General features: G+C 43.3%; 1 protein-coding gene and 1 long non-coding RNA gene across 4 annotated transcripts; both read left to right on the top strand.

The window, feature by feature from the left end:
- The first annotated feature begins 17,975 nt into the window (after window positions 1-17,975).
- Window positions 17,976-38,206, top strand: PITX2 (paired like homeodomain 2). Of its 3 annotated transcripts, XM_009240263.3 has the most exons (5): window positions 17,976-18,826; window positions 22,578-22,633; window positions 23,106-23,243; window positions 34,246-34,451; window positions 36,942-38,206. In XM_009240263.3, the coding sequence occupies exons 2-5, from the start codon at window positions 22,588-22,590 to the stop codon at window positions 37,503-37,505; spliced, it is 954 nt and encodes a 317-aa protein (XP_009238538.1). In that variant the 5' UTR covers window positions 17,976-18,826; window positions 22,578-22,587; the 3' UTR covers window positions 37,506-38,206. The 3 variants fall into 3 exon arrangements, with proteins under 3 accessions (XP_009238538.1, XP_009238539.1, XP_002815113.1); XM_009240264.3 differs by lacking the exon at window positions 23,106-23,243 and having other exon boundaries at window positions 17,979-18,826; XM_002815067.4 differs by lacking the exons at window positions 17,976-18,826; window positions 22,578-22,633; window positions 23,106-23,243 and adding an exon at window positions 32,441-33,365.
- Window positions 38,207-40,181: 1,975 nt separating this feature from the next.
- LOC112133158 (uncharacterized) lies at window positions 40,182-52,371 on the top strand. Its single transcript, XR_002914834.1, has 4 exons — window positions 40,182-40,333; window positions 49,440-49,528; window positions 51,459-51,681; window positions 52,300-52,371. It is a non-coding gene; the product is annotated as an uncharacterized LOC112133158 (long non-coding RNA).
- The last annotated feature ends 19,413 nt before the right edge of the window (window positions 52,372-71,784 follow it).

The following is a 71,784-nucleotide window of genomic DNA, read 5'->3' as shown; positions in this document are numbered from 1 at the left end:
GGGCACCAAGGACTGAAGGAGTGTGAGCATCAAACAGGGAATGGTCTGTCCTTCCCTCCTTCACTTTATTTGATGAGATGTCCCCAGGTCTTTCTTTGGGGGACTTTTCCTGTTATTTGCAGAAAGGTCACTATTCTCAGTCTCCACCGCAATAAAAACGTTCGTCTGTTCCTGAAGCTCTTCAACTGTCCACCCCCACCCCAGCAGACACTCACCCCTCCTTAGAGTCTGTGAAGTCAGAAGTGGTTAAAACAACATCAGTCCTAGCTCTCTGTTCCCCCATGCATTAGTTTCCTGTGTCTGTTGTAACAAATTACTACAGACTGGGTGGCTTAAAACAATAGAATTTGATTCTCTCACAATTTTAGAGGACAGATGTCAGAAATGAAAGTGTTGGCAGGGCTGCACTCTCTCTGGATGCAATAGTGCAGGGATCCCCAAACCCCCGGCCATGGACCTGTACCAGTCTGTGGCCTCTTAGGAACCAGATCACACAGCAGGAGGTGAGCAAAGGGCCAGTGAGCATTACCGCCCGACCTCCGCCTCCTGTCAGATCAGTGGCGGCGGCATTGGCGGCATTAGATTCTCATCAGAGCAGGAACCCTACTGTGAACTGTGCATGTGAGGGGTCTAGGTTGCAGACTCCTTATGAGAATCTAATGCCTGATGATCTAAAGTAGAACAGTTTCATCCGGAAACCATCCCCCTCCCCAACCTGTCCATGGAAAAAATTGTCTTCTCATTTCAAACTATGAATTTAATTACGTCTACAAAGATCCTTTTTCCAAATAAATTAATATTCACAGCTTCCAGAGAGTAGGATGTGGACATATTTTTTTTTGGTACCAACATTCAACCCACTATACCCCACCAAAAAACAAGTGAGAAAAATGGAAAACCATACTGCACTAGCACAGTATATTAGAATCCCACCTCCCTCCCTCATCGAGCAAAATACTAACATGAGAGACTGTAGAGACACCCTGAGGAGAAGGCCAGAAAAATGCACTGGGTCCCAGTCCCAACCATGTTGCCAACCAAGCATGTGACCTTGGATGATTCATTTATCCTTTCAGGGCTTCAGTTCTCTTATCTGTAAATGAGGGATTGCTCAGATGCTCTCTGAGTACCCTTCCAACTTCAGCATCTTATGATTCTACACAAAATTCCAAGCATATTTTAAAGCCCAGCATGCACACAGAAAATAGACAAAAGTAATGTTATCACAGCTAGTCTTTCATTTGGCAAACACTGTTGAATGCCTTCTTTTTCCCAATAAAAGAAGTCCTCATTACATCAATAAATAAGCCATTGCATTAACTAAAACAATAATCTCCAGAACCTTTCAGTGATGCTAAAATCAACCAACCCCTCAAAAAATTAAACTGATTTTTGCAAAGTCTATTCTAGCAAAAAAGAAAAAGAAGGAGGAGGGAAAGAAGAAAAAAACCCAGCATAACTAATCTAAAGCAGAGCTGCCTGGTGGCGGTTCATAACGGCTTGACACACACCCGATTTTGTACTGTGCTAGGGGGGACGTTGTGGTGAAAAGTATGGCTTCTGGATTTAATTCCACCTGAAATCAGTTCTAACTCTATGAGATCTTGAACAAGTCTCTTAACTTTCCAGAACCTGTGTGCTCACATGGAAAAGGGGAAAACTGTAACAATGTAAATTCCATGGAGAAATGGTGAGGACCCCACTTGAAAAGGTATGGAAAGCATTTAGTAGCAGCTGCCTGGCATAGGTTGTTTCCTTCTCTTTGCCCTGCCCAGGTGAAAGTAAACACATCTGACCTTCAACAAAGTTGTAAAGTGTTTGAAGTTCACTTTTCACCTGCATTCCTGTACTTTTCTTTTCACTCTTGGTGGCAACCCTTCCAGGCAAAGAACTTGTCAATTATAGTTGTTCATTGATTAAGCTGCCTTCCAATTATTTTGTCTCTAATTGTAGAATGTAGGTCAAAGTATGTTTGAATATGACCAAAGAGATGAAGGGAGATTAGGAGGTGAGAGTGGAGATGCTGATTCTGAAGTCTCTTGAAATGAAACTAGGCCCCATCAGCTGACTCAGACAGGGAATCTGGTTCAAACATTTTAGAAATACAGCCAAGGACTGAATCCAAGAGGAGATAGACTCTGGTTTCTTACCTAAGCCAGACCAAAATCTAGGATCTCACTCAAATTTGCTGCTAGAGGTGATTTAAAGTAATGATGGGAAGATGCATAGTCTTAAAATGAAGAAGCCAATCCATTGTCACATTCACTCAAGTTTACATATTGTGACCACTTCTATTGCTCCAAGATATCAAGATGCATAATAAATGTTTTCTGAAATAAAACCGTGTTTTATTCGTATTTGGTGATTTTTTTCTTGCCTAGCCCTTTCCCATAGCTGTTATACAAGAAAACACACTCTCTGCTTCCTAACTATAATTATGAAGTTTCCAGCAAGAGCATGTGCTAGAATTATACTCTTCATTAACAGAGGCAGTTAAAAGTGAGTGTGAAGGTTTGGGCTCTAAAGTCTGACAGGCCTAGATCTGCATTCCAGATGGTGATGATTTGCTCACTCTCTGCTTTTGTGATATCTTGGGAAAGTTACTGTCCCTCTTTAAGCCATAGTTTTCTCATCTACAAAATGGGAACAATAATAGTAAGTTGCTATGCAATTTGCATACTCATATATGCATATCAGTATAATATACTCATTATGAGTGCACTATGATTATCACCCAAAACATATATATATAAATAAAACTTTATTGCTTCAGTCTTGGGAATGGGAGAAGCATTAGTCTGAATAAATCAAATACTTAACTGCAAAATAATTTTCAAGAAAAGAACATAAAAGAGTGCCACGTTCTCCATTGCCTGGTGAAGAGCCTGCTTGTGTGATAAACCAATAGATAAGACATATTTGTGAGCCCATGTAAGGGATCCGTGATGGGCAATTTGACTTCAGGGAAGCATTTAAAAAAAAGAAAGAACTGAACCAAGTTGCCCACAGGTCAGTCCAACTGTTATTATATCACAACTGCCAGATAGGCCAATTTTAGGTTCTGATTATTTTCATCACAAGGACAATTTGTCAATTTGATCCATTTATTTTTCCATTCAACAAATAGCGGCCAGGCGTGGTGGCTCATGCCTGTAATCCCAGCACTTTGAGAAGCTGAGGTGGGCCGATCACCTGAGGTCAAGAGTTCGAGACCAGCCTGGCCAATGTGGTGAAACTCCGTCTCTACTGAAAATACAAAAATTTGCCAGATGTGGTGGTGCACACTTGGAATCCCAGCTACTCGGGAGGCTGGGGCAGGAGAATAGCTTGAACACAGGAAGCAGAGTTTGCTGTGAGCCTAGATTGTGCCATTGCACTCCAACCTAGGCGACAAGGGCGAAACTCCTTCTTAAAACCGAAAAAAAAAAAAAAAACCCCAAAAAAACAAATAGCAATTATTGATATCAAGGGACTGTGATAGGAACACTAAGATAATTAATACTTAGCCCATGGCCTATAAAGCTACATAGGTGTTCTGTGCACACACAAGAATACCTAAAGCTTGCATATATGTAAGTAGTCAGATAATCATGTAGAAATTTTGCTAGTTCCGTGTTCTCCATATTTATAAGAAAAATAATTACATTCATTCCTTAATTCTCAAGATTATTGGCTGGTGGAGGTCCCACGAGAGCTGCTAGACCCAGCATGGTAGACAGAAGATGCTGGTGCTGCTGAGGCCCAGCGGGAAAAACCAACGCTGGCCTGGTCCCTAGAGAAGGAGTTTAGGTTATCATTCCCACCACCACCAGTTCACATCCAGCCCTGGTTTCCAGTGCGACTCTTTGGTGGAGGCACGGTGAGTGAACATGATCTTTAACCAGGTCCAGTCATAATTTTCGCAAGTGGAGTTGTTGAGCCAGGCCTTGTGGACGGTGGACCCACTAGGCTTTGGAAACCCAGAAATCACCATCTTGGAATGGTGGTATCTACAGAATCGAGGGAGGACATGCACCTCAGCTTGGCATTGTGGCACCGAGACCGGCGTGCCTGAGGTCAGAAGATGAAATTGATTTGATGACTTCTTGAGGTCCCATGCATCACGTCCCACGCTTTCCCACATCCTATTGCTTATGACAGCCTACGTTACTGTCAGGAGCACTGCAGGACCAGTCCTGCTCCTCCTGCTAAAATTGAAGAGGGGCAAGTATCCTTCCATCTCTGTATTCCTAGTTCCTGTGTCTTGATAGCAGTTTATTTTGATGTAAGCATAAGTTTGTAGTACTATTTTAATAGAGAAACGAATTTCCTTGTTTCACGTCCAATGGCATAAATATCTTTGCTCACGTAAAATAAAGCAAATGTAAAGAAAAAAGGAATATTGGTAATATTAAAGAATTTGAATAAAGTATTTAAAAGTTTCACTAACAGCATATGAAAGCATATGGATAACTTAGATTACTTTTATTTTGGTTGCACTGATACTATTTTGAAAAAATTAAAAACATAGGCAATTGACTAGAAATTTCAACTAATTCAAGTGAGCTCCCAGAGTTGTCAGTCAGATGCATTTATTTCTCTCTAGCTGCTTATCTACATATTTGTTACTTTCCTATTGCAAGAAAATTAACTGGAGCAGCACAGGTAGTTAAAGTAGACAACACTGGCTGGGCGCGGTGGCTCACGCCTGTAATCCTAACACTTTGGGAGGCTGAGGCGGGCGGATCACGAGGTCAGGAGATGGAGACCATCCTGGCTAACACGGTGAAACCCCGTCTCTGCTAAAAATATAGAAAATTTTCCAGGCATGGTGGTGGGCGCCTGTAGTCCCAGCTACTCGGGAGGCTGAGGCAGGAGAATGGCGTGAACCCGGGAGGTGGAGCTTCCAGTGAGCCGAGGTGGCGCCACTGCACTCCAGCCTGGGCTACAGAGAGAGACTCCGTCTCAAAAAAAAAAAAAAAAAGTTGACAACACTTAGGAGCCTGACCCAAGTTGCTATGTATACACAGTACTTGGGAGAACATAAAATTGTCTTTTAAAATATTATTTAATTTTGACCTTCACTAATGCTCCATTTTATTCCTCTGCATGGTGTTTTGGTTTTGGTTTTGGTTTTTACAAGATAAACAACTTAACAAGCTGTAGGCCTGTCACTCAAGGGTGCTCTCTTCATTATGAGAGTATAACCGTTAATAGTTTTAGTTTCTTTTAATATAAATAAACTATGAAAGCAAGTAGCCAAGAATACTGACTATAACCTAGAACAGTTAAGGGTCATAGGGAGCTTTATATTCATAAGGAGAAATAACATTTTTCATAAATTTTAAACTTGTTTTTCAGTTTGTTGTTGTTGTTGTTTTGTTTTTTGAGACAGGGTCTCACTCTGTTGCCCAGGCTGGGGTGCAATGGCCATTCTTGTGCCTCGGCCTCCCTGAATAGCTGGAGCTACAGGCATGTGCCACCAGCCGCGGCTAATTTTTTTTTATTTTTAGTAGAGACAGGGTTTTGCCATATTGGCCAAGCTGATCTCGAACTGCCGGCCTCAGGCTGGTCTGCCTGCCTCTGCCTCCCAAAGTGCTGGGATTACAGGTATGAGCCACTGCACCTGGCATAAATTTGCTGTATTTTTAATACAGAATAATTAGCCAGCCCTTTTGACATAGAATATAAGAATGAATGAAAAGATTGGGGGGATTTTTAACTTCCTCAGGCCAAAACAATCCAGTGGTTAGAATTGACACATTATATGTCATCTAAAAATATTCCAGCCTATCATTTTATACTTCGAAGACCATGTCACTTATTTTTTTTAATTGGCCTGAGACAAGGAGGTTTTCATTAACTCTCAACATTATTCCAAAGAAGAGTCAGCTTCAGATAAAGCCATATACTTTTTTAATTATGTGTAACTACGCCAAGGTGTTCTTGGGGAGGAAAAATAAAAAGCTCCCGCATAACCCTTACTAAGAATCTTACCATAGGGACTTTACTCTTATTTAAATTAAGAGTCAATCCTTTATTAAATATATTCTAACTAGCTATTACTGTTATAGGAAAATCACCTCTATGAATGAAGAGATTAGGGACAGGAGAGGCAGGGAATGTCTGAACTGGAATGCTTGGTTTTTTATAATGCACCAACACTTTTCAGAGAACGCTTTCTAAAAATATAAAACATTGTTTTCACATTTTAAGCATTATCCTATACTGAGTGAAGTGTGCAGTTAAATTTTGGGCTAAATCTTAAATAAGGGCTACATGAATTCACTAGGGAATGAGACAACATCTTTGATAAATAAACTGGGAACATTTAAAGAATTCATATGAGTTGTCTAAATGAGTCAGAGGGTTTTCCCATCTTGATTATTATTTTATCCTATTCTTTGTTTTTGCTGTCAAAATTATAAGCAGATAGGACTTAGAGGAAATGTTGATATATAATGTATATATATATGTGCATAAATATTTATGCACACATTTATACAGGGTAGTTTATTTAAAATCGCAATGCTTCACATGAACCTCCTATTTTGAATTTTTTAAGCATTTTTTCATTTCTCTACATAGAGAATACAGGGTTAGGCACAGAGAATATATTCTCAATTATGTAACTATTTTAAACTGTCTTTTAAGATGAAAACTTTAATAGAACAAAACGGCACATATAGTTTAATCATTTTACTTCTAAGTAGGATAGAGAGATCAGATTTAGCTTTCTTAAATGTTTCATGACAGCTTATTTGTATTTTTTTATAGCTGTGAACTCAAATATAAAGGAAAAATCCTGGCAAGAATAACAACCTCAGAAAAAAATCCATTGTTCAAAATAACAGCGAAAACCACAGTCAATGACTTCCAAAACAGTGAGATATTTTTCAGCTCCATAGTAATGTTTGTTAACTAAAACCTAACACTAGTAAAGAATATGCGGCTATTATATCACAGTCTCCTTGGTCATCAGTTGCTTTGAAGGTCTGGGTTTATATCAGTTTCACAATTTTCAGGTATCTGCTTATAACCTAAGGTAGGAAATCAGAAATGATAAATCAATTAAAATCAGTGAATATTATCCAGATCAGTATTTCATTCTGTTTTAGAATTAATTTTTTATTTCACATAAAAATGTTGATTTTTATTTACTCCCCACTCAACTCTACTCTTTATCTTTCACTATCCATAGGCCATAGCCAGACAGGCATAGGCCAATGAGCTAGTAATAAATAGAACACAGATGTTGGTTCCCATGGGGCAGCAAGTAGTCTGGTACATGGTAACAGAGGGGAACCTGGAGGGTTATCATGCTTCTACCCCAGCCTCCCAACCCAAGCTCCTCTGTCCTGGCAGACTCCTCATTCCACACGGACTGCGTGATCACTAAACTTGGCACTTCAGGGGGCATATCCTCTTTTGAGTAGCTCTCATAAACATGCCTGCCTGCGGGACATCCAGATTTGCTGGTTTGGTAGTAAAGCAACATAAGAATAGTCTTGAACCTGATGTTCATCCTTGCCCTCTTTCTAATTCCAGGAGCCCTCTGAGGTCTGGACTAACTCACTGATTAGGAAATAGTATTTGGACAGTCTAAACAAAATACTATTTCCAGGGAAATAGTATTTGGAAAGGCCAAACAAAATATACTTTCTTAGTTTTCTCAAACCTCTCAGAAGATATATTTTTTGAAAAATAAACTAAGCTAGCAACATTTAAACTAAATCCTTGCCTTGCTTACAATACAAAAGATCGTAAAAAAAATTGTTGGGAAGTTGAGAAATTAACTTCACCTATAATTGGAAGTAAAGTTTTCATTTAAAAATGTAATACCACTTAAATTCAATTTGGGAAGCAAAAAGGACTCAAAAAACAGTCTGCTAAAGTCAATTTTCAAACAATTCCACTCTCTTTTTCTTTAAGTTGTATCTCAGGTTTAGATCACATGTGCAGGTTTGTTATATAGGTAAACCTGTCACAGGGATTTGTTGTACAGATTATTTTGTCACCCAGGTACTAAGCCTCGTACCCAATAGTTATTTTTTCTGATTCTCTCCACTCTCCCATCCTCCACCTTCCAATAGGCCCCAGTGTCTGTTGTTCCTCTCTTTGTATCTATGAGTTCTCCTCATTTAGCTCCCACTTATAAGTGAGAACATGCGTTATTTGGTTTTCTGTTTCTGATTTAGTTTGCTAAGGATAATGGCCTCCAGCTCCATCCATATTTCTGCAAAAGGCATGACCTCATTCTTTTTTAACTATTCCACTCTCTCTATTACTCTTTCTTCTTCCCCCAATCCTAAACACTACCATGTCAGTTTAACCACCCCTTTTCTTTCCTTTTTCTTTGCTCATTTGCATATAGTTAAAAGATGCCATGAATTTTTCTTTTTAATTCAGCATATGCCCATTAAAGATCTAAAAATATTATTTACATCATCCAGAACTCAGCTTAAGAAATTACCACAAAACAGAGCTACCAGAAAGTAACTGAATCATCTTGTTGAGCCACAATCCTAGACCTCGACTCTGCTTTTTCCTCATTTTAGGTAAGTCATTCCTTTTCCTTTCTTAAATTGTTTTCTCTGTATTCAATAACACATTCTTGTGGATTTAGAAAGGGTGGAGTATGAGGAAAAGGAATATGATATATGTACCCTAGAGGAAAACAATAAATAAATATTTCAGGATGGAAAACATTATTTTTATTTTTATTTTTATTTTTATTGAGTTTTCTAGAGTCTATTTGATTTGTGTAAATCAGAAACCAGTAGAATGACATTAATGAATTAATGAAAAGCAGAATGAGTTATCAATTGTAACAAAAAGAATAAAGAATTTCAAGAACACAGCTTTAACCATGCATGGCTGCGGGGAGAGAAAATAACAAAATGCTCTCAGTGAATACATCTCTGAGAGAAGAGAGGAAATACTTAAGGAGAGGATAAAAAGAGCAAATATCAAAAAAAGGAGTAAGAACCCTATTGCTTTTCTTAATTGACAAATAAAAATTGTATATATTTATTGTGGACAACATGATTATTTTGAAGATTACAATCACTTTTGATTCATAAATTACATTCAGGAAAAAGAAATTCTCAAAAAGTTTGGGAACATATGAATTTGAAAGAACATTAATACTCAGATAAGGACAGTACATGACAAATTATTCTTGCTCCAACATTTTCTCTCAGGAAATTTAAACATCTTTCAGTGAAGCACCAGTTTCTTGAAATCAAGCATGAGAAAAAAAACTAAATTCACCTGTGGAAAAAAAGACGTAGCTAAACAAAAAATCAGTTGTTATAACCTCAAGAGTGGCATGAACAAAATGATCAACATTCTCCCAAGTGACAGCACAAATATCAAAAGTCCTAATAAGTGGAAGTGGTCCTGTCATGACAAAAGGTGTGGTATTTCTACAATTTCCAGATAAGAACAAAGTCATGACGCTAAAACAGTAGCCGCACTGTTTGTTACACGTGATATTTGAAAAATATGACAACCATCTCAATCTGCTCAAGTAGCACTCATGGTAAGGGTGAAATTTTATCAACATTGGTTAACTTATGGTGTTTTAAAAAACTAGCAAGGAGATAAATTGATGGATTAAAAGATAAACTACTCACAGGCAGACAAACAGAAGAACAGATAGAGTTACAATCAAACATGTACTTTACTCAGGCAGAAAGATAATAACCAGCCCCCAAGAAGTGACGTGTCTGCTAGGAGAGCCCTGAACATAGAATTTCCTGACTTTGTTTTTAATTTAGTTCTTTCAGGCATCACGCTGCATAACCAGGTGTAACTCTCTAAAAGTCTCTATGACAGAATTTTCCATCTGTTAAATTAGGCTGATAATATTTTCATCTTTTTTTAGGGTAAAGACGTGAAATATTTGAAGAACTCTGGAAAACATGCCCCCTACTAATTAGAGCTTTTTAATGTGACATCATTTTCTTCGGTACTTGGAGTTTAGTCAATAGATATACAGTGTAGTTGTGAAATTATGAAGCATGAGAATGCATTACCAAGGGACCGTAGGAGGCTCTTTACTGAAAAGTGTAGCTGGCTATATTTCTGGAAGTAATTTAAACATAGGCTGAGGGAGAGGAGTACCCTCTAGATCCTTTCCAGACCTTACTTTCTATGAATTCTAATTTCTCTTTCCCATTTAGAAAAATGAGAAATCCACAGCATAGAGATAGAAAATAAGGCTCTGTGTGCCCTCAAACCTTACTTTCAAAAATACCACAGCATTCTGGAGGAGATAGTCTTGAATTCTTGCAACAGCACAGGTATGAGAGTTTTTACCAGAAAACAGGAGACTGGATTGATTCTTTCATTCTCCTCCTATGCTTCCTAAAACTGAAAAGCCATACATACAAATTATATTTATCTATCCCTCCTGGAAAAGGCCAAAATGAAGCCAATTTTGGATCATTTTCAATAATGGGACAAACCTGAATTGGGAATAACCTTTGGGATCAGTCACTGTCTTTTTATGATAAAATGGACCTTGTAGAAAGCTACCTCGTGTTCTCCCCTAGCTAACTTTCTACCACCAACAACTGGTATTAGTCCAGCATTGCTCCCCACAGGCTATGTCCCTGGAATCACTATCTTTACACTCCATTTGTCTGCTGACACCCTTCCACCCAAGATGTCTTCTTCAGCACAAGAAGTCATTTCTCTTAAAATTGCAAATAACTTTACTACAATAATAGAGTTGCTAACTAGACCTAGGTAAGTAATGATAATAAAAATCTGATTTCTACTTAGAGTGTGGCATGGTTTAACACAATAACCAGAGTCCTAACAGGTTTTTCTAGATTTCACTCCTACTCAACTTGCATGTTCTTGCAATATAGATGTTCTTATTACTCGGTCCTTACTTCCATCTCTCTTTGCTTCTGGAATAAAACTACTTAAACCCAATTCAGAGATTTTATTCTCCCTTGGAATTATTGGGAAACAGTTCTTGTAAACCATATTCCTGAGATCCTGTATTATTAGGCTTAGTCCAAACTGACCATCTAAGCATTAATTTTCCTGTGGCTCAGGAATATCCCTGAGCTTACCTTTCTCTTCCTAAACTGCCCAGGACAAATACCGGAGTTTGGCTTTTCTGCTTTCTCATCCAATCATTTCTCGTTTCCTCCTCTTTAGCATTTAGAACATTTCTGACTTTCTCCATCCCTCAAGAAATATATTTGCTTTTCCTGTCTCTGCATTTTTCTTTTGCTTATAAAATATTCCATATGTAAGTTCTATATTTCTTTCCCCCAGAGGCCCCTGGTCTTCTGGTTCCGGTTGCCATTGGTTCAGTGTACTAGTTAACATTTTGGACTTTGGAGTTACACAAACCTAGATTCAAATTTCCACTGTGCCACTTACTGCCTACGTGACCTGAAGCAATATCCTATCCACTGTGGCCTCCAGCGGTTATAAGCTTGTGCTCTAACCAGCTGGGTGACCTTGGGCCAGTGACCCAATCATGCCAAACCTCACTGTCTTCATTTGTAAAACGGCAGTACCTACCTTGTAGTGTTGGCATAAGGAATAAGTGTGATTGTCAATACAAAAGTGTTTAGTACAATAGCTAAATTAACTAAGCACTCTGTAAATATTAGTTTTTACCATTATTACTAATTCAAATGACTAGATGCACTTTGTGTATACCAGGTTTCCTGACTTCACTTTGTTCTCAACAAATACTATTATTCCTAGTATGTGGCCTATATCACACTTCATTAGCCAGAGGACACGTGAAGCTTAGAGTAGAAAGCTAGGGCAGCAGGAAGCATTGCCACACTTTACACAGTCAAAGCCATTTAAACATGTCTGAATTTGAGTTCTGCTGAGTCCTTACTTGTCCCCATCTCTCCTGTGTGCTCCAGCTTACTAATAAAGCAGGTTTAATATAAATACACTAAAAGCCTAAACATTGAGATCATGATAATGAATATGAGGGCTATGACTATAAAATATCGTTGAACCAGAGACCTGCTACGAAACCACATGGTGAAGACCACAAGGGAGGAATCTGCATACACACCAAGTGCCTTGAGATCCCAAAGTGGGAAGAGTCAGTGCCCCAATTAAAGAGAAACTCGGGGTGGGGAATCAACCACAACATCAGTCACCTCACTGAACCCAGGCTTGTTTCAGCTGCCAACTTCCAATGTCCCCTCCCTCCCTAATTGCTCTCAATCTATTCCTCCAGAAACTGAAAGCCCATCAAAGAGGATATCTTCCCAGAGAGTTGTTCCAGTTACTACAAGCTCTTGCTAGAAATTCCAAGAAAGTTTACAAGGTACCTTTATAAGATGACATTGAGTAAGTCAGAAGCATTCCAAGTACCAATTATCATGCAAATAAGGGCTTTACTTTTAGATTTTGTTGTTTGTGGTGGTGGTGATGCTGGTGTTCTCTCTGGAATCCAGCCTAATCTCCAAAAAAGTAAAAGGAGTACAAATAGTAATACAAATTATTATTACTTACACTAATTAAAATAGAAGTTTTGAAGGAGCAAGGAGCTAGAGGAGGTAAAAACTGGGAACTTTGTATATTAAAAGGTTTTTATTATTTGAAAACTAAGATTATGCTGGCCAAATAGGATGTTTTAAAATCAGCATAGTAATCAAATTTGCTTGTAATGAATGTACACCCAAACAGTGATGTCAGACCTGATAAGGACTTGCAAACCCTAAAAGAGTGCAAAAAGACCATAGAAGAACAATATATTCCTGCACTTACAGGAACGGTCAGCTCAAGAGATGTATCCAGTTCAGAGTGGCTGTAAGCTTCATTTTCTGAACTTGCTACCAGAAGTTAAAAGAAATTCTATATAACTGCTTTTGATGGAAACACAAATTGGTTGATGTAAATGAAATACATAAAGCAGTTGGTGTCTTATTCATTCCCACAATTATAAGTGGAATTAAAGGATCAAAAGTTATAGACTTTGGGGATCTTCTTTTCACGGAGGAGCCCATGGAATTTGTCTTCTCTAGTAGCAATAACTCTGTTGACCTATTTTTTCCTGTCTAATTCTGAATATACGAAAGCTAGGTGGTTACAAACAAAACCCAGAAATACAATTTACATTCTAATGAAATGACTTTAAAATTATTCCACTTTTTACTGTGGCTTTACCTGTTGTCCCACAATGCAGGTTTCTCTGGGCCTCTGCTTAGAATGACTCTCTCAATGTAGATGACAGCCAGAGTTGAATGGGGAATCCAGAAACTGGGGATTCTGGTTCTTGATGCAATCTATATGCCAATCTACTTCATCAGTTCTTCTTTATTTACAGTTTGGTAAGGAATATGGGTGGAGATGTTCTGGGCACACTTGCACACATGTCCAAACTGCTTTGAAAAAGGAAGGGCAAGAGAGAGTGGTATCCAAGTTGGAATCAGGCAGGCATTTCGGATTTCAAGAGACGAACTGGAAAGGGAACATCTGTTAGATCCCCTGGGTTTGAAGGCAGTCTGTGTAAGTTTTCATATCTCTGAGTGTGTGCACACAGTGGAGAGGGTGGAGCCTTCCATCCTCAAATCTGAAAAGATTGAGAGATTTCGGAGGGCCCAGATGTGCCAAAGGTCAGAGGGATCAATACACAGGCCCTACCACGGAAAGGGGGGAAAACGTTCGAATAGAAAACTGCTGCAGAAGAGAAGCCACTGAGAGGTAAGGGAGTTTCTGAATAATTAAAAAGTTAAGAATAAGCAAACTCAGTTGCCATGGGGGAAGGAGGTCGGGTGGGGGATAAAAAAAAGCAGTTGCTGTGGTAATTAAGAATTTGGTGGGAGCCTGGGCAGGTCACCTTCTTTCTCAGATCAGAGCCCCATCAGAAATTCTTTCAAGTGTCCTTCTGCGTCGCCAAAGATGACAACAGCAAATCAATAAGTGCTTGAAATGAAAGGGGATGTTGACTAGCCCCCAGGCTACAGATTTCCCGCCGCCAGCCTTTTCTGAACTCCTATAGCGTGCCTTTGCACCGCCTCTCTTAAGAAGAGCTACCTTTTATTCCTATTCTCAGGACGAAGGTAAGTGCTCAGTTAGCATATCTATTAAATGTCGGCTCTGGTTCCAGCTCTCCGATTGCGCGGAAAGCTCACTGCCATAGCTCGCCCAGCCTGCCGGAGGGGCAGACAGAAAAAGGAAGCTTGGCCTGGCGACTTGCGGGGCCACGCACATCCAGGGCTGGCCCGGAGTCTTCCAGAGTTTAACGCTCCTGTGTTAGAACTGTAAGGTCCCGGTCCGAGCAAAGGGCCTGAGCCACCGTAGCCATGGGAGCGTTCCTTCCACCTGAATGCACTCACAAACAAGCACAAAATCTTTTTAACAACAGAGGAGAAAGACCCCTGCTCCAAAATTAAAGCTGGGAATCACCGGAAACTCCGTTTTGAGTGCGAGATATTGGTCTGTTACCTTTCTAATCTTCATATCCCTCCTGTAATATGTCTTGATTTAACAATCTTTCCAGCGCCCAGCATTTCCTGGACGTTTTAATTGGGTAATTCATTAGTGAGTCAATACAGACATTTATATATTCTTTTAGCTCAAGTGGTTAAGTACTAATTTCGAAATGATTATAAAACACCGGAATCGGCAACGCATAGTAATTTTAATTTATATGCAAATCAATTGGTTCATCTTAAATGCCTTTTTTAAAAAAACAATTATTGTATTGTAGCATCGGAGGCATGGATCAAACCTCTAGAATAGACAATTCGGAAACAAGACCTGGACTAGGAAGACAATTTAGAACAGCCAACAAATCAATAATGTTTGAGGCAGTTAAACATCGCTAGCCATTGGTATTTACATACTGGCTTGTTGTCAGATAAGGAGCTGGGGAAATTGCTTGCCAGGATTGAGATCATCATCCAGAGTGAAGAAAGTAAATGGTAGCACACAGCCCGTCACAGTGGGCTCTGAAATAATACTGTACCTTTCCCAAATCCTGACTCTTGGGTGAGAGGGAGTTGGCGGAGGTCACCCCATATTTGTCCACGGTTTTGCCCCACTTTGATCACGAAATTGTTGTTCTCCCTGAGCTTTCCAATTTGATTACCGTTCTAACAGTTCTGTCACTTGCCTCAACATATTGGGGGGAGGAGTGTAATTGAGATTCTCATTAAAAATTATCTGAACCCACTTAGCCAGCACTGTTTCACCTGAGCTTAGTTTTATGGGCTGTATTTAATTCCCCGTGCCCCCACACATTAAAATCAGATCATCGAAATGTCTGTAGGAAAGGATGAAGGAAATGGCCCAATGCTCCAGTTTACTGGAAGACTATTATCTTTAGACATAGTTCAAAATTTTGAGGAAATAAAAAGGATATACGCTTTGGGGGAAAAAAAGTTTTAATATTCTAGAATGGGGGTATTACTCCCAGGGATTACCAGAGAATCCACACTGGAGTTGTTTATGTAAAAATGTAACATCCTTGAAATTCACAGATAAGTAAGGTTAGTGTCTCCCCTTCCCCAGGCTCCCAGTCCAGGCGATCTAGCCCTAAAGGAGCTAGTACCTTTGATGCTACAATCTTGTTTACATCTGCAGGGCAGAGAATTGCTTGCTTTGCTTGGACGCTCCCTCTACCCACTTCTAATTTGAAGTAATCGGAATCTAAATACAGTCGCCAAGGCCCGCTCTTCCTTTACTGCTTTGACAAGGGAAAAACCTGAAATCCACGTCTTAAGTCAGCTCAGTGGTTTGTAGCCCCCCAGCACCCTGCTTCTACGATTGCATGCCTAATGTATTCCCTGGTGATTCTGGGCATTAATTAGTTGTTTAATAGGAGTATGACTAAAAATGTAAAAGAAGGATTAGGAGCGTGAAACGTATGTCCAGCTCCTTCCACACACTCGAGGAGGGAATGAGAATCATTCTGTATCTTCTATTTCTCCAGGAGCCATTTGCATTTCCCACCAGCTGCTCACTTCAGCTGCACTGGCGCTGGGCGAGGCGAGGACCCAAAAGCTCAGCGCAGTGTCTGCGGCGGCCGGGACTGGGGTTAACCAGCCCCTGGCGGGCGAGACTCCAGACAGAAGGGGGGCGAGAGGAACGTGAGCTTCCCGAGCCCCTTCCTCTCAGCCCTGGTTTGCAAACCTCTGAAACCTGAAAGGGGAGGGAGTTGCACGCGCGTATCTGTGCGTCTTTCAGCGCAACTCCCTTCCCTCTCCCTGTGTCTCTCCGCGGATCTCTGAATCTGTCTTTGGTTTTCACATTCTCTTCCAACTTTTCCATGAGATTGCCTATCCTCGCCACCAGCTGAAGGCGAGGCCGTTCTGCTACGAGCGCCTCTTAATCTCTACAAAATGAAAAGAAAAAAAGAGAGGATTATTAGCCCATTACTCAGAGGAATGGGGAGGCTGCAAAAATCGTCGATGGGCAGAGGTGAAAATGTCTTTCTCGGACTGCATTTTCCGGTGTCCTGTAACTAGCGTTCAGTTGTGGGACTTGTTGAAGAAATTTGATTTTCTTGACTCGGCGAGATTTCAAAAACCAAAAATAGAAATTCTCAGAGTCAGAGAGGAAATACAATTAAACAGCACGTGGGCATTTTCCCCCTCATTTCTCTCCCCTTAAATAACACTGCTTTGAGTTTCCACTGGGTAAAGAGAGAAAGTTTGAGTTTTCACGGATGTTACGTGGAGGTTAGAAATGGCTTAAAATGTAGATCTCTAATCAGTTTTCTTCGTGGCTGAAGAGGCTAACCCTTTCCATAAAATGAGTCCATCTGTCGACTGTTAGCTATTTCAAAGTGAAGGGATTTAGCACTCAAAACAAATTGAGCAAGTTTGTTTGCCTGTTTTTACTGCTAACTCAAATGAATTCAAAACACGGAGTAATTCAAGAAAACACATAACATGTTCCAGACAGCCCCCAAAAGTAGGGAAAGCCCAGCACCTATATAGTGACTAGGGTTAGTTTTAAGCACCAGGCTTTTTAAAATGTATCTATTTTATGCACATTCTCCCGAGTCATTATATATTTCTAAAATTGCGGGTATTGGTATATTGATTTAGGAAGAGCAATACAACTTTTAGAGGGAACTTTATTCTCAATTAGGGACCAAAGAGATGTCTTTTTAATAGCGGGCCTGAGTTTTGCTCTCAAGCAGGAATTAATATTGGTGGGAAAATCCGAATCCAGGAGCAATGGCTGTGTTCCGACACTTTCCAAAAACATACATTAACAGGATGCCCTTGAGATTGAAAAAACATCGTCCCATATGCCTGGCAGAAGCCTTCACACCTGGTCCTCCAGGCGAGTTATATTTATAGTCCTTCCACTCAGAGGCAGGACAGAGCTAAAATATCCTGCTCACTACCAAAATACACATCTTTGCTCAAGTCAAGAAATCAGAAAATCAGGGTTCAGAAGTAAGGCACACTTTTCGAGTGAGAATATGCCCTGTAATTTCACACAGTCTTTGCTTTACAGGAGCAAATGTGGACTTGAGGGAAACTCTCTCCCCCACCCCCACTTCCATCCCGTGCAATTTAATACCATCCTCGCCAGGAACCTTAACCTCGTCATTTTAAAAAATGAGATATCTGTGACCCAGGGTGAACTTGTTGAATGTAGGTACAGCAGAGGAAATTCTAGACTCTATGAGAGTCTGAGCCTTGTCCAGCGCAAACCCTTCGTGAACACTGGTCAGTGCGTGGCCGTGCCCACCTGTGCGCCGATACTCTCAGCGTGCCTGGTCCACCCGCCTTGACCTCGGGCGCGGCGTCCCAGCTAAGCTGGGCCCAGCGTCCCGGCCTTCCCCAGCTGACAAGCCTAGCTCGTTCGCTCCTGGCTGTGGCCCTCCCACCCTCTCCCACTGCTCACTCCATTCTTCCAGATTTCTCCTCACTCATCCTCTCCCATCCCCACCGCGCCCACCTCCACTCCCGCCCTCTATCGGTCTCTCACTTTCCTCCCTCCGCAGTCCCTCTTTGCTGTGACCTCTTTCCTCAACCCTGCAGGCCTGAAAGAAGGTCATGCACGCACGCTCACACCCACACTCCACACGCCTCGTCCCAAACAACCCCATGCACATTGTCCTTTGTTCCGTCTCTTGGGCCACTTTCCCTGTCGCTTCCTCCCAGCCCGTCCTGATTTGCTCCCCAAAAGTACGTTTCTGTCTCCCCGCTGCCCTGGCGCTCCCCCTTTGATTTATTAGGGCTGCCGGGTTGGCGCAGATTGCTTTTTCTTCTCTTCCATCCCATCCTCCCTTCTGGTCCTCCTTTCCACAGTGGGAGTCCGTGCTCCTGCTCCTCGGTTGGCTCCTAAGTGCCCCGCCCGGTCCCCTCTCCTTTCGCTCTCCCGGCTCCGGCTCCCGACTCTTCGGCCCGCTGGCCTCTGCTTCCCTCCCCTGCCTCGTTTCTCGTCGCCCCTGCTCGCTCCCCCCGGCGCTCCCCCGGGCGCTGTGCTCGCTCCTGGATCTCCAGCCGCGCAGCCGGGCTCGGCCGGCCGCCCGCGCGCCACTGTGCAGTGGAGTTTGGTGGAATCTCTGCTGACGTCACGTCACTCCCCACACGGAGTAGGAGCAGAGGGAAGAGAGAGGGATGAGAGGGAGGGAGGGGAGAGAGAGTGCGAGACCGAGCGAGAAAGCTGGAGAGGAGCAGAAAGAAACTGCCAGTGGCGGCTAGATTTCGGAGGCCCCAGTGCACCCGTGGACTCCTTCGGAACTTGGCACCCTCAGGAGCCCTGCAGTCCTCTCAGGCCTGGCTTTCGGGCGCTTGCCGTGCCGCCGGAGCCTCGGCTCGCTGGAAATCGCCCCGGGAAGCAGTGGGACGCGGAGACAGCAGCTCTCTCCCGGTAGCCGGTAAGTGGAGGCCATCTATCCCGCAGGGATGTGAGATAATGCGAGTCTGGAAATTTGTTCCACTTCGGAGAATCTTCACCGTAGGTGATTTGTGGCTTTTGGGGCTGCGTTTCGCCCAAGGTAACGCAGTTGGCAAACAGACCTTGCAAAGCCCTGTTCCTTTCGTCCCCCGCCACAGACACTAACAATCTACAGGGTGCTGAAGTCGAGTGGGAAGCCAGACCATGGCTGGCATTTTAAACGAGTTATCTTCCCTTAAATCTCGGTGCCAACACTGCAGGAACAAATCCTCGGGCCAAGGATTAGCATTCTCAAGATAAAGGGCTGGGTACAAAGTTTCAGCTACTGGAAGATTAGCCCCCTTCCCATTGTTATCCATTGGAAAGAAAAAAAGAAAAAGATTCCATCTTAACTGGCAGTTAGTGACCTCTCAAGCAGGCCCAAGCGAATTACCTGGGAGCCAGGCCTGGATGCCAAGCTCTCACCGTTTCTTTGGATTGTAACTCCTTTAAATTGATCACCAGTCAACTCCAATCTGGCACTTCAGGAGATACATTTTAAATGGATGCAAAGAACTATTTTCCAACTGGAGATTAAGAAAAAAAATTTCGATTCTAAACCTCAGAAATATGTTCCTCTTTTCCACCTTAACTACTTTACTTTCTTAAGCAATTTAGAAATCAAACTATCATAAGGTGGTGTGATTTTTTTTACTCTTTTGTGTGAGTATTGTCTTACTAAACGGAAAAAACATTTACCATTATAAATTTAAATATCAGAATTCATACATTCTAAAATATTTTTATGAAAAATTAATCTGATTTAAAGAAATTTCCTTGCATTTCTTTTAGTCCATCAATCAAAACTAAAGATGTTTTTATCACACAAAATATCATTTTGGCAGAAATCCATCTAAAATTCAAATACCAATAATATCAAGAAAACAAAGCACATAAGCAAAATAAATTGAAGATTTTTGTTGATGTAACATGAGCATACAATATTTCAATAATCAAACTTTCCCTAAAAAATTAAATAGCCACTTCATTTGTGGAATGTTTTACTTTAACTCAGCAAAATTACACTTAAATTATTTAGGTGCTTTGTTCCTTAAGTTAAGCGTGTTTGTCTTCAAATGTTCCTAAAGCACTTATATTAATTGGTTATAAAGAACGCATACACATGGTAAAATACAGAACTGAACTGAGCAGTATTTTAATTTCCTTAAATAATTACTTACTACAAATTAATTTACTGGCTAATTTCACAATTTAGTTCATTTAAAACACATGTTCCTGTGCTGTTTATTTTTAAACTTTCCATTAAAGATTTTGTTATGGGGTAACAAAGTGTATGAAAAGGGGGGAAATGTGAAAGGATTTGGGATTATTCGAACTGTATTTTTCCTGCACTTTCATTCTTGCGGTAGTCATCAGAAATTATTTTTAAGCAAATTGTTTTATTTCTTAGGGCTTGCCTGCCTGCTTTGCCATGGTTCCGCGTCCTCCATTAGCCGTGTAGTGCTTTTTGCGTGCTCACAATATAAAACCCAAGTTGGCAAAAACAAGAGTCCTTGGCATATACATTCCAACTAGAACATGAACTTTGGGGGTGAGAAATACCTCCCATCAGGAAAAGTCTCCCATCTCAATTTGTAAGATTAGCCATTGAAGCCAGTCCTGAAGTCTGGCAGCCAAATTTCTCACAGAAGACTTGTCTTGATAGGGCAAGTTTAAGGATCAGTAGGCGGGAATTGGAGGTCTCTTTTTAAAAAATTATCTTCCCCAGTTATTTAGACTCAGTTCTTCTAGTAGGCCTGGTCATTAAATGAAGCATAAAAATGCAGGTCTCAAGGCTCATTTTGACGGCAAAATAAATCTCCAAGTCACAAGCACATGTAGGAGTGAGCTAAGGAACACGCCTTGACCTTCTTTTCAGTCCTTAGAGTGGAGCTCTATGAGTTCTTGAAGATTTGTTTTGTATTGCTTTGTTTGGTCTTCGGCACTGAAGCACAGGGAGTGGGGGGAAGAATGTGTAATAATTGACTGACTTTACACCGAGCAACGCAATCTTTTTCTTTTGTATATTTCATTCTTTAAAAAATAAATAAATAAAAACTATTTGCAGTTACCATCTGCAGTGCTCCGGCTACCAGCTAATAATGCAGCCAGTTCAGACATATAAAAAAAAAGATTATCGAAATGATGATGACATGCAAATTTCCTCCGAAATTATCATAAGTAAACATTTGAAGTCTGGACTAATAAAATCCCATCTGTGTTACTTCATATCGAGTTAGTAGAAAGCTGTGATAATGAATTTTGTAATATCTCACGAACAGACATCTCAATCAGGGACTAATCCTGTGATTTTACTGCAGAATCACTAAATCTGGAGCCGCCAAACTGCTACTTCTGGGCCCACGGGCCCACAAGGATCGAATCGGCAAAGTCCCCGCCCGCGTTCTCGCTAGCGGGTGGGGGAACCGCCTGGCGGTCCCCACCCTGGATCCCCACGCCACAGCGCCGGGCAGCCCCTCCTGTAGGCAGCGACCTTGGCCAGAGGGTCCCCAGGGCCCAGCTCCCTTCAGGAGAGGCCGAGACTCAGGGAAACGCTACTCAGGCCAGAGGCAGGCCCGCAGCTCCCTGCCCCGCCTCTGTGCCTCCGCCAACCCGACAACGCTTGCTTCCACCCCGATCCCCGCACCCGCGCGAAGTGGGCCCTCGGTCGCCGGCGTACCCTGGTTAGCGTGGAGAGAGGCAGGCGCTGAGATCGAAGGGTCCTAGGGAGCCCTGGACCTTCTTTTCTTCCGTCTTTAAAGCAACCGCGGCTCTTCTACCCACCCGGTGGAGCCCCTCGAGACCCACCTCTCCCGGCTTGCCTGTGGCAGAGAAGGGGGAGCGCGTTAAATGCTTGGCTCGCTGCGTTGTGGTTGAAAACGTGAAAAAGATTTGTCCTGCCCGGGAGAGAAAGGGAAAGAACTGGGTAGCAGTTATACCAGAGCTATTTCTCCGTCCTTGGCGGGCAGTAAACCCTCCAAGAACGTTTGCCCTGCTCTCCTCAGTCTCGCTCAGTCCACCCGGTATCTCTCCTCTGCGATCTTAAATCATACTTTAGGGTAAATAAATGGCCGGGTTAGTATCTCTAGGAGAAAGTGTGGCTAAATATGGAAAAGTGGCTCCTGATGGATGAGAGGCCCGAAGTCAGCTCGCTCCTGGAACACCCTAGGCCAAGAGCCCGTTCGTTTCAGAATTACAGAAAACCGAGGGAAACTGCTGTCTAGGACAGGGGCACGTTGGCTCTGATGTTCTACAAATGTTTAGCGAGCTCCAACTAATGGACAAGCACTGAAGGGTGGTCTTTGCATACAGCTTCCCAAAGAGAAAAGTCCTCTCCACCCACCCACTCCCCCTGCCATTGCGTTCAGATGAGTTCTTAACCTCGGCACCGAGATTCTTGAAAGTAGGTCCACAGCCTCCCCAGCACACTGTGGTTTTACAGTCCTCTAACCTCTGGGCCCTTTTGCGGCACCTCTGGAGGGAGATCCCCTCTTGATAAATATCTAGATGTCCTGGGCCCGGAGCTAGGCTGGAGATGCTGCTGCACAGCCAGAGGTTGTCAGGTCGGAAAAACATTCCTGAAGCCTAGCACACAGTAGGCGCCTAACAGCTAGTGTAACGTAGTCTCATCTGAGCCCTGCGCACTCGACGGCCGCCGCTTCTTACAGCCTTCCTTCTTTTCTGTTTTGCAGATAACGGGGAATGGAGACCAACTGCCGCAAACTGGTGTCCGCGTGTGTGCAATTAGGTAAGAGCCCCCTTCTCCTGCCCGGGTCATCGGACGGGAGGCCGCGCCACGTGAGGGCGGCAAGAGGGCACTGGCCCTGCGGCGAGGCCCCAGCGAGGGGCGCTTCCCCGAGGGGCCAGCCTGGGCAGGAAGGAAATCAGAACCAAATCGCCAGTGGCCTCTCCCTGTGTCGGGGCGGTGGACTAGGAAGCAGCGGCGTGCTGTGTACAGAAGCCCCCCAGCCTACCCCTCCCGGCTGGAACCGCGGGCAACCGGGGAGGCGCAGAAAGAGTACGCCATCCTGCCCCGGGTTGCCAGAGGGTCCGGGGGACGGGGATGCCGTCCGCTCTTTCCTCTAACTGGGTCTTTGCTCTTTGTCCCTCTTTCTCCTCCGGCCTGCCTCGCGCCTCCCCCTCCTCCCGTCCCCGGCTCCTTTCGGCCGCGGTCCGGGGCGCCTCTCTCCGCACGTGGGGCGGGCGCGCGCGTGGCCCAGGCGTGCAGCCGGCGGCCGTTGAATGTCTCTTCTCCAAAGACTCCGAAATCAAAAAGGTCGAGTTCACGGACTCTCCTGAGAGCCGAAAAGAGGCAGCCAGCAGCAAGTTCTTCCCGCGGCAGCATCCTGGCGCCAATGGTAAGGCCGGGAGGGAAGCACAGGCCGCGCGCTGGGCACCCGCCTCCGGGATTCTGGGCCTCGGGCGAAGCGCAAGAAGGCGAGGCCGCCAGACCTGGCGCGCCTGCTGCTTAGACACTCCACCTCTGGGTGGGACTGGAAGCAGCCGTCCCAGGGACGTTAATTCCTTTCCCCAAATTATACTGCACTCCTGAGACCCAACACCTCTCCCTCTCGCTAGCTCCCTGTGGTCTGATCCCCTGCGCACGCTCCAGCAAACCTCGGCGTCTAGGCTGGCGTGGAAAAGTGGTCCAACAGCGACCTCTGTCGCTGGTCATATCCCACTGCGCGCAGCACCACCAGGGCCCACTCAGTCCCTCAGGCTCTCAGCCACGCCCCACCCAGACTTGTGGGTGCGCGGTTCATCGCGGGAGGCAAGCAAGGGAAACTTGAGTTGGCGAAGGTTTGCTTTGGCTGGTTGGGGGAGGGGCGGGGGGCCGACAACATCCCTGAAGAGCTGGAGGGCAGCCACTGTGCTTAGCAGCCCAGGGTAGAATGGAGGTTTGCCCCTATCGACGCGAACCTGCCTGAAGTACTGGTTGCCAGGCCTTGGGTTTTGGCGATGTCGTTGCTTGATTGGCTGGTTTCACTCTGGAGGAGTCGAGGGACATTGCCAGAGGAGGTCTACAGGCTTACGTAAAAAGTTTAAAAGTCTCCAACCTACGCCACAGGCCTTTCCTGAATCGAAACTTGTTTTGTAGGGGAGTGTGTGTGTGTGTAAGGGATGGAGGGGGGAAGATGCCTTTCTTTTCAAATACATGAAAAAAAAAAAACACCCTCAAATTTACTGTTCCTCTATTTTCCTGGCTCCGTAGTAAATAAGTGCCTAGCCTTAGGAGGCTGTTGACCTTTGATAATGTGAGCAGATAAAGACCCCCACAGCCCTCGGCCCCAACCCCCTCTTTCCGGATTAAAGTGTAAGAATACAAATGTAATATGGGATGGAGGGGGGCGATTTGGGACCCCGGTCAAAAAAACAAACCGTATTACTAAGAAGAAAACAAAGGTCTTGCATTGGAGTTTCCCCGTGAATCTGAGAGAAAATGATCATTTGTTGAAATGAAGCGTCTAAAGCGATCCGGTGCTTCACGCCCGGACACTGCACTACACCGCCAGTCGCCCTGCTGGGCCAGTTAAACGCTCACTTGTCCGGGATTAACCCCATGGGGTTAAATGGGGGCAATGCAGAGATAACGTCGCGTGATTTCTGTCATTTAGATTGTGTTAAATTCTTCTTCTGTTTGATAATCGGTAGTAAAAATGAATTATTAGACCGTAGTATGTTTGGGATATGGTTAAAAATCAAGAGCAGCGATGACTTCTGGGGAGAATGCTTTGTGCGGGCTCAGCCCTGGCTCCGGCCAGACTAGAGGAGCTCCCCAGTCTCGCTTCGCGCGGGGCGGGCTCGCAGTAGCCCAGCCGAGGCTGACATTTCTTATTGTGCTGGGAGCCAGAGAGACGCAAAATGTCTCCTTCCCCCAGTCCCCACCCCGGGTTTCCTAGACATGGGGAATGCATTCTGAGGACAGGTGGAGAAGCCTACGGTGGGATGGGGTCCTCGTAGGTGAGCAGGAAACGGCTAAGAGCGGAGGAGTTCTGCTTGCGCCAGTCACAAGCCGGGCAGGCGCCCCTGGTAGTTCGCTTCTGATAACTAGCAAATAAAGAACTAGAAATAATGAATGATTGCTTTCTTAACTACTACTTTCAGGCCCGCATTGTTTTAGCGCACGTGAAAGGCTCTTCCCCTACACTCAATATGTCTTTTTCTACTTTTTGACCGAAAAGAAAAATTGCTGCCTAAACACGTTTAATGCCATTAATTAAGAAAAGGCATGTAATGGGAAGAAATGCTGAAAATCTTGATTTAATTGGCTTTTAAGGAACTAGTAGACAAGACAAAAAAAAATCACACATGAGTGGGCAAAGCTATAGCACTGCTGAAGCTATAGCACTGCTGAAGGATAGAGCACCTATCCTTCCCTGATTTTAAGTTAACTTATGGAATATCCAAAGTCCTGGCCACAGCCTGCTTGTAAAACAAAAGGATTTATTTCTTGTATTTTTTTAAAGTTTTTCTTTGCTTTTAAAGAGAAAAAAAGTTCACAATGACATATGACTTCTTCAAAAGGCCGTGATAGTCTATTACGCTACCCTCTCCGTCTCTGCCCCCCACGCCCCCCAAAAATATCATGTCCTCGTTAAAGACTAAACGTTCTGTATAGGCAGAGTCCACCTCTAAGCAGTCCAGGCTCTGCCTTCCTTCCCTAGTGAGTCCCATTCCCCTTGGTATCCATTGGGCGGATGCCCAGCCTGGACAGAACTCTGAAACGGGGGTAGCACGAGAGCGACTGGAGACCCCTAAAAGCCAGAGGTTTGAGAGAGGGTGCACGCAGCTAGCAGAAGATGGTGTAGAAGCCAGCTGAGAACGACCCCCTAGAGCAAAGAGACCTTTCTTTGGCTTTTCTTCCTTTGGGGGTCCTGAAAGGTGCTTTCATCTTGTGGAACTCATAAAATGGTCTTCACCTTCAGGAGGAGGACGGACTGACCCTCCCCTGTCACTGGCTCAGAAAGTGTCAGGGCGGCGGCTCTGGGTTCCGTGCTGAAATCGGACTGCACTGCAGCCCCTTTGGATCTGATGCCTGGCTTTGCGTCCGGACACGGGGCGGGTACTTCCCCCGGTCTCCCCCAGGAACGCATTAGTTGTTAAATAGCTTTGGCCCAGTGGATGGGCTGAAAGTGTTCGACCCAAGTCTCTGGTATGCACAGACTTCCTCCCTCTGGGAGTGGGCTCCATGGCCCGTTGTGGCAGCCCCAGCCGCGACACACACCTTCACACGCGGCAGCAGCTCGGTCCCAACCTTCTTCGAAGGACCTGGGTTAACCCTGGCCGCCTTGGCGGCTGCAGACCCCTCTCCGCCGCCCCGCCCCCGCGCCTCTCATTCAATCAGCGAATGTTTGCGGAGCATATACTACGTGGACTCCTAATGTGCCCCCTGAAAGCAAATAATACAGTTTTCCTCGCCGTTATGAAGCGATTTTAATCCTAACATGGACACCAACGAGATCAGCCCAGACCGTCCCTAGCAAAACGCAAAATGGTGGTGCGTGGGGTGGTGACCAAGGTCCTGAGCCTTGTCAGAAAGAAGGAGATGTGTAGAGAAAGGTGGAGAACTCTAGCTGTGGCTAGCGAGGAAGGGACAGATGCTTGCCTAAGGGGGCATGAGGCTTGAGGAAAAAGCAATGAAATAGGGGTAAGGAGAGTTTTCCATTTTCTTTCCTCCGCCCGACCTCCGCCATCCCATTCTCCCCTCCCCTCCCCCACCCCCTACCCCAGTCAAATCTGCAGCTCACTTGAAAGGTGCCCCACCGCTTTGTGGTTTTTCACCACCAGGGGAAATTGTACCAGTTGTCCGAAAGTAGTCAGTCCCTGCGGATCCCTACCCGCAAAAGTGGTCTTTACAGGTCGCGTTCCTCGCTGCTGACTCTGTACACAAAGTTTCTTAAGGCTGGTTCGGCTGTTATTCCGCACCGCCGGCTGCTAATATATGCAGCAGTTGTTAGAGCGGCTCGGGGGAAAAGGAAATGTATAACGAAAGCTTATTCGTGAGCAGGAATATACTAATGGAACAATCTGATGTCTTCTTAATCCTATGTAAAAAGCTTTGTCGTCTTCCTAATATTGACTGAATGAGTAATTAATGGCTCTTCATCTAGGCGAATACCCTGTAATCCAAGATAGGCAAAAGACCAACAAGCCCAAGGTAGAAGACAAAAGGCCCAACTGCAGCGGCGTTTGCCCGCCTCCTACCCCCCAGGGTCTCTGACTAGGAAAGTTTTCTCTCAGAGGAGAAAAAGGCAGGAGTGGGAGAATATATACCTATCATTTCGGGGCTAGACTTCACCACAGCACCTGACCACCCAGCTCAGTTTTCTGTTACTCTGTTTTTCCACCTCCAGTCCTTCTCCCTGCATTTTTTTTCTTCTTAACTCCTCTAGGATGACCTCCTACCACCACAGCCATTGTGGTCCTAATAACCTTTCCCCCTAAACCCCACATCTTTCACTTCAGCAACCAATGAGGCTCTTTTCTGATCCAGGAGGAGATTCCTCTCTTTTAGAACCCAATACGTAGTCTTTGAGAACTAAAGTAGTTGGTAGGGGAGGAAGAAATTAATAGAAAGGGAGAGAGCATACAGAATTGCGTGTGTATGTTAAAGAGCGACCAGGAATGACAGAGTCAACTTCTTTGTGAGGATCTGACGGGAAGAGTGTCGAAGACTCTACCAGCATGTTTTTAACAGGCTGACATTTTAATTTAAACCTTTAGAAGTAATATATTACTTGGGTTACTACAATGAGGTGGGTTCCCTTTTTTTGTCAGCTGACAGCTTTTAAAATATTATTTCGCTAGGGAAATAAAAGCTTCATCTCAGATTATAGGTGGGTATTTTTGGATTTATGTGATTTATGGTCACCATGACAACTAATGCGGAATGTTAGCTACCAGCATGTCTGGGAGAGAGAAAACAGAAAGAAGGGAGAGCAAAAGAAATAGAAAAGGGAGATGGACATGAGTTGGAGAGGGAAGAAAAGAGAAAAAGAGGAAGACAGATGAGTGTTTAATCCAACTGTTGTTTAAAAAAGTGGCGGGGGGGGGGACTTCATTTAGCTCCTTGCCACTTCCTTCTTTCCTGACCTGGATATCTATGCTCGATTTCATATTCCACCCTTCCTTCCCCTTCTCCAAACACATGTGCTATACCATTCTCCTTATTTTACTTAGTTCGGCAAGTAGTTGCTTTCTGGAGACTCGGTGACACCTAGGAAAACTGTGGCGGTAACATGCAAATGTGAGGAAGCATTAACGGCATGTTCGTTGAGTGATTTTAGCAAATACCCCCTCCTCTAATCTCTTTCTTTTCTCTTCCCAAGGCCACTGTGAGGTGGTAACTTCCACTGCCATCTGAACACTGTTCCCCCAGCTAGTTACCCCAAATCTCAAATGGTTGAGCAGCTAGAGCTGTGGGATGGAAAAATGGATACCATTTGCAGGGACCCAGAGAGGGTGGCTGTTGCTCAATATATCTACAGACTTCCAATTCAGAAAATAATCTTCCCCTTTTGACAAGCCAGAGCTTTTTAAATTCCATTTAGGAAATGGGGAAAAGGACAGCTACAGTGAAGCTTTTAATTTCTGGGTTATTTGGTTCCATAGCTATGAGGGGTGGCGGGTAGTGGACTGTTTTCAGCTTGGTTTGTATGCAGAGAAAAGCCAGATAGTGGAGGGGGTGGGGCACTTCTCGGGCAGGGTGCAAGGTCTCCATCTGACCTCTGCGCCTTACCAGGAGCTCACACACTCACGCCCATCACGTGGCTCCAAGCTGAGTCCAGGCGGGCCTCGTCCTTGAGCTAGCTTGGGCAGGGCAGGACTCCCACCCGTCTAAGGCCTGACAGCTCAGGGAGATGTCTAATTAAGCCATCCTCCGGGTGAACTCTGAAGACTGACTCTTTCCAAAAGTCAGAGATCACTTGGTTGAGTCCCAGGCCAGATTGATACGGAGAGTTTGGCGGCACAGCCCAACTGCTCACTGCCATGGCCAGAGGGGCTTTGCGCAACTAACACTGAAGAGTGTGAAATTAAATAAGACTTTAAGACTGGTAATCGGTGGCAAATACCAGCACAAAACACGGCTGACCCCATGTCACACGTTTCCCTCCTCTAGGGTCTTTCTTTGAAAGAATAAGCAAGAAACCCCAATCGAGACAACCCCTGATGTCTCCCAGACTCAAAACCTCACGCCAGCACTGGGCTTTCCTTCTTTGCCCCACGTAAGCCATGCAGCACCTCCAGTTTCCCTACAAGGATCCCACTGATGTTCTCCGTATTGGAAACTTCTGTGTTAGAGGCTGAACTCATAGTAATTTCTAAAACCAATTAAGAAGAACTTAGCCAGAGGTCACAGTAATGCTGGAATCACAAAATGCATAAGATTTATTTTCTTCTGGCCCCTTTCTCATCTATGCTGCCTATGCCTGTGCACCCACAAGTCTTATGTACATTAAATCTCCAAAATCAACCACCACCATGCCACAGAGTTTTCACTGAACAGTGTTTCTTAGTTCCCACCACATACCTCCTTTTCCCCATGCAGACTTACCATGTTGGTGTCCTGCCACACAGGGGGCCTGAGAAGAATGTCACCCAATCGCCGCTGCTGTGAGTGTGTAAAGTGATTAGGAGATTAGGAGAATGTTGAAACTCCTGCTGGAAAAATGCAAAGAAAATCCTCACTTTGAGTCAGTTGTTTACAGAGCCATTGTGTGTGTGCATGTGTGTATGTCTGTAATATAAAATGGATGTGAATATATATATACACACAAATAGATATGGTTTTGCTTTTACTTTAATCTGAATTCTCTAGATAATTGTCTTTATTCACCACTTGACTTCAATGGGTCCACACAAGTTAGGACTCCTTATCTTTTTAGGCATCTAGGCTGCTGCTGATCCCCAGTGCTTCCAACATCTCGCACACGTTGGCACTATGAGGAGCAGTCACGTGCCCTTGGGTTTTTCAACCACTTTGGAGGCTGATTGAGGTCCTTCATACATGTATATTTGTCGTGATGAAAGTTCCATCAGTAGAGTGGAGCCACCAGAGCTTAAATCAAAATTCTGTGGGTTTATGAGAGATAGGTTTAGAAATCTATATGGCTCTGTGGGGCTTCTCGGCTTTCTAAAATAAGGCATTAACACCCAAGCTTCCAAAAATATTTGCAGCTTTGGGGTTTGAATCTTGAAAAACAAGGAGTGAGGGGCTGTGTATACTAACTACAGTGGAGATTTTTTCATTCTTTAATGTGATGGAGTCCGTTCATGAAATGAAGCTTTAAGGGGCATGGTATTGTGGGGACCACAGCTATTCTGAGGTTTAAAAGAAGAAACTGGAATATGATTAGTAAACACTTTCGGCAGAAAAGAGCTGGATTCTTATTGACTTAGTTATAGGTCATTGGCTGGCAGTGCAATGGGAGGAAATATTTACTTTACACATATACTTTATGATCTTGGGGGAATTAGAGGAAATTCAATAAGAAAATGGCTAGAAACATTTAAAACCCTTATTTAAAAGACTTAAGCAAATTAGAGTCTTATCAGATTAAAAACCACTACAAATGTAAGAGCATTGTCTTCAGTGAAACGCTGTGGCGTCTGAGAAGGAGATTCTCCGCCAAATCTCAGGGATAAAATGCGTCATTTAAGCACCAGATAATGAGCAGAATGTAAATTAATTTAACCTTCTTTACCAACAGGCTGCTGGTGTAATGTGTATAATTTAGTGATAAGATTGCAGGACCTAATATAGCTGGATGTATGAGCCTCAGCTAATGCAGACCTGTCACATGCGGATGTGTTCTACTCTGAGCAGGTGTCTGTATGTGTGGAATGGGGTAAAGTGGAATAAAAGGTTAAAAGCAGAAATGCTGATTTAAAGCTTACTATGAAGAAATTCCTCCCTTGCAGCTAAATTATTCTTAAAGTGGGACGATACTGGTGAAGAAAGACGGAAAAACAATTCTCATTTGGGTCTTTGGACTGCAAGTTTAAAATGGGGAGGAGTTGCAGATAGGGTTTGGGGGTGGTCAGGGCAAAGGAGAGACACATAAGTTGCAAATATATTTGTAGTCTGCTTCATCCACTTTGTTCCACACTGAATAAGTTTCCCAATCTTGTGAACAAGGACAAGGAGGGAGTGTTTTAAAGATACTTCATACTGGCATTGCAAATCATTGACTGTAATGTCAAACAAATACACATTCAGAGATGATAACACTAACTCCATAGTAAAACAATCGCCCATGCAGAAACCCAGAGGAGATTAGTTTGTCCTCTCCAGCTGACCTATGCTGGGGGACAAAAGGACTTTCAAAAATTATTTTGAATATGTTTGGATTTCTTTCTTTAATTTCTTTGGAAATTAAATTTACTTGGAAACAGTGCTGTAAAGAGTTGATGTCTCCAAAGGTGATTTTTTTTTTGTTTTATATAAATAAATTAGGCTTTGCTTTTCCTAGTTGAGCGCAGTTCTAGGCTTTTCGCCCTTAGCCCACACATATCCCTTCTGCCTGCTTGGACTTTAACGGCTCAAGACAGCCTTGAGCTCACTGGGAAAATAAAATGACTGTTAAAAATTATCCTTGAAATTGGTTATTTGGCAACATTCTTAATTGTATGGAAATTCATTAAGGCATATTTCATATATAATTAGCTCAAGGTTGTTGATTCTACAGGCTTTATGGATTTGAATCTGATTGATAATAAAGTAAACAAGAGAGTCGAATTTAAAGCGTGGCTCTCTCGGGTTAGGACGAGCTTAATACACTGTACAAGGAATTTGAAAGATCCAGGAAATGTGTCTTAATCAACGTTAAGTAGAATGGATAAGCTTTCAGCATTTTGAAAACGCTGGGTTAGGGTTTCTATTCTATTGTGTGTTTTCTGTCTGGGGACTAATAAGCATCACAGAGGACGTGATCTGAGGCGACTTTTTATTCTTGTATAAATCCAGAGTGAACCACCAAACAGTTGTTCGTTTAAAGTCAAGGTAATTTTCTTTTGACGGGTCCATTTGCTTCTCGATTTCTAATTTATTAGCCTGCCTTTTCAGGGCTCTGTCTTCTTTGCAATTAAAGTAAAGCTTCTTCAGATTAGCGCAGCATTCACTTGACAGGCTGTTTGGAAAATTTAAGATCGGAGAGGTGATTTGTTGCTGTTTTTCAAATTTTCTAGTTTTAAGTAGCATGTCTCCTTTTTATATGGGGTGGGGAATTGGAAATGGATGCAGTGAGACACAAAGAGTGGGTGTCTTGTTGATCCTTGTACCTTTCTCTTCTTGACCTTTCCACTCTCTTCTCCCAAGCCTTCGACTCCTAGCCTCATCTCTTCACCTTTGGGTTCGTACTAAAAGCCGGATCGCCTTGGGCTGGGCAGGAGCGGAATTCCCGGGAGCTTGCCTGTGTAGACCCAGTGGGCACGGCGAGGCAGTAGCCCGGACCCGCACTGCTGATAGGTGCAGGCAGGACAGTCCCTCCACCGCGGCTCGGGGCGTCCTGATTGGTGCGGAGCCACGTCACTCGCACCGGAGAACTGTCTGGGAGGAGGCGGAGGCGGAGAGGGCTGGGGAGGGCAGCGGCGGAGTGACGTCTCGGCACCAGGAAGCCCGCCTCTGGTTTTAAGATGTTAGGCCAACAGGGAAGCGAGGAGCCGCAGATCTGATCCGTCACTCGCCTGGGTGCCTGGAGCTGAGCTGCGGCGAGGCCCGGCTCCTGTTCGACCGCCCGAGGGGTGTGCGTGTGCGCGTTGCGGAGGGTGCGCTCAGAGGGCCGCGTCGTTGCTGCAGCGGCTGCCGCCGCCGCAGGGGATCTAATATCAGCTACCTGTCCCTGTCACTCTTGACACTTCTCTGTCAGGGCTGCCGCGTGGGGGGGCGGGCAGAGCGCGGTCGGCGTTAGCTTTCCTTATTGGAGGGGTTCTTGGGAGAGGGAGGGAGAAAAGAAGGGGGTCTTTGCCCACTCTTGTTTCGCTTTGGAGCTTGGAAGCCTGCTCCTTAAAGACGCTCCGAGTGGTGCCCTTCTGCCCACATCCCATGTCTTCGTTTGTCCGCTGACTTTCCGTCTCCGGACTTTTTCGCTTGAGCCTTCCGGAGGAGACGGGGGCAGCTTGGCTTGAGAACTCGGCGGGGGTTGCGTCCCCTGGCTCTGCCCGCAGCGGGGAAACTCCGCGCCTAGAGCGCGACCCGGAGCGGGCAGCGGCGGCTACGGGGGCTCGGCGGGGCAGTAGCCAAGGGCTGGTAGAGCGGCGCGCTCCCTCGTCCATGAACTGCATGAAAGGCCCGCTTCACTTGGAGCACCGAGCAGCGGGGATCAAGCTGTCGGCGGTCTCCTCATCCTCCTCCTGTCACCATCCCCAACCGTTAGCCATGGCTTCGGTTCTGGCTCCCGGTCAGCCCCGCTCCCTGGACTCCTCCAAGCACAGGCTGGAGGTGCACACCATCTCCGACACCTCCAGCCCGGAGGCCGCAGGTAAGGCGCCGCGCCGCCCTGCAGACATTCCCGCTCAGCTGCCCTGCGCCACCCGCTCCCTCTCGCCCCAAGGAAGTCAGCCCCTCCTGGGGGAGGCGTGGTGGGAGTGGTCGTTCGCCTGGCTCTCCGCAGAACTTCCGGGAGCCGGAATTTTGACTACCCCGCATCCCTTTAGTTCTTCCTCGACCGGCCCGGCTCCTTGGGCGCTAACCGCGCGAGCAATTCTGCCTCCCTCTATTCGTACCCTGGCCTCCCTTCTCTTTCCTGGGTCACAAAAATCCCAGCATCTTGATTCGAGGACCTTCAGATGCCGCCGACCTCTATCCCTGTTTTCCTCTCGGCTTTCAGCTCCCGAGGAGCTCCACTCGTTAGGAAATTGCCTGAAACCACTCAGAAATGCCCTTCGCGAAGAGGCATTATTTTTTTTTTCCAAAGGGCCGGCGAACTTCGGTACCCAACCGAATCCCCACATCTTTTCCTAGCCTTCCCAAACCGCATCGAAATCTGAGCTTTCTGCGAGGGGGGAGGGGGTCTGTAAACCGCGCGCGTGTGCGCGTCCCAGGAGATTTGGTGTGTCTGCGCAGAGGTGTATAAATATACTTGAAAGCACAGGCTATAAAAGTGAATGTGCCGCTGCAGTGAGATAAACATGTAAATAAAACGTGCGGCGCTGGGGGAGGGGAGGAAATGGGGCGCGGACACCCACACTCGCGCCTGCACACCCCACAGGCGCAGCGCTCCTCGCGGCCCGGAGCCGCCGCGCGCACCCTCCTCCGGCGCCAGGCAGCCCAGCTCTTCCACGGCTTCTGCCGCCGGTCCAGTTGGCGTCCGCGTTGCAGGTGGGCATGCTGACGGGAAAGTGTGTGTGTTTCGTTTTCAGAGAAAGATAAAAGCCAGCAGGGGAAGAATGAGGACGTGGGCGCCGAGGACCCGTCCAAGAAGAAGCGGCAAAGGCGGCAGCGGACTCACTTTACCAGCCAGCAGCTCCAGGAGCTGGAGGCCACTTTCCAGAGGAACCGCTACCCAGACATGTCCACACGCGAAGAAATCGCTGTGTGGACCAACCTTACGGAAGCCCGAGTCCGGGTAGGAGCCAGCAAGGAGCCTGGGAGGGATGGGGGGAGGATGTTGTGGAGGTACAGGCCAAGTAGACCAGGAGAGAATGTGGAAGGCAGCGCCGCCTGGGAGGGCGCCGGTGGGGCGCAGCTTTGCAAAGGCAGAAGGCCTCTCGGCGGCCTGGTTGCGAGATTACAGTTCCCTCTCCGAGGCCGACAGGACTGCCGCCCTGGCTGAGGCTGCCGGAGCGGCACCGGCTCACTGCCCCGCCATCCCGCGATCTCACCAGCTGGGCTGCGTGGGCAATCCCTTGCACAGGACATTGTGTTCCTGGCTTGCAGTTGCCAGACCAGAGCTAATAAAATCCCTACCAGGCCAAGAGCCGCGAACAGGCTCCAACCTGTGCGCCTTTAACAAGGAAAACCCGCCAGAGACACGGAAGAGCTGGCCCTCCCTGGGAAACCTTTGTGCCGGCCCTGGTCCAGCTTTTTCCCTCCTGGGCTCGCGCTTCTTACACCTTCTTTACGGTTGTTTCGGCCATTCAGGTCTCTCCCACACACCCTATTTCCTAGTTTTGTGATCTCCGGGAGCAAAGTTTTAATACACAACTGCTAGTCCTCTTAGAAGGAGAAAGAAAAAAAGAAGAAAGACTTTTCAGCTTGGTTTATTTATCTTCTCTCAGGAGTTGAACTCTGGAAATTGAAACTCACACCCCCTCTTCTAAATTATAATCATAGTTTTGTAAAAAGGGCTTACCTTAACTTTGTAGCAAATCTGTACTTTATGGATTGGCAAAAATGAGCTCAAATAAATTACCCAATAGCAACGTCCTGGTTTATGCTGGTCGGTGGAAGATTCCAAATTTGTTAGGATTCTGGAAGCAGAAAACAGAATCAAGCAAATCAAGCGGCATCCAGAGGCTTTGCTGTTAAAAAAAAAAAAAAAAAAAAAGTTAAGTGCTCTGGGTAGAAAAAATAAAGCCCCCGGTTAGAGCAGAGAAAGCAAAAAGAAGAAAACAACGATAAAAAGAATAAAGACCAAGATGCTCTCCCAAATCAGAGGGAATGAGGACACTCTCTGGGTGGCATTTGTGCAAGGCATGAGGCTATGCTGGTGGATAAAAGGCCAGGAAGAAGTTGAAAATGGTTTTAGTTTAACTGTCCAGAGCCAGAGCTGGGTCCTGGGCGGCGTGGTTTTGAGCAAGGTCAGTCTTTCATTAGCTCTCTTGCACATCAGGGGAACGGGCCTCTCACGTACTCTTCTCGCCTGGGCAAAGTTTAGATGGCCTAGGGTAGAAATGGCAAGTAATTAAAATAAAGACAGAGTCTATGGGTTTTCCGGGATCCTTCGAAAACGCCCTCCCACCCCGCCCGCTATTCCGCAGCTCCACCCTAGTGCTTTGTAGCCGCGGCGCTGGGCTCTCCTTGCAGCTGCCTCTCCTTCCAGGGCGGCTGCTTGTCGAGCCAAGTGGGAGTGAGGCGTGCTTTTTATAGCAGTCGGGTGCAAAGAGGAAGGGGGATAAAAAGGAAATCAAGAATGAAAGGAAAAAGAGAAAAAGCGGATTACGCGGCTGGGCCCGGCGGAGATGTGTAATGTGAAACATCACCGGTGTCAGCTCGGAGATCTCAGGCCAGGCCTCTCTCCAATACACAAAAGCCGCCGTCTGGGGCGACAGGCAGGCCCGATGTGGATTGGGATCGGGGTTGCGGCTGGGCCACCGGACACGGGTGGGGGCCGGCCGGCCTGGGCGGCCGCCTGCAAAGCCAAACGACCTGGCTGGGCCTGGCGCGCGGGACAGGCCTGTGGTGGGCTTGGGGTAAAGAAGTGGCAGAGCGAAAGAAGGGGGAATCTGCAAAACTACCCTTTGCGGGTTCCCGGAGTTTAACATGCCAAGCTCCTGGAGTTAACAAGCTGACGAAGAGGTGGTCTTTTGCTCTTTATTTGGTTGTTTTGCTAGGCGAGAAAGAGTGTTGGCGGCCTAGTCCCTGTTAAGGGAGCACGTACCAGGGTGTGGGGGACGACAGTGGAGGTCAGGGAAGGGAGGAGGAGTTGCGTGGGAGAAAGAGCGGTCCTCTAGTGCCCTTCCAGCCCTTTCTCCTCATCCGTGGGTCTGTGGCTTTGGAATGGAAGCAAGTTTGCAAGGTGCCCCGGGAAGGGTTGGAAAAGCCTGCTGCCCCGCGTTTATTTTACATTAAGTGTTTTTGGACCTGGAGAAAAGCCTGGCTGAGTGATCAAACGGTCCACAGGTCTCCATGCATTCGGCTGGGGTTTGTGGCGTAGCTCCGAGTCCCAGCTCGCAGGCCAGAGCAGACCAGGTCTCCTGCGCTTGGTGGAGACCCGGGCCAGTGACTGAAAGCTGGCCCTGGTAGCTTGGTGTGCAGGGCGGTGCAGTGAAGCGAGGCCAGGGTGTGTGAGTGCGCTAGCGTGTGTGTCGGGGGAAGGCGGGGGTTGGCCTCCAATGGAAGTTTTATTAATCTGCACTGTGGCATCTGTTTGCTCCCTTGCCCCAACCGCCCCCAGGTTTGGTTCAAGAATCGTCGGGCCAAATGGAGAAAGCGGGAGCGCAACCAGCAGGCCGAGCTATGCAAGAATGGCTTCGGGCCGCAGTTCAATGGGCTCATGCAGCCCTACGACGACATGTACCCAGGCTATTCCTACAACAACTGGGCCGCCAAGGGCCTTACATCCGCCTCCCTATCCACCAAGAGCTTCCCCTTCTTCAACTCTATGAACGTCAACCCCCTGTCATCACAGAGCATGTTCTCCCCACCCAACTCTATCTCGTCCATGAGCATGTCGTCCAGCATGGTGCCCTCAGCAGTGACGGGCGTCCCGGGCTCCAGTCTCAACAGCCTGAATAACTTGAACAACCTGAGCAGCCCGTCGCTGAATTCCGCGGTGCCGACGCCTGCCTGTCCTTATGCGCCGCCGACTCCTCCGTATGTTTATAGGGACACGTGTAACTCGAGCCTGGCCAGCCTGAGACTGAAAGCAAAGCAGCACTCCAGCTTCGGCTACGCCAGCGTGCAGAACCCGGCCTCCAACCTGAGTGCTTGCCAGTATGCAGTGGACCGGCCCGTGTGAGCCGCACCCACAGCGCCGGGATCCTAGGACCTTGCTGGATGGGGCAACTCCGCCCTTGAAAGACTGGGAATTATGCTAGAAGGTCGTGGGCACTAAAGAAAGGGAGAGAAAGAGAAGCTATATAGAGAAAAGGAAACCACTGAATCAAAGAGAGAGCTCCTTTGATTTCAAAGGGATGTCCTCAGTGTCTGACATCTTTCACTACAAGTATTTCCAACAGTTGCAAGGACACATACACAAACAAATGTTTGACTGGATATGACATTTTAACATTACTATAAGCTTGTTATTTTTTAAGTTTAGCATTGTTAACATTTAAATGACTGAAAGGATGTATATATATCGAAATGTCAAATTAATTTTATAAAAGCAGTTGTTAGTAATATCACAACAGTGTTTTTAAAGGTTAGGCTTTAAAATAAAGCATGTTATACGGAAGCGATTAGGATTTTTCGCTTGCGAGCAAGGGAGTGTATATACTAAATGCCACACTGTATGTTTCTAACATATTATTATTATTATAAAAATGTGTGAATATCAGTTTTAGAATAGTTTCTCTGGTGGATGCAATGATGTTTCTGAAACTGCTATGTACAACCTACCCTGTGTATAACATTTCGTACAATATTATTGTTTTACTTTTCAGCAAATATGAAAAAAATGTGTTTTATTTCATGGGAGTAAAATATACTGCATACAAATTGGTCTGGATTCTTTCTGCCCTCCTCTGTCACTAACTTGGCCAGGGCATCTCAGTCACTGCTTCCTAAACAAACCAGTTCCCTCTGCCTGCCTAGTTAAACATACAAGGCAGCAGTCCTTATTTAAATTTGGTAGAAATAAATGATAGCCATTCATCAGAAACTAAAAAGAAAAAAAAGGCATTCCCAGGGGGAAAAAGGGCTACAAAATCTAATTTTGTCTCTCCAATTTTTCTTTGGCTTAAACCCAGAGGATTCCATTATGGCTAGCAAATAATATGAAAAAGAAAAAAGGAGAAAGAAATTTAGCAAGTCCATCAGCTTAAAATGACTCTCAAGTTTACTCCTTTACGGGGAAACCTACACCTCTAGCAAATTGTTCTGGAGAAATATTTGTGCATGTATACATGTATAGTTTATATGCATTTCTCTCAGGAGGAATACATCTATAATAAATTTACAGGGAAACATCTCCAGTTCAAAATATTTAGGCCTCCACGTTTATCTTTCAGGCTTAAGTAGAGAGATCCTTCATGTTATATTGCATTACTATTTCCAAATCCTTTGGAGACATTAAAAGAAACAAAGACGATTTCTAATAACTACAGCCCTTCAGTTTCTCAAAGAACCCAGGGGTTGAGAGGTTAGAGTGGAGTTTCCTGAGTCTTGTAGAGCAATATGTAGTTGAGGCAAAGGTCATGCTCCCGGTGTTTTGTTTTAAATAATATTGACCCATTAATTCTAAACCTGCTTGTTCCTGAAATTATACAGGATTATAGTTTGCAAACTGCAGGACAATGAAGCAAATCAAGATGAATTACAGCCCTGGCCCTCCCTGCCATCCTCTGACATCTAAACAGGGAATGAGTTCGGTGTGAGTGTTTAAATGAACTTTAAGCACCCGATCCTTCTTTATCCGCGATTTTCAGCTTAAAAAAAAAAATGTGAAATTTGATTTCATAACAAATAGAAACAAATACCACTTAGTCCCAGAGAATTCATCCTCGTGGCGCTAGGAGGGTCGTCGTGGAGGTGGGGGGAGGGATGTGCTGAGATCTTTTGTTATGCTTGTCAACCCCGCGCACAACCAGAGTGGGCGAGAACAAACACCACGCTGGGGAACTTACAGCAAAAAGTAACCGCCGATTTTCTGGAGCCGAGAATATCATTGTTTTCTCGCCTTAGTTGCTTTCATCTGAATGAAACTTTACCTAGAAGCTTTTGGAGCTCAAACACTGAGTCTTTGTTCTGCAAGAAACTGCTGCTGCCATTTAAAGAGATCGCAGATAATGTCCCCGATTTAAGATCAGTGCTCAACGCACACTAACTTTCTTTCTTTTTAAAGCTCTGCCTCCGACTTGCGAAGGGATCACGCAGCAGTGGTGGGCAGATAAAAGCCCTTTCTTTGGACGAGGGTCACCTCCCTCCATGTTGTTCACTTGAGAGCAGTGGAGAGGAAAACTGTCCCCACGGGCGGACTTTGGCTTCTGGAGCCGCAGGGCCCAGCGGTCCCGGCCTCTCCTCCTCTCAGCCTAGTAGGGGGCGGGGAGGGGCAAAGGCGGGAGGGGAAGGAAGGAGCTAGAAGAGGGGATTTGGGGATGGGGGCTGGAAGCGCTAACGAGACCTGCCCGGAGGATTTAGGTCTCCTGCAGGTTGGTGAGTGATTTGGGAGCTCTGGGTGGAAGAGGTGTACTTCGGCCTAGTTTGGTTGCTGAACTAGAACAACGCGAGGAGATCAATCAATCCGCAGGAAACAAAAAATGGAAGTCGAGGTTTAGGAAGAGTTGTCACTTCCCCGACTTGAGTGGTGCAGGCTGGGGGCGGAGACTTGGGACCTAAGAGAGGCCATTTCTCTCACCTCAGCTCCCTTCCCTTGGACTTCCAAAAGGAATAATTTTACTCTCTCCTCCCTTCTCCCCACAACTCTCATCCCCGCTAGCCCGCAGGCCGCCTGCCCCTTTCCGCACCTCCTTTTCCCATCCAGCGAGAGAAACCTAGCTCCCAGAGCCGGTGCAGTCAGTCCCCTCGCCCCTCCCGCCCCTGCGCGGGTCCCCCTCCAGCCGTCGCTGCATCCACCACCTCGGTTCCACTCAATCGATTTTTGCTGCATGTCAACACTTATTACCGGTGAGTGTGAGGGTATTTTTTCTCCTTCTCTAGGTCTCTTAATGATTTCTGAGCTAGTTGTGTATTAAAGTGCTTAAAGAAACCTTTAACATAATCTATAGCATGAGCACCAACCTTCCCCGCTTGGGTTCAAAAATGGCGAGCTCGAGGTTGGGCCCGGAGGCGCCCAGGCCTCACTGGCCTCAGCGCACTGCCGCCCGGCTCCTTGAGCGCTCAGATGTTCGCCAGGCCTGGGGCAGGAACCCCGCGCAGGCGATCCGCCGTCTGGGGGCTTTCTCCCCGCCACCCCCTTCCATCTCTCACCTGTTACTCGCAGGCACATTTTCTTCTCTCGGTATCTTTGGCCTATCCTCGGGTTTTGTTTTATTTTTTTAAAAAAAAGTAAACCTCTTTAAAAATTTCCAAGGCCCCAAATTCTTCATTCCGCTAATACCGATTTCAGATTAGTGGAGACCTGGGAAAAGGTGTATGCAGCCCATGATTGTCTCTACTTCCTCCCAATTCCTAAATCTGAGTTTTAGTGTTTACGACTTGGTTAGAAATTTAATTTTTAAAACCATGTTGGAGAGCCTGGGCCGAATAAGTAGTTTGATTAGCAGGCAATTCTCTTCGCCTCCTTGCCCTGCTTTTTCTCCCACCCTCACCCCCTTTCTATTAGGTGCTGAAGCCCGGGGGTGTAGGAGTGCGGGTTAGGAGTGTAACAAAAAAATTAATGGAAAAATATAAACAGCGTCTTAAAAGTCCTAATATTCCTCGAAAACCTTATAAATTAACCCTGTTAAGAGTGAGCCCTTTTAAGGCAAGTCTATAAAAATCCAGCGTGATCTCGAAGGAGGACGACCCTTCCCCCAATCCCTGTCGCGAATGTGACCAAACAAAGGTCTGTCCTGCAATCCACATCCTAATCCACGGACGCCCCCGCCGCCGTCGCCGGGACTCCCCAGCCTCCAGCCGCCCACAGTCGACGGAGCTACCCTGGGAGTCCCTGGCTCCGCGACTTAACTTTTTTAGAGAGGGGGAAAAAAGGAGGGGGTGTAATTAGATCAGAGGCCTTTATGAATATAGACTCCCTATTGATTGATTTATAAACCCCCTGACGAACTGCAGTTAATCTAAGCACACCAGGAAGCAAGAAACGTGGTTGACTGAAGAAGTCTGGAAGTAAACGAGAGGAATTTCTGGTAGCAGATTTTCAGAAGGAATTTTTTTAAAAATAGTTTTCTTCCCCAGCCTCCCAAACAATTTCTTTAACTGAACTTGAGAAAATGGTAATTCGAGTTTTTGTTTTTTTTTAAGGGGGTTAATTAGAAACGCCATTGTAAACACGTAACTGCTTTAACCTTTTCAGGTTCTAGCAGATGAACCCAGGGAAATTTTAGTCTAATCTTAAAAATTTATCACCCTTAGCCCCTCCCACCCTTCTCTGCCCCCTCCCACCCTTCTCTGCCCCCTCCCCAAAGGGAGGACTTCCCATTGTTGACTGACTCTCTGAAAAGATAGAAAGCAGAATTTACTGTGTTTGGGATGCATAACTTCATTCACTTCTGTGCTGAGTATTTTATGCATTTTTAAAATGTAAATGTTGATTTTAGATTTTGTTTGAAGAGTAGAGAAATCCTGCAAGAAATGAAATACCCCATTGAAGACACATTTAATTATACTTAATTACCTTTAAAAGTCATTTCTACTCCTTTTGTAACAATACATTGCTAACAATTCAGTGGCAGTTGTGGAAAACAGGAGCTATTTGAAGCTTAAGTTACTCTGCAGAAGAATGGCTATAAGAGCCATCTAAATTCCTTACAATTAAAAAAATTCAAAAACATGTAATGACTACATGGTAAAAGTGTTTACTTTTTGGTGGTAGTGAGAGGTGCTTTTTAAATTTCCTTCCTTCAGAAGGACTAAGAGAAGTGCAGACTCACTGGGCTCTCCCTGGGCAGGGTGTGTGTCTGCACCCTGGGACTTTGATGGATCTTTCCAGACCTAGTTCTTCTAGTCTTACGGCAAAAAATGTTTAAGGTGTTTGCCCTCCCTCGCGCTCTTTTTCTCCTCCATCCTCTCCCTCTCCTGTTTTCTTTGTCCACAGCCAAGGTTTTGTTTTGTTTTGTTTTGTTTTGTTTTGTTTTGTTTTTCCTCCATTCATGCAACTGAGGAAATGGCCCGCTGATGCTGGGACCTGATGTACCCACACTAAGGCATGAGGGTGGATTCCTCACAGCCCCGAGACTCCCTCTGCCAATGCTTCCTCTCTCCAGAAACAGCAAAGCCTCTCTGCCTCCGCTGACAGTTCGTAGCAGTGCGGGGCCCCCTTGCACACAGTCCTGGGCAGGAACTTTTATCCTCGTCGCTCTGGAAAGATGAGACCTAGAACCACCACTGCTGTCCCCTAGAAAGCGGTGGGCAGCTTATTGAATGTGACTTGGGACCCAGACCAGTGGCAGCCCAATTCTTGGGCGCGTTTCCCCTCTCTGCCTGTGTCAACAGCCCTCGAAACTGCTTCTGCTTCTCTGGGCAGGTATCAAGGGGAGTGTGCGTGGGGAGCGGCTTGCTGCACCCAATAGAACTTCATGGCATCTTTCTATGTCCTCCCGGATCGAATGCAGGGCCTTCTCGGCGTCTCTTCAGAGGGTGCCTGCATTTGGTTGCCCACAAGTCTCCCCGACAGCTTCACCCCGCTGTGTGTGGGCTCGGGGATGGGGGTGGGGAGCTGAAGGGAGAGAGAGGACACCAAAGTGGACAGAGGTGGAGACCCTGCAAGCCATCCCCAGGGCAAAGAAATGGGTTTTGCCTGTCAGAGCCTAAGGTTGCAGACTACGGATCACTTTGTTAGAAAATAAATAATATCAAGCAAAGTAGAGTAAAATGGAACCCTTCTTCTGTGGGTGCTAGGCCTCGGGCGATGTTCATTCACAGGACACTCCTGACGTCAGTTTCTCCAGCTACCTCTTGAAATCCGTGACATCGAAGGAGACGTTCTTATCTGATGAGGCGGTGTCTTGTTTATCTGTTTCTCCGAACACGAGAGAAAAAAAAGAAGAATCTCTTGCGAATGCTGGGCTGCAGCTCTGGGCTACAGCTTCCCGGCCGAAGCTCCCCATCCCGGATCCTCCTTCCTCTGGGTGGCCGGGCCATCTTGTCATCCGCCATGCGCCAAGGGATGGATGTTTGGACAGGTGACTAGGACCTTTTGGACCCATGAATTCCGTGGGGACCACGCAGCCCATCCCTTAGAACGACCCGAGGTGCAGCCGCTCCACCTGAACGTGCCCCCGGGGCGGCTTTTCCTAGGACTTCATTAGCCGTCTAAACCGGGTTTTGGGTACAACCTCGCCCTACCGCTTTCCATTGACTAAAACAGCTGCTTTATCTTAATGTTCAGTTTTTGGCCAATGACATGGGGGAAGGGCGGTGGTGGTAAGACTTACTGCCTGTCTCCCTTTACCCTGACGGTATTTTCAGAGGCACTAGGAGAAGCGGGAACCCGGAGGGCCACCTATGCACCTCCGGGGTCGCCCTCTTGGCCCGGGCACTCGAAGTTTGCACGTCCCTCCGGCCAAAAAAAACGGAATCTAATCTGCAGCTGCCGCCGCACCCCCACTTCCCGCCCGCATCCCTAGCCCGAAGGCTCAGGCAGGGCATCGCAGCCCACACGCTCGAGCTGCACCGACCGCCCGCGGGGTCCAGCTGGGGCGAAGCAGGGGCCCTCGCGCCTGCGCTCGGGACGCCCCCGCACGCGCCGCTGCTCCGGGCCTGGCGGGCCTCCTCGTGGGCGGTCTGGGCTCAGCTCTGGCGCTGCCTTGCTGCTGCGCCTGCAAAGGTCGCGCACCAGGCTGGCCCACAGATGTGACCACTTCTTTGCCCTTTTCTAGTCCACCCAGGGAGTCCACGGCCGGAGGAGCCCCCCGCCACATCCCTTCTCACCCTTTCTCGGGCCTCCGCGCCTTCACTCCCGAGCAACCATATACCTTGAATGGGTCATGCCTGCCTGCCTCCTTGGAGCTGCCTCTCGAGGCCCGGGGGTTGAACATTAACCAGCTGTGGCTATAGACTGGGGTAAAACGTTACGTATAAAAATGAATCATCCATCCAGTCCTGGGAGAGCGGACCTATAGAGAACTCTGCACCTAGAGCAGCCCCAGCCTTGCCCCTGGCCCAAAGTACCGAATCTTCTGGAGGCCACTTATCAAGGACCGTTCAGCCGCAGGAAGCGGAGGACAAATGAGGGATTGGAGGAAGGGGGTTGACTGAGTCAACCGTCCTCCTTGCGGAGTTTGAGGTTCAGGGCTTCTAACACAAGAGAATTTCCTTTTCTTTCACACTTGAGAAGGTGTGAACAGCTTTTCATCTCTTATAAAAGTTAGTGGGGGAAAGCTGGAGTCTAGGAGGAGCGGCTGTCCACAGGGCCGAGAAAGGTCGCTCTGCTGCCATCCCTGGCGCCCGGGGTGGGATCCCAGGAGGCAGGGCTCAGTGGGTTGGGAGTGGCAGCAAGAGCCCCGGACCAGGGCCTGGGGACGGAGGGGAGGCGCGCGGTGGGCGGTGCAACCGGCGCCCGACCTGGCCCTCGGACCTGAGACTTCGCAGAAGTCCTGGCTTGAGGTCACGCTGAAGTCCTAGGCTCCCATCCGATCCCACCCACAACTGGTCTGGACCCTGCCTCCTTCCGACTCTGACCTGTTAGTTTTTTCTTTAAACATAAGTAATGGAAAGTAAAATGATACGTCTGCACTGACTTATGTGCTAGGCCCACGTGCCCAGTCAAAATATACAGAATTTACCAAAAGATAACAGAGCTGAAGGAAGAATTCAAGACAGTGTACATCCTAAGTTCCTGTGCCCTCACCTGGAAACATTACTGACTCAGGCACTGAGCAAATTCCTGAATAGGAAGATGATTCTGTTTCTGTATCTCTGTCTCTCTCCCTCTGCCTAACCTCTGTTCCTCCCGTCCCCCACCCCCATTGAAGAAAAATCTGAGATAAGGTGGTTGCAAGCAAAAGGGAGACGTGATGTTATTAGGGCTTTCAGAAATTGCCAACCAACCTGCCGAGCAATTCCTGTACCTCTTAAGAAGATTATTTTTTTCTTATACAAAATAGTTTTATTTAAATGCATGCCTGACTCATTATAACCTCTTAGTGTATATATATATATACACACACACACAAACACTATATATATATATATATATATATATATATATATATATATATATATATACACACATATTTTTTTTTGAACAGATGGCACACTCCACCTCAACTTGGACCCTGCCTCTGACTTGTTTATTGAAACAGAAATTTTGCTGAGAGCATTCACTCAAATCTCTGTACTTAGGGTTGTGAGAAAGGGGCTGTGGTGGTGTGCATGTCTGCTGAGAACACTGCATCGTTGCATTACTCTCAAGGTCACATCCTAGCTTCTTCAAAGGCCACTGCTCCTGCTTCAGTGTGTTCACAGCCTGTATAGTGATCCTGAGAATTTCTGGCAGGGGATGGAGGGTGGCAGCAGAGACATGCAGTAAACAAGGCTTTCTGGAGTCTCAGCAGGCATCAACAATGTGACAAGTGCTGTGTATGTGTATTAATTGGACATCACCAATCAGTTCATTCTCAGAGAAAATGGCTTTCTGTTTAAGATGTGGTTACAGAGTGTTCATCACTTCATGTAGTGTCGCTGCTCTAACTGCAGTGCACACAATACTCTACGTCATTCCTATAGAGCAATACAGCTCAACTTTTTCAGCACCCAACTTGATGTTATTCCACTCTCCCAAGAAAAATAGAATTGACTCAAATGTTCCACTAAGTTAGCTCTAGAGAGACAATGAATGCATCGAAGCAAATAAATACAAAGAAGTGTGAATCACACGCTCAGTTGCTTTTCAGTGACTTAGAGACAGAGAATCATAAGTGGAGAAAGCGCATTTACTTTTAAGGGTTTGAGTAGTTGGGGAAAGGAGTATTCTAAAGGGTATTGCAGTGTTCACTCAAACCCTCTTCTCCCCCACCAAATTACCATGTTATCTGACACCCTCAATCTATTTGTGTCCTGGGTAACAGACAGTTTGACCAAGAGGTCACAGACTAGAGGGCTTGGGTGACTGGAAACAAGTTTGACAAGAAAGGAATCTGGGTGGGGTGCCACCATGGAGGTGGAGAGAGGATGAGGCCACAGTGGCTGGAGCAGCCTGGCAACACAAAGTCTCTGCTGGACACTGCATTTACACAAAATGCCTTGTCAGAGAATGGTGGATTAGGAATAGCTGTCAACACAGCTTCATGGATGAGAGAAATTGAAGTCTCTCTCCATTCCTTTTCTTTACCTTCCCTTTATTTTCTACCTTCTTCATTTCCTTCTTTTATTATTGCCCTTCTTCTACATCAGGTGACTCTCCCCAGAATTTTGGCTGCTCTTGGATTATGCCCTGCTTATCCTCTCTTTCGAATTAAGACTTCAGATTGTTTGTAGTATTCACTTTTCCAGATATGATACATTATTTTATTCAGTCAAGAGTCTACCTGTAAACCATTTGTACTTATGAATATTGAACAATAAAAATTTCTGGTAGAATAAGTAAAGCATGCAATATTGCATAGCTTGTCTTTTCAGAGCACAAAAAGGACTGTGCACACTCTTTAATAAAGCCCCACTGCATGCTGGAGAGGCTGGGAGAGTGAGTGAGCAGGCTTCTTTCACCCAGGCAATATGACCGTTGGCATTATGGCCACCAAAGTGGGAAATCTCCAGTTTGCCATTCTCACCATGAAAGCTCCTCCTCTCCTGAAACTACCATCTGTGGACTCACACACATTGTCAAATTTGTGTGTTCCAAGAAAACACTGAAACAGTTTATAAAATTTATGTACTGAACTTTACATATCTTTTCACATAAATGCATTTGTTTTTCTTGTGCTATATCCTCTTTTTATTGGCTCAGCAGTATTTTATTGTGATTTCTCTTCCTTGTACAATTGAGAAACACCTTCATTGTCATCCTGCAACTCATTAGATTAGAACTTGGTTGAAACATATTTTTTATTCCACAGAAGGGCTGCCACATTTCACCCTCCTTTGGCTCCTCCTTCTCCTTTCTATCTTCTTCCAAAATCTCACTTAGAGGTTAATTCTAAATCTCATAACTCTCTCCCTTTTTACTTTTTCATTTTATTTCTGAGCAATTACTGCTCCCATACTCCCAAACTAACTTTCATCCATATTACTCCTTTGGTAATTACCATATGGGGTGTTTTATTATGAGTTAAGATTTTGTGGGTCTTTTTTTTTTTAGCTTCTTGTGGTGGCCTGGCACAATACCTTGTAATGGAGTAGATGTTCAATAAATGCCTGTTGATCAAATGTTACAATTAAAATCTTTGTTCACAAAAATAAAAGTTCAAAGACATTAAAATCTATTGAATTGGCATAAATTAAATCTCAGATTAATTCTAATTAATTTCTAATCCTTTTCCCAACAAACTAGACATGTAAAAGAATTCTTTAGCAGAAATTCTATCATAATGTTTTTCAACACTGCCGGCATCTTCCCTACATCAGAGCAGTTTTAGGACGGTGAATCATGATGAGGGTTCATAAGATACTGAACACATTTTAGTATTTCCTAATATATTATTAAAATAAAGAAGTTTTAAAAAATCTAGTGTGGTAAGGGGAGTATAAAAGGGTGGGAGACACATAGATGACAGAAGTTTCCAGCTCGCAATTGTCTAGAGTCATTTTACTAGTTAAGGGATTATGATGTCCAATTCTCCCTTACTTTATGCTTTTTAAAATTTCACTGCTCACAATTTGTAGTAAAATATAGTGTATCAAAATATATTATGGACAAAGATTTTTTTAATTCTTAGAGACAAAAAAACCTAAGAAATTAAAAATATTGATCCAAAAACAACAAAAAAGATTTAACCCAGGCCGGGTGTGGTCACTCATGCCTGTAATCTCAGCACTTTGGGAGGCTGAGGCGGGTGGATCACCTGATGTCAGGGGTTTGAGACCAGCCTGGCCAACATGGCAAAACCCCATCTCTATTAAAAATACAAAAAATTAGTGGAAGACAGTGTGGCGATTCCTCAGGGATCTAGAACTAGAAATACCATTTGACCCAGCCATCCCATTACTGGGTATATACCCAAAGGATTATAAGTCATGCTGCTTTATATGTATGTTTATTGTGCACTAATATGTTTATTGCACATGTATGTTTATTGAGGCACTATTCGGCACATGTATGTTTATTGTGGCACATGTATGTGTATTGTGGCACATGTATGTTTATTGCGGCACTATTCGCAATAGCAAAGACTTGGAACCAACCCACATGTCCAACAATGATAGACTGGATTAAGAAAATGTGGCACATATACACCATGGAATACTATGCAGCCATAAAACATTATGAGTTCATGTCCTTTGTAGGGACATGGATGAAGCTGGAAATCATCACTCTCAGCAAACTATCGCAAGGACAAAAAACGAAACACCACATGTTCTCACTCATAGGTGGGAATTGAACAATGAGAACACATGGACACAGGAAGGGGAACATCACACACCGGGGCCTGTTGTGGGGTGGGGGGAGGGGAGAGGGATAGCATTAGGAGATATACCTAATGTAAATGACGAGTTAATGGGTGCAGCACACCAACATGGCACCTGTGTACATATGTAACAAACCTGCACGTTGTGCACATGTACCCTAGAACTTAAAGTATAATAAATATATATATATATATATGTAAAATAAATAAAAATACAAAAATTTAGCCAGGTGTGGTGGTGGGCACCTGTAATCTCAGCTACTTGGGAAGCTGAGGCAGGAGAATTGCTTGAACCCAGGAGGTGGAGGTTGCAATGAGCCAAGATATCGCCATTGCACTCCAGCCTGGGCAACAGAGAAAGACTCTGTTAAAAAAAAAAAAAAAAAGACTTAACGCAATCAGACTTTGATTAGGGTCACAGACCGAACAAGTTATAGTTATTTTTATTTCTGCTCATTTTTGTCCAGTAGGCTTCACATATTTTTGATGAATTTCTGGGTGGTAGAATATTCCTTAGAACACTGACCATATCCACTTCTACTTTCCAGCTGTTACCTAAACAACAAACTAGACACACTTCACTGCAAACCGTGGGAAGAATGGTGTTACCTTTGATGAAACATCCATGGAACATTTGGTAACTCTTAATATATACCAAAAAAAAAAAAGTTTCACCTCATTGTGCTAAATAAATAAATAATACATACATAAACAAACAAATAAATAAAATGATAGGGACTTGAATGGTAGAGAAATTTTAATGAATTTTGATGCAGTGGGTTTTGCAATGCCTGCAGGACTTTCAAAGACCCCAGTCTCTAGTGGAAAACCACTAGTCCTGGTCGGCACTGCAGGGAGGGGTAGATGGCTGGAGATTCCAGAAACCAAGGGGGAAGATGACTGGGAACTCACAAAAAGGTAACAGATTTGACACATTATCTTCGGTTGTCTCAGTCACTATAATTTTAAAAATTATCTACACTCTCATAAAGCAATGGGTCAATATTATTTTCACAGTACTCTTTTTTTTTTTTTTTTTTTTTTTTTTGAGACAGAGTTTCGCTTTTGTTGCCCAGGCTGGAGTGCAATGGTGTGATCTCGGCTCACCGCAACTTCCGCCTCCCAGGTTCAAGCAATTCTCATGCTTCAGCCTCCCGAATAGCTGGGATTACAGGCATGCACCACCACTCCCGGCTAATTTTGTATTTTTAGTAGAAACAGGGTTTCTCCATGTTGAAGCTGGTCTTGAACTCCTGACCTCAGGTGATCCGCCTGCCTCAGCCTCCCAAAGTGCTGGGATTACAGGCATGAGCCACCGCACCCAGGCTTTCACAGTACTCTTAACATTTTTTACCTTTGTTTTATTCTTAACCATTTCTAAATATAACAATATACAGTGATGCAGAAGATAGTTTGTTGAGTACTTTCTATGAGCCAGGAACTGTGCCAGTGCCTTTTATATATTAATATTATCTCAATCAGTTCTCACAACAATCCTATAAAGTAGATAATATTATTTCCTTATTTGACAGATAAGAAAACTGATTCTCAGAAGTAACTTGCCTCAGGCTTCCTGAGTAATGAGTATCAGAGTCAAAACTAGAATAGGACTCAAGTTAGGCACAATATGACAGGACCAAAGAATTGCTAGTCTTCTGTATCACTTTCTGCTGATGTAATTAGAAAATATGACTTATAAATTAAAAGTGCTATGAAAATAGTATTTCCTAGTTATCTTATGAGTAGTGATTGAAAAAGAGATTATAGTAACTGAGCCAATTAAAGGTAAAGACGTTTTACTCTTTCACATGTGTTTCAGTGCACATTTCCTACACTAAAGCAATGGACAACTTGTCAAGGCAGTTTGACATGTGACATTTTAGACATGATAGGAAAAGCAGCCAACTTGCTGATACTAAGGAAACGATATATACACACACATATATATATACACATACCTCCTTTATATATATATACTTATAAATACAAAATATACACATATATACATATGTACCTTTGTGTATATATACGTATATATACACATATCAGTTGGCATAAGATCAAGTAATTTTTTCCTTAGTCTTGTACATTATGACCTGTTCACTCCTTTCTTGCTTCTCTCTACCCCCATTGACCCTTTTTGAGGCTAACTCCAGATCTCATATTAGACGTCCCTACTTTGAGAAAGGCCTCCCTGACACTCTGGCATTAGGTTAGGTCGGCGTGCCCCTCCTGTGTGTTTCCATAACCATATCAAAGCACCTAACACACTTTTATGAACTTAACACGTTTGAAGATTAGAGATCAGTAATTTTATAGCATCTCACAGCTTGCCCTTTGAGACATTTCTGCATGATTAGATTCAGATTATATATTTTTTATGATATTCAGGATATCATAGTGCTGTCATGTTCTTACTGCGTCATATCAGGAGGCACACATAGCGATTTTTCAACACTTGATTATGTTAATGCATTACTTAAGGTGGTGTCTGCTTCATTACTTTAATGTTTAAAAGTTATTTATTAGCTTCTCTATTAACATTATGCTTTTTCCATTGTAATTAGTATTTCATGAGCAGCTTTATGGTGACAAATTGAAACCTCCTGCCAACAGCCATGTGAGTGAGCTTGAAAGCAGATTCTCCAGCTCTTCAAATAATGGCAGCCCCAGAAAACAACTTAAATGCAACCTCCTGAGAGTCTCTGAGCTAGAACTACCTAGCTAAACTGCTGTGAGATTCTTCAACCTCAAAACTGGGATGAGATAACAAATATTTATTGTTTTAAGGTGCTAAGTTTGGGGGTAATCTGTTGCTTTGCAATAATTAATACACCACCTACATTCTATATTCCCAAATTTTTCATCACTTTTCATCTATTATGGTCTCTCTCCTCCTCTGCACTTGGGGATTTATTTATTTTTTCTTTTCTGCTGCCACTTTCATAGCACTCTGGGGAAAACAGAGAGAAACAAATGTAATCAGTTCACCAAATTTTACCTGAAGTCCAAGGAAGTAAATATTAAGTGCAGATTTGGAGGAGGGAAGGGATAGGACTTAGTGATGCTGTGTAAGAAAAGCATTTGCACCAGAAGAAAGATGAGATAAACACTAGAAGGCAAAGAAAAACATTTTATGGAAAATCGAAAGCAACTGAAAAAGACACCTTTATTTCACATCTAGTAAATATAATTATGGTTTTTAAAAATACAATCTTAGAAACACTTATTTTGTCTGCCCAGCACTTTCCCCCTTTCTGGAAACAGAACTGTCCTCTTTGGGGGGAACCTGTTCTTCTCTTTACTTGTGCTATAAGTTCTAATGGATGCTGCCAATTCTAGAACTGATATCTCTGTATCCACAAGAGCAGGCACGTGAGCTTGGCTGCCTTTTGTGTCCTTCCACAGGAATCTTCAAATGACAATTTTGAAAAGAGAAGCAGTCCTTTTCATGATGAAGAGATGAGTTGTCAAAAGCCCAGGTTCCCCAGGGCAGAAGATTTCAGTCTCTGGTAAGACAGACTGAGAGAGAAGCACGGATGAGAGTTGGAGGGAGAGAGAGTCCTGCTGTCTCTCTATGATTCTGGAGGTCCAGTTAAATGCCCTTCCTGAGATTTTGCTACTCTGGTCAGCATATTTCCTGTTTTGCCTAAGGTGGTTCAAATTGGGTTTCTGTCACTTGGAAAAGACTTCCTGATTCAATAGACTAGTGTTCCCTCCCTCCCCCATAAATAGTCTCTCACCCAGAGAGCAAAAAAAAGTGCCTTTGAAGCCAGGATTTGGGATAGTCTTTTGGAATCCTCAGATGCTCATGTTTAAGTAGAAAAATTTCATCTTCTAGTGGCCCTCTACGAACACTGCCTGGGAATTATTGAGGGGGTGAGGAAGGAAAGTTGTGTACACACACCCACACCTGTTAAGCTTTTTTGCCAACACAATAATATTTATTGAAGATCTATTATGTTTCAGGCACTTTCATAAACAGCTGCTCTACATTAGTCCAAGACACTAGATTTTCACACTGTTCCTAATTATAGATGAGAAGATATCTTTAAAATAAAAGATGTTAAATATTAGTCTTTACAAAATGTAAACGTTATGAGTAAAGATTAGGTGCACCTTTCCACACCTTCTCCAGGTTTAACCTACCACTATTTGGATGTCTCTTTTGCTTTTATAAGTTTATCCCCCAAAAATGAAATAGAATTTCAAATGTAAATGACATTTTAGTATTACTACTTGAATGACTTGTTTCTAAAGACAATTTTGAGAAAGATGATTAAAAATAAAAAAAAATTTGAAACAAACTATAACTAAATAGCGTGACTTACCTTGAAATTCTAGCTTTATTCATATAAGTTTGTGTCCCCACAGGAAGCAGACTCAAAATAAGCCAGCCTAAATCTGTGTAAACAGATTTAGGTTAAGGAGAGTGGTGATGTTAAGGGCATTAATTACAGCTTTGGTTATTACTTTGAAACTTGGACAGTGTTTGTCCAGTAATTGCTCATGTATTTTTTCCCCTCTTAGTCTTCCTGGGGGAAATGGTTACAACAGCCTAGAGCACTCCTTTGAAGAGATATCCACACTGGCAAAGGTACCAACTTTTCACTTTCGCAGTGGGTGGTCCGGCACAAAAATTCCCCAATGGCTGAGAATCTGAAGCCTGCCCAGGCCTCCCATAAGCTCCGGTATTTAAATATTTTTATATGTAATTTAAGATGTGAACTAGTAGAACTAACAATAGGTAATTGGCTTTTTCCAGTTTTCCCATTAGAAAATATTAAGGAACTCCCAGCATATTCTGTTGTTAAGACGATGACACCGTCTGTGTCAAAAATTAAATTTCTTCCCACTCACTTAAAAAAATCCAGCATCTTATTTCCTTACTCTACTCTGCCATTTCTATCCTCTTTGTTATATCTAAGATTTTTCTTAATTGTTAAATACATGTGCATATTTAAGATGTATCAAAATTAATAATATGTTTTTGTTTTCTAAATTGTTTAATAAAAAGTTGTTGAGCACTATTACAAGGCTCTGTGCTAGGCACAATAGAGGATAAGAAAATAATAATTATTTATTAAGATAAGTGTTTTGGCAAAGTGCGGTGGCTCACACCTGTAATTCCAGCACTTGGGGAGGCTGAGGCAGGCGGATTGCTTGAGCCCAGAAGTTCAAGACCAACCTGGGCAACATGGCAATACCGAATCTCTACAAAAATTAGCCAGGCATGGTGGTGCATTCCTTACTCTGGAGGCTGAGGTGGGAGGATCACCTGAGCCTGGGATGTCAAGGCTTCAGTGAACTGTGATCACGCCATTGCACTCCAGCCTGGGTGACAGAGCAAAACCCTGTCTCAAAAAAAAGTGTTTTGTACCTAATTTATATCTCATTTAATTCTGAAACAAATCTATGAAATAGGCATTGTTATTCCCATTTTACCAATCAGGAACTTGAGGTACCAAGAGATTAATTTGTCCAAGATCATTCAGTAAGGAATTGGTAAAACTGAATTTAAATCTGGGATCATTTGACCTCTAAAGGTTTTTCTCTTAACCACATTATACTGTGCTCCTACCCAGCACCCCCAAACCAATGTATAATACTTAGCCAACTCATTTCATGATGATTCCAACTCAGGAAGAACCACTTTTAAGTAAGGCAGATGTGTTAACTACTACACATAGAATGATAACCTATCCTCTCAGGATGCTTAAAATACACAAGAAGAGATAAATCATGTAGGCAAATAACTGAAATTTATGTTAGAATTCAGTGAATACCTTAGGAGTGGTGCAAAGTATGATAGACTTTCAGAAAGGATTGAGAATACTTCTAGCTGGGAGGATCAAGGCATCATGTTTGAGATTTCTTTTGATTTTGGCTTTGAAAGATGGTCAGGGTTTTATTTTATTTATTTATTTATTTATTTTTGAGACAGAGTCTCACTCTGTCTCCCAGGCTGGAGTGCAGTGGCACCATCTCGGCTCACTGCAACCTCCGCCTCCTGGGTTCATGCCATTCTCCTGCCTCAGCCTCCTGAGTAGCTGGGACTACAGGCACCTGCCACCATGCCCGGCTAATTTTTGTATTTTTAGTAGAGACGGAGTTTCACTGTGTTAGCCAGGATGGTCGCGATCTCCTGACCTTGTGATCTGCCTGCCTCGGTCTCCCAAAGTGCTGGGATTACAGGCATGAGCCGCCATGCCCGGCCAGGCAGGGTTTTAATGAAAGCATCAGAAAATCATTTCAGGCAGAGTAAAAAGCATAGTAAAGATTTGATAATAGGCCTGGCACAGTGGTTCACTCTTATAATCCTAGCACTTTGGGAGGCTGAGGTGGAAAGATCACTTGAGCCCAGGAGTTTGAGACCAGCCTGGGCAACGTGGTGAAACTCCATCTCTACAAAAAATACAAAAATTAGCTGGGTGTGTTGGCATGCCTGTAATCCCAGCTACTCTGGAGACTGAGGTGAGAGGATCACTTGAGCCTGGGAGGTGGAGATTGCAGTGAGCCGAGATCACAACAGTGCACTCCAGCCTGGGCAACAGAGTGAGACCCTGTCTCAAACAAAAAAAGAAGAAAAGAAAAAAAATGAAGACTTGATGGTAGATGTAGGATGAGTTTGGTGAACCAAGAATAATCCAGTGTGAAGTAATAGTGGAAGATAAGTCTGGAACGCTAAACTGTGGCTAGAATGTGGCAGACATAGAAAACTAGGCTGAGAAGTTCAGAGTTTATTGTGTAGGCAGTGAGGAGATGGGATTTCCATTGGGGTTTCTGAGCAGTGAATAAATGGAAAGAGGCTGTGCTTTAGTGAGTTAATGGACCAAGAATATGTGGCCAGATGAACTGCAACAAGAAGTAAACTAAAGGGTTTAAACTGGGATTCTGGTAGAGAAAAAAAGAAGACAAAGCTGAGGAAGACCACCAAATAATGGATGAGAGGGTTTAGAGAAAGAACAGGTAACTTCAAGTTTTTGAATTTATGTGACTGACTGAATGAGAAGGTTATTAACAAAACTCAGAAATGCTATTTATTTGAAGAGGAGTTTCTTAAGTTGGATGAACAAGAAAGGGAATCACTCATGGCAAGGCAGCTAAAAAGAAATAAAGTTTTGGAATCCCAGCATCAGGAAGCCCAGAAGTTTGGTAAAGAATGAAATAATCAACATGTTCATCTAAGACTGACCTTACTGAGAGATCAAGAAATGACAATTATTATGGTTTGCAAGGCAGCCAGAAGCTTGCCTCAAACTTTTCATTTATTTGTCAACTTTATCAGGAAATCTACACCATTAGATAGTCTATTATAGATTAAGGCATTGACAACAAATGCTCTCTAAATTTTATTAGAATGTCCAACTTCTTCCTTATCAGAATTAGTCAAAGTTTGATGTATAGTTGGAGATTTAAAAATACTCTCAGTTTGGAACACTGGGGGCATTTTTAGGGTGCCAAGGGAAGGTTCCTTGGGGAAGGAAGACTTGGATACTGACAAGGTTTGGCTGTGTCCCCACCCAGATCTCATCTTGAATTCCAACTTATTGTGGGAGGGACCCAGTAGGAGGTAACTGAATCATGGGGGCAATTCTTTCCAATGCTGTTCTCATGATAGTGAATAAGTCTCATGAGAGCTGATAGTTTTAAAAAGAGGAGTTTCCCTGCACAAGCTCTTTCTCTCTTTGCCTGCTGCCATCCATGTAAGACGTGACTTGTTCCTCCTTGCCTTCTGCCTTGATTGTGAGGCCTCCCCAGCAACGTGGAACTGTAAGTCCATTAAACCTCTTTCTTTTGTAAATTACCCAGTGTTGGGTATGTCTGTATCAGCAGCATGAAAACTGACTAATACAGATACCAAGAGACTTCAGGGCATAATCTGTCAATAACTGATTAACAAGTTCATCAATTAAGAAATATTTGTTAAAGATCTGTTGGAAATAAGGCACCTTGCTAAATCTAAGGGGAGAAAACAACATTGTCTCTATTCTTGATGACATTATCCTACCTCATAATTTTGCCAGAGGCTAGTATTTTGTGTACAACTATAGCAATTCGACTATAAGTTTCAGTTTTCCAAATTAGAAAATTTAGAACTTATAATCTTTAGTACTCACTTCTTAAGGTTTTTGTCAGTATAATTAATCCAGTCTTTAAAAAAATATATAAGAGTTCCTGGTGAACTTGGGGTTGCCCACTGCTTAGTAGACTATATTATCATAGTGCATGGGGGAACTGGACTCCTATTTATATCTAACAAAAAAAAGTGAATTTAGTGTGTGTGTCATTTCTATAATGGTGCAGGTAAAGATATTTGTACTTATTTTATGAACTTTGTAAGTGTGTATAGGCCTGGAGACACAAGTGTTTAGCAACATTTTTATTAATAAGTTGGATTTCAAAAATTTTATAACTTAGCATGCTTAATAATTCAAAGCTCAAGAGTGTTGTTGATATGACAGAAGTAAAATTCAAAAAAATCTGAAGAGGTTGAAATACAGAACTAAAACTACAATAAAAACTTAATGATACATAGGGGTACCGTTTAGGTTTCAAAAAATCAATTAATACCAAAAGGGATGAAGCATCTCAAAATTAAATTATCAGAGACTTCAGTGAATATGGTAGTCAGCCTCCACAATGGCCTCAATGATTCCAGGCTCCTATAATTCACATTCTCCTGCAATGTCATGCCCCACCCCCTCTTCAATGCATGAAGTTTCCCTATGTAGCTAATAGAATATTGTGGAAATAACAATGTGTGCCATTCAAGGATAGCACATAAAATATACAGCAACTTTTGCCTTGCTTTCTTTTTGATCACTGTCTCTGGAGGTAGCTGCCATGTCATGAGGACACACAGACAGCCCTAAGGAGACGTCCATGTGGTAAAGAACTGAGGCTACCTGTCAACAGCCAGCATGAACTTAACAGCCATGTGAGGGAGCATCTTGGAAGCAGAATTTACAGCCATGGCCAAATTTTTAGATGCTGCAATTTCAGCCAATATCTTGAATCCAACCTCATGAGACACCCTGAACCATTTAGCTAAGCAGCTGTCAAATTCAGGAATGAGGTAATAAATCGTTATTGTTGTTTTGAGTCATCAAGTTTTGTGGTTATTTGCTACACAAGAATAGATAACTAATATATTTGGAAGTGAGTTGCTGCCATTTTAACACATTTTAAATATATAGGAGAGGCACTGGAATTAGGCAATGGCAGAAACTGAAAGATGTTGAAGAGAGTGTTAGTGGAAGCTGAAAATGTCTTCAATAGACTATTATTAATAAGCCTGACGTCTCTGAGGAGGCTTCTGCTGAGGAAAACATTATCAGAAACTGGAGGAAAAGGGGATAGTTTTAATATAGTGGCAGAAAGTTAAGCAATACAGTTACCTGCAATACTGTGGAACTGGAAATTTTATCTAATAAAATGGATGATCTAGGTAAAAAATTTCCAGTCAGAGTTTGGAAGGTGCTGCTTGGTTTCTTCTTGTTGTTTATAGTAAAATGTGACAGAGAAGAAGATAAGCTAAAGGACAGATTGTCAAACCAAAAGAAGCTGAGACTTGTTGGCTTTGAAAATTGCTAGCCTCTCAAGATGGGAAACAATGCTAAAATAAAGAAATGGCTTCTGGACAATGATCAAACCTAGACACTGCCAGATGTCAGACAACCATGGTATAAAAATGAAGCCAAGGATGTGGTTATAAAATCCTTTACTAAGACCTTAGAAATATCTAAGGTTGTACCTCAGAGAACCATCAAGTCACATTAGAGCTTCTGAGAAACTTAAGAATAATCTCACCACAGGCTTTAAGTAGAGCAGAGCTTATCTCAAACAGATTTGCAGGTGTGGCTTTTGTATAATGGAATTAACCCCAGTAAGATTCACAGGAGACTCCCAAAGTTTTTAAGAGTATTTAATTGTTAGAAACATCAACAGTTTGGACTGAAGAGAACAAAAGTAAAGAGGCTTTTGTACTTCCAAATTCCTACAGGCAGAAACCAGACTAGGAAAAATATACACCTGCAAACCTAGGCTACCTTTCACGGAAAAATAAGTTGGCTCCGAAGGTAAAACTAAAACTTCAAAGGTCTAAGCCAAAGTCATAGAAAATCATTCCCAGGAAGCAGTAGGAATGAGCACTAGTGAAAAGCATTCAATATTTGCCTAGCTAGATTTCAAAATTGCTATGGATCAGTGACTCTTATATGCCTTTTGTTTTCCACACTTCGAATGGGAGTGTCTATAGCGGTTATCTTATTTATGTCCCATCATTGTATGTTGGGTGTGTATGTGGGTAAAGAAGATCATGCTTTTTAGCTCTTTAGTTCACAGATCTTCAGATCAAGGAATTTTACTCAAGGAGCTATACTCAAGGAACCACGCTCAAAAACCCTTATTCACATCTGCGTCTGTTTGGGACAGCAAGATTGTAGAATTTGAGATGATGCTGTAATGGAACGAGATTTTTGGTGGCCTTGAGAATATGTAAGTATTCTTTGCATGTGGGATGGAGGTTAGTCATTGAGGGATAGAGGTTAGACTCTAGTGCCAGCCTCCAAGATGACCTCCAAATAATCCCTGCTTTCTGATACTCATGCTACTGTGTAGCCGCCTCCCATACTGAATAGAGCTGACCTGTGCACCAATAGTGTATTATGTTAATGACAATGTGTGATTTCAAAGGCTAGCACATAGATATTGTGGCTTGGACCTCTCACTTTGTCTCAGATCACTCATTCTGGGAGAAGACAATTGTCATATCATGTCATGAATATACTCATGCAGTTCTATGGAGAATTTCATTGGTAAGAAACTGAGCTAGAATAAACTTGACAGCCATGTGAGAGAACCATCTTAGAAGCAGACCTTCAGCCTCAGACAGCTTTCAGAGGATTGTAGCCCCAGCTAAAATGTCAACCACAATCTCATGAGAGACACTGAACCAGAATCACCCAGCCAAGCTGTTCCCAAATTCCTGAGCCATAGAAACTGTGTGAGATAATAAATGTTTATTGTTGTTCTCAGCCACTACATTTCTAAATTATTTTTTATTTATTTTTAGACATAAGGTCTCACTATGTTGCCCAAGCTGGGGTACAGTGACTATTCACAGGCATGATTGTAGCAGACTACAGCCTTGAACTCCCAGGCTCAAGTGATCCTCCCACATCAGCCTCCCAAATAGCTGTGACTACAGACATGCACCATGACACCAGGCTAAGTTTTGGGGTAATTTGTTATGCAGCAATCTCAACATGAGGCAATGGTAAGACTGTTTAAAAATGTGGGTTTTTTGGCTGCATCAATTGAATAAAGGTTTCATATCATCTATTAATAATCCACTTCTAGACTTACACCAATGTAGGATATTGTTTATAGCTTGAGTCATATAGTATGACAGACATTGGTAAAGATATTGAGAGCACTAAAGTACTATCAATATAGTGAAAACAGCAAAATATAACATGAGCAGTGCTTCAGTCAACTGGTGATGTTTAACCTTGAGTAGACTAAGGAATTACATGGTATCTATACATGTATTTAAAGCAGTAGTGCTGGGAAGAAATAATAGATATATTCTATATATCCTGTATTTCTTCAAAGAGGAGAAAAATAACAAAAGGCTAAATATTGTAGAAAGGTAGATCTCAACAAAATATATGGAAGCATTTTTTGATGCTTCAAATTCTTTAACAAAATAATGACTTTCACATTGGAAAAGTTGAAACATAAGCAGGATTACCACCTATGAAAAAGGTAGTTCAGAAAAATCTTAGACTGGGATGTTGGATAAACTATACAAAATGGCCATGAGGCTGCTTTCGCATTTGATCTAAGACACACTTAGTTTTCTGCATAAACCAGCAAATTTAGAGGCACTCCTTTACCCAAAGCTCCAAAGTACTTAGAAGTACCACCTTAGGTGACACAGTGAACTTTCTGCAGATCCATGAAATGTTATTTAAGTGTTTTCCCAGTTAACACCAACATCTAGATACAAAGTAGAAAGACCAAAAGACCACTACAGAGGAAGATACCTCTCATTAGTATTTGGTCTAAAGATTTTTTTTAAGGCTTCTCCAGGATAAATGTATTTCTTGAAGCTAAGATTCAGATTCAGCTTTGGCTTCATTTTAAAGTAAAAACACTCTGGGTTAGAATGATGTCTAAAATCTAAAGCTAACTTGCATATCACATAGTACAAAGAAGATAAGCACAAATCATTTACTGAGAATCATTTATTTAATACTCTTTGAGGCTTATCAGGAGGGTCCATTATACGCCATACATGTGTTAAACTTTCAGTCAGTAAACCAAAATTACACAATTCTTCTTCTTCTTCTTCTTCTTCTTCTTCTTCTTCTTCTTCTTCTTCTTCTTCTTCTTCTTCTTCTTCTTCTTCTTCTTCGTCTTCGTCTTCTTCTTCTTCTTCCTCTTCCTTTTCCTCTTCTTCTTCCTCTTCCTCTTCCCCTTCTTGTCTTGCTCTGTCTCCCAGGCTGGAGTGCAGTGACACAATCGTGGCTCACTGCAGCCTTGAACTGTTGGGCACAAGCAGTCCTCCCACCTTAGCCTCCTGAGTGGCTGGACTTCAAGCACATGCCACCATACCAGCTTATGTTTAATTTTTTGTAGAGATGAGGTCACTACGTTGCTCAGGCTTGTCTTCAACTCCTAAGCTCAAGATATCCTCCTGCCTCGGCCTTCCAAAGTGTTGGGATTACAGGCATAAACCACCATTCCTTACAGGAATTTTTTTTTTTTTTTTTTTGAGACAGGGTTTCTCTCTGTTACCCAGGCTGGAGTGCAGTGGCACAATCTCGGTTCACTGCAACCTCCACCTCCTAGATTCAAGCCAACCTCCTGCCTCAGCCTATAGCTGGGACTACAGGCATCAGGCATGTGCCACCATGCCCAGTTAATTTTTTTTTTTTTGAGACAGAGTCTTGCTCTGTCGCCCAGGCTGGAGTGCAGTGGTGCCATCATGGCTCACCACAACCTCCGCCTCCTGGGTTCACGCCATTCTCCTGCCTCAGCCTCCCGAGTAGCTGGGACTACAGGAGCCTACCACCACGCCCGGCTAATTTTTTGTATTTTTAGTAGAGACAGGGTTTCACTGTGTTAGCCAGGATGATCTCGATCTCCTGACCTCATGATCTGCCCACCTCAACCTCCCAAAGTGCTGGGATTACAGGCGTGAGCCACGGCACCTGGCGAATTTTTTAAAATTTTATTTATTTATTTATTTTTTGAGACGGGGTTTTACCACGTTGCCCAGGCTGGTCTTGAACTCCTGAGCACAAGGAATTTGCCTGCCTCAGCCTCCCAAAATGCTGGGATTACAGCTGTGAGCCACCGCACTCAGCCCCTGGCAGGATGTTAAATTCTTAATTTTCTATGTAATACTCACAATTTTGGGTCCCTTAAAAGACATAGTTTGTTTTTATTTTTTCTTGAATAATAAAAAGAATGAGAGAAGATGAGTTCATGCCCTAATTCTTAAAAACAACTTAGAAATTATTGTAGGGATAATATAAGAACAGCAATATATCTGCAATACTCTTTACTAGATAATTGTATTAGTCCATTCTCATACTGCTATAAAGAACTACCTGAGACTGGGTAATTCATGAAAAAAAGAGGTTTAATTGATTCACAGTTCTACAGGCTTAACAGGAAGTATGACTAGGAGACCTCAGGAAACCTACAATCATGGCAGAAAACGAAGGGGAGGCAAGCACATCTTACCATGGCAGAGCAGGAGGAAGAGAGTGATCAGGGAGGTGCTACACACTTTCAAAGAACCGGATCTCCTGAGAACTTCGTCACAAGAACAGCAACGGGGAAGTCCACCCCTATGATTCTATCACCTCCCACCCGGCCCTTCCTTCAACATGCGGGAATTACAATTAGACATGAGATTTGGGTGGGGACACAGAACCAAAGCATATCAATAATTTTGCCTAATGTAATAATATTTCCTTAAATAGAAATGTGGAAAATAAAGCCATAGTCTTTTACCAGTTGTCTTTGAAGTTAAGAATCTTCTCAGTTTTACCACATAGAAACTGGGTTTAACATTTATGTAGAATATATATAAACGTTATACAAACATTTATGTGTTATCTATTGTGCATTGAAGATGAAGAGCCTGGTTATTGTAAAATATTTTGTTAATAGTTTCATTTTTCAAAGTAATTAAGACATTAATCCTGTTTTCAGTAGAATAACGTATATGAAAATGCTGACTTTAAGTCTGAAGTAAACTTTTTTTGACATTATAGAGCCCTAGTGTTCTGAGCTCTTCCCCCAAGAGCCTGGCCCATATAAAAGCCCATTCTTCCATTGCTGTCTTGAAAAAAATCTTATGTTCAGGAGTTTTTCTTATCATTGCTCCTTCAGGCTAAGCCTTATTTGTCCATCAGCTTTCTTTTTGTTTTATCTTACTAATATAGATTAAGTAGAAAAAAAAAGCAAAATACACGTAAAAACATTCACGTATTATGTATAATTGCCTTTCAAAACCTTAGTCACTATGCTAAGGTGTTTAGATTCTAGCTCAAAGTTTTTAAACTATTTGCTTTATAACTGAAAGGGAATGTCTGTTTTTTTCACTTCTTATAAAGTACCTTCCTAGCCTATGAGCCTTTACCAGTCCCTAGGATCCACTGGGATTAACATTTATAAACTGCAAATACACAAAAAGCCAAGGGCCAAGGATTTCCAAATAGGTATAAATACGTTTTCCTTGCACTGGTAAAATGAGGTAATACAAATCATCATTAAGGAGAATGGAGAACTCTCATTTTCAATGTATACTGCAATTAAATTAAGTTTCTCTAAAAACTCAATTGGTCTGCGTTTAGAATCTAAAATGCATAAGAAAGTAGATTTCTGATAATGATAGGAGGACCCCACTTTTCATATTGAATGGCTGTGTGACTCAATGTTACATATTAAAATACTAAAAAATTTAATGTATTTCGTTCCCTTTTTTGAAAGGGCTAGGGCTTCTAACTTCTAAAGCCACTTTAACATTATGTTTGTAGATTTAGTTTTAAGAACATTATAGCATAAACTAAGTAAAATGTTGCCAGAATGTTTTTCAATATGGAGTATAATTTTTATTGATATGCACTTATTTTCTATAATGGGAACTAACCTCACATAATTTTAAAAGAAGATAAATTTTAAAGTGTAAAATGAATGGATTTCTGTTTTCTCAACTGTCTCCATAAATTACATGCCAATATGAAAATATCTCATTATTATAAGTATATAGAACATTTATGAAATCCAATGTTCCTTTTCTTTGTCATAAAGTGAGTTTTCACAGTATTTCACTTAAAAGAAAATTAATCCATGTCCACTGTGTAATCCTTAGCCCTAATATATTTCAGTCATGGTTTTCCCTTTGTGGCTCTGATATTTACACTTTAATTCACAGCACAAAAATATGTGAAATCACACTATCAGTGCCACAAACGATATGCATTTCAATATTTTGGAATATAACTTCACAGAAACCTTGATACATTATTATATTTCACAAAAGCCTATGGTTAACTCAGTCTGTTATAACACTGTGGGACTATAAAATATTTTAGATGATACAATGAGGAAAGAAGATAGATTTAAGTGGAATACACTATTACCAGGGATTCATCAGTTACCTGCTCTCTTTCTGCCTTCCTAGGTAAAATCAAGATCAAAACCATCAATACAGTAGCACAAGTATTCAGATTGCATTTTTTTGTTTGTTTTTGAGAAGGGTTTTAGGGAAAAGTTTGGGAAATGCAGTCTGAAGAACATCTAGCCCATAGACATACAAACGAATAGTAGCAAATAGTTGGAGCAAACGGAATTGACAATTTATATTCTAAACGTGTCTCATATACTGGAAGACTAAAACTTTCTTTAACCTCTGAGCCCTTGTCATGGTTTCTCAGTGATTAAAAAAGGAGAAAAGCTACTCCTTTCAGTAAAGGACTTGAGGAAACTTTTAAACACATAGGTTTTTAAAAACATAAATGGAATTAAATTGTTAGAAAACAATTATATTTTATAAGGATCATTAAATTGTGAGCCTAGATGGATCTTTACTTATCTTTGTATCCTCAGACCCTAACAGTATCCATCATTAGGTAGAAATTCACTAAATATGTATTGAATGAATTATTTTTAAAATAAAATAATACCACAATTTTTGAAAATTTTGCTTCTTTTGTATTTTTAGATTTGGCATTAATTCAATGATAATAACTCAAATTTTACTTTATTTTCAAAGGCCAAATCTATGTCATTAAACATTAACATTTAACATGTAATCAAAACAATATAATTAGTCATACTTGTAGCAATATTATTAATTGTATTAATTCCATATTAATTTTTACTTAAAAACATTTTCCTGGCTAAAACAAGAGTATGAAACATATCAAATAGGATGGAAATCTAAGTGAACTGTTGAGGTTGTCATAAATAGCTAGTAATAGAAACGTATAGCAGAAATGTGACTACGCCTGAACATCTGCCACTTAAGTGGTTAACTAGAATAAGTATCTTTATTCAATTGAGTCTGGAGTTTATTTGCATTTATAACCAGATACTTGGAAACTAACTATTATTGCTGTGATTGTTGTTGAACTTTTAATGAATTACATGCTGCACCAATTTTAGTGGACCGTAATTTCTTCTCTAAAAGTACAAATGTGTGAAAATTAAAACAAAATGGAAATGCTGACAGATGTTCAGCTAAAGTATCACTACCTTGGACTTATTCCATATTGTGTTTTCAAGCCCTGTTTTTCTCCTCAGACAGTTTAAGAAAACCTCTAAACAACTCTTGAAATGACAGTACATCTTCACTGAGATCTCTCATGAATTCTGCACATTTTAATTCTCAAATTAGGTTAAATGTCTAGATCCACTCTAGGATGACTAAATATATAGAGCTAAGTAATACAATTTACTAAAAAGAATTGCTCCCTCTAGTGAAGTCACAGTATTATTTCATTTCCTGGCACTCCTGTACTGAGTAATTTAATAAATGATATAAATGATGATGACTATTATGTTGATGACAGTGGTCTGGCCTACTTTTGTGATATTAAATTTTAATGTTTTCTGTGCTTGAAAACAGGAAAGTTAATAATGATCGATTACAGCTGCTTACTGGATATTTTAGAACATTACATTTAAAAACTCTGTGTTGAAAAAATAATTTATTTCTAAAGCTCTTGAGATTATTTCTGAAACACAATTGGTACTATGTGATGTTGAGGGCTATGACAAAGTTGACATTAGCAGAGTAAAGAAGGGAATTAATGCAATTGTCCTAATAATTAAAAGTGTTCTGGGGAAAGTAAGTTTAACTGGAAATCTAATTTTAGCCATAACACCTATCTTTGCTCTGGTTACCATATACCTAAGAAAAATTAGACATTATCAATCTTATTCCTCTCTACTAGTCAGAAATATTGTGTAACTAATCATACAGATGTAAGATATTTGAAATTATTGGACTTGTATTTAAATTGCTGTTACAACACCTGAATATAAATTAAAATAGTGAGGCTGCTGTAAAAGCACAAGTATTATTTAATTCTCAATTTGTTAATGCAGATCTGGCCTTACTTCATTTTAAGTCACAGGAAAGAGAAATTAAAATGGAAAAGTTATCCAGGTGATTACATTTATACAAGTGATTAACTTAAATGTGACAATAATAATAAAGAAGAACAAAACAAAATCAGTGAGGAGATTCACTTTTTCTTCCAAGTAGGATTGCATTTTCTGGGGGAATTTGAATTACCTGAATAATTATTTCTGTACTCCACCACTTTGTCTGAAAAGGCAAAGCATTTTTACAATAATGATTACATTCAACATGCAGATAGCACAGGTTACCAGTCCCATCAAGTTACTGTTTTCCTGTATCAAGAGTAATTCCACCAAATTTTATGTAGTTTTCGCCTTCCAAGTGCTTAGCAAATATTAATTCATCATTGTAGCATTCCTATGAGGAGGTAAGAATTTTTAATAAAAAAATATAATCTAGATTAATTTACTTGAAAGCACACGTGTAAGAGAAGCAGAGAAGCTCTAAAAAATTAAATGATTATATAAGGATATGAAAGAAGGCAATATTATTTTATGGTTCATTCTCTCTCCAAGTAATTTGAAGAGAAGCTCTTGGGAGTAACAGGCCCGTCAAGGTTTAAAAAGATTTTGTCTACAGTCTCGTCTTTCAAGTGAAGGAACAATTAGCAATATTTCCACGGAGACGTGACCAAGTCCCAGGCCAAGAACAATCCTCGCCCCAGGCACCCAGCCCAGGTCCTTCCTGGAGTTCACTGGACCCCGCCAAGAGCAGAAGCCTCGTGTACCGCACGCTGGGCACCCGCATGAGGTTCCATGTGGCTGCCCCGCAAGTTCCCCGCAAGGCAGAAATCTCGGTCGGCAGAACCCATTTCGATGCTGGTCAAGGCTTCCAGTCTCCTCCACACCTTCCCGGAGGCCTCCTCGTTTCCCTCCAAGGCCAAGTGCGCCCTTTATTTGGAGAAGCCTGAGGCTTCGTCCTCGTCCTTGGGACCTTTCCGCGCACATCTCTTGCTCCTGCATCCTAGAGGGAAAGGCGCTCTGACCTGGAGGAGGCACTAGCCCGACGCTGGACGCACGGAATCCTGACAACAGGCGGGCTGGGAGCACTGGTGGGCCAGGGCTGCGGCGTCCCTGGCCGGGTCGGGCCTCGCCTTGGCTGCGCTCCCAAGCGGGGCCCCAGAGGAAGGGGCGGAGAGGGTGATCCTCTGAGGCTCCTGAGGACCGGGAAGGGTGTCCACATCCGGGGAAGGCAGGCTATTGTTTTGGCCTTTTACTATTCCACGCTTTCTCCAAAAGCCTGATTAAAAGTCAAGGGAAGGGCCGGGTGCGGTGGGTCACGCTTGTAATCCCAGCGCTTTGGGAGGCCAAGGTGGGCGGATCACGAGGTCAGGAGATCGAGACTATCCTGGCTAACACGGTGAGACCCCATCTGTACCAAAAATACAAAAAATTAGCCGGGCGTGGTGGGGGGCGCCTGTAGTCCCAGCTACTCGGGAGTCTGAGGCAGGAGAATCCCTTCAACCCGGGAGGCGGAGGTTGCAGTGAGCCGAGATGGCGCCACTGCACTCCAGCCTGGCGACAGAGAGACACTCGTCAAAACAAACAAACAAAAAAGTCCAGGGAAGTGATTGGTGGTAGGTCAAGTTCCTTGGTCTCTCAGATGGGGTGACTTCTATCCACTCTAAGTTGCCCGTTTGTGTCCCAGCTTTCAGCAATTTCCCCCCAGCTCCCTGGTACTGTCCGTTGTGAAAATTTGAAACGAAAAAAAAAAATCTGCCCGTGGGTATTCCTAAAACTTTCTGATTGTTTCTCTGGATAGTGGACAGCTGCCATGATAGGCAATCCTCACACCGTATCACGGCGTGTTGAGTTTATCCCAAGATAACAGTGTCTTTGTAGCAATAACTGATGAGGAAGAACATTTTATTTATTCATTTATTTTTATTTTCATAAGTGATGAGAAACCAAGGGTTTGGATGATAGAGTTCAGAGGAAGGAGAAACGCAGGTGTGTAAAACGAGACATTTGGCATATTCAGTGTTGGAGAAAGGCGCTCCTTTTGGAAAGATGAAGTTCAGGGAAATTCATTGTTTCTCAGGTATTTCTGTTTTCCTTAGGATATTTCTAGTTTTGATCACCCTCATTTAAGGAGATAGAAAAAGCTACGTGAGAACTGGATTTCAGTTCATCAAATCTGTCTTCATTTAGGCTTCAGTCATTCCTTTGTTCCTTGAAAAAAAATCCTCCCCCACCACATCCCACCCCACCATGATATTACAATAGTCCAGGTAAACTATGTATAAAAAAGAATATAAATAAAATATAAGTATTAAGGACACTCAAACCCGGGTGAAATTATTCATACTTGCAAAAGTTGATGAGCTAATTTGGCTCTGAGCTTGCTTAGAGCAAGTAGTAAAAAATAGAAGGCATTTTGGTTTCTGCAAGGCTACTTTGTAAAATCTTTGATCTGCCACTAGAGGCTGCTCTTAATTCTTAATATGTCAGGACTAATCCAGTGAGTTTTTTTTTTCCTCACAGCCAGTAAGGAACTGGAGATTACTTTAGAAGTTGCATTTCTTTGCTGTTATTTGATGTCTTTTTCCCGCGAACCGTTCTTTTTCCCTCCCTTCCTTCTTTCCTTCCTTCCCTCCTTCCTTTCTTCCTTCCTTCTTGGGAGAGGCAGAATGGCACTACATCAGTTCTGTTTGATTTTGGCTTGCATCCAAATTGAAAATAAAGACACTCTTAGTTTTGGCTTATGCTTTTGTATTTCAGCACAGTACATAGGCTTACAGTGTTTTTGGTTGCTGTTACTAAATTTTCCTTTTTGCAATTTGAAAGAAAACTCATCTTTTATTAAGGCACAGTTTATGACCAAAATGCATTGTCTCTATCGCTTTTCTTATTAACTATTATAGTGAATTAAATGGTTGTTCTCTTTGCCATTCCCTTTTTAATAAAATAAGGGATATTCAGAAAGGACTTTTTAAATAGGCAAGATATAATTAGATCTCAAATAAGCAAATACAGGATGAGTACAAGGTGAAGTTTTATGAAATGTTCCAATAGTGTATAGCGCTTTATTTCTTATCAAAGGCATATTGCATAAGAAGTATTTGGATTTCTGACAAGTGATACCCACCCCTTAAGTGTCAGATGGCAAAGTATTAATCTGCAACATGAGACTTCAAATAAACATTTAGCCTTCTACATAATATTCAAGACCTGCCTTGATGGTTAATACTGAGTGTCAACTTGATCAGATTGAAGAATGCAAAGTATTGATCCTGGGTGTGTCTGTGAGGGTGTTGCCAAAGCAGATTAACATTTGAGACAGTGGGCTGGGCAGACCCACCCTTAATCTGGGTGGGCGCCATCTAATCAGCTGCCAGCACTTCCAGAATATAAAGCAGGCAGAAAAACGTGAAAAGGCTAGACTGGCTTAACCTCCTAGCCTTACATTTTTCTCTCATGCTGGATGCTTCCTGCCCTGGAACATCAGACTCCAGGTTCTTCAGCTTTTGGGACTCGGACTGGCTACCTTGGCCTATTGTGGGACCTTGTGATCATGTGAGTTAATACTACTTCATAAACCCTCAAATATATATATGTATATATCTCTCCTATTAGTTCTGTCCCTCTAGAGAACCCTGACTAATACACCTGGCTTTTTTGACTCCCACATCTCATTGTAACTTGCAAAGGGGATGGATTCTAACATTTATTGAACTTCTGCTATGTGCTAGTTACTCTGCTAGGTGTTTTATGTACCACTATCTCATTTAGTCTTTATAACTGTTTTACGAAGCAGACATTATCACTTTTTTTAAAATGAGGAAATAGGCTTAAAAGTAACTCTTGGCTGGAAGCGGTGGCTCATGCCTGTAATCCCAGCACTTTGGGAGGCCGAGGCGAGTGGATCACCTGAAGTCAGGGATTTCAGACCAGCCTGATCAACATGGTGAAACCCTGTCTCTACTAAAAATACAAAAAAAAAAAAAAAATTATACAGGTGTGCTGGCAGGCGCCTGTAATCCCAGCTATTCGGGAGGCTGAGGCAGGAGAACTGCTTGAACCCGGGAGGCGGAGGTTGCAGTGAGCCGAGATTACACCATTGCACTCCAGCCTGGGCAACAACAGCAAAACTCCATCTCAAAAAAAACAAACAAACAAAAAAGGGAACTCATTCAGAATTCAACAGCAACCAAGGAGTGAATCTGAGAGCAGATCTGATTTGGGTGATGCCAAAGCTCACCTTTTTAATTCATCACACTATAAGTTTAGCAAGGACGGGCCAGGTGTGGTGGCTCATGCCTGTAATCCCAGCATTTTGAGAGGCCAAGGTAGGCGGATCATGGGGTCAGGATATCGAGACCATCCTGGCTAACACGGTGAAACCCCATCTCTACTAAAAATACAAAAAATTAGCTGGGCATGTTGGCACATGCCCGTAGTCCCAGCTACTCAGGAAGCTGAGGCAGGAGAATCGCTTGAACCCGGGAGGCGGATGTTGCAGTGAGCCAAGATCGTGCCACTGCACTCCAGCCTGGGCGACAGAGTGAAACTCTGTCTCAAAAAAAAAAAAAAAAAAAAAGAAGTTTAGCAAGGACAAAAGTATTATTAAGGAATCATTCATACATTTGATAGTTATTGAATTTTATTTTTATTAGCTGAAGTCTATACTTCATTCAGATTACTTTGGGTTTTATCTAATATCCTTTTTCTGTTCGAGGATCCCAACAATGACACCACATTACATTTAGTTGTTTTAGGGCTCCCTGGGTTCCTCTTGGTTGAAACTGTTTCTCACACTTTCACTTTTTTTTTTTTTAATGATTTTGACAGTTTTGAGTAGTGGTCAGACATTTTGTAGAATGTTTCTCAACTGTGATTTGTCTGATATTTTTCTCATGATTAGTCTAGGGTTATGGGTTTGTGGAGGATGGCCATAGAAGTAAAGTGCCATCTTCATTATATCATATCAAGGGTACACGTCAATATGATTTGTCACTGTTAATGTTGAACTGGAACACCTGGCTGTGGTATTGTTTCTCTGGTTCTCCACCTTACTGTCATTTTGTGTAGAGATTCCATGTCCCTTTTTTGTCCAGGCTGGTCTCGAACTCCTGAGCTCAGGTGTTCCTCCCTCATTGGCCTCCCAAAGTGCTGGGATTATAGGCATGAACCACTGCACCTGGCCCAGGTATCTTCCCCCACCACCCCCTTTTTTTTTTTTTTTACTGTATTTTTTGGGAGGAAGTCACTCTGCACAGT

Source organism: Pongo abelii, chromosome 3, assembly GCF_028885655.2.
Source record: "Pongo abelii isolate AG06213 chromosome 3, NHGRI_mPonAbe1-v2.0_pri, whole genome shotgun sequence".
In the NCBI taxonomy this organism is placed as follows: Eukaryota; Metazoa; Chordata; class Mammalia; order Primates; family Hominidae; genus Pongo; species Pongo abelii.
The sequence above is the reverse complement of the archived record's forward strand: the minus strand, read 5'-3'. Positions and strand labels throughout refer to the sequence as shown.

Coding starts and splice junctions, on each gene's coding strand:
- PITX2 (XM_002815067.4), top strand. CDS start 33,158: ATGAACTGCATGAAAGGCCCGCTTCACTTGGAGCACCGAGCAGCGGGG. Junction 33,366..34,245: donor CTCCAGCCCGGAGGCCGCAG/GTAAGGCGCCGC, acceptor TTTCGTTTTCAG/AGAAAGATAAAAGCCAGCAG. Junction 34,452..36,941: donor TTACGGAAGCCCGAGTCCGG/GTAGGAGCCAGC, acceptor AACCGCCCCCAG/GTTTGGTTCAAGAATCGTCG.